This window comes from Dromiciops gliroides, chromosome 1 (genome assembly GCF_019393635.1).
Source record: "Dromiciops gliroides isolate mDroGli1 chromosome 1, mDroGli1.pri, whole genome shotgun sequence".
NCBI lineage: Eukaryota > Metazoa > Chordata > Mammalia > Microbiotheria > Microbiotheriidae > Dromiciops > Dromiciops gliroides.
Genome location: NC_057861.1, coordinates 80,877,154 through 80,949,242, shown reverse-complemented (window position 1 = coordinate 80,949,242; position 72,089 = coordinate 80,877,154). Strand labels below are relative to the sequence as shown.

At 40.9% G+C, this 72,089-nt stretch overlaps 2 protein-coding genes across 2 annotated transcripts; both read right to left on the bottom strand.

Moving 5' to 3' along the window:
- Nucleotides 1-41,512: 41,512 nt before the first annotated feature.
- On the bottom strand, nt 41,513-56,413 carry LOC122745920 (cytochrome P450 11B1, mitochondrial-like). Its single transcript, XM_043991376.1, has 10 exons — nt 56,279-56,413; nt 54,252-54,538; nt 53,095-53,250; nt 48,368-48,567; nt 46,483-46,686; nt 45,773-45,930; nt 44,538-44,704; nt 43,336-43,414; nt 42,340-42,552; nt 41,513-41,705 (listed from the first exon to the last, which is right to left on the bottom strand). Exons 1-10 carry the CDS (start codon nt 56,411-56,413, stop codon nt 41,592-41,594), a joined length of 1,713 nt encoding a protein of 570 aa, XP_043847311.1. The 3' UTR covers nt 41,513-41,591.
- A 4,351-nt stretch (nt 56,414-60,764) lies between these two features.
- On the bottom strand, nt 60,765-61,185 carry LOC122737615 (40S ribosomal protein S18-like). Its single transcript, XM_043979928.1, has one exon. The coding sequence runs from the start codon at nt 61,152-61,154 to the stop codon at nt 60,765-60,767; it is 390 nt and encodes a 129-aa protein (XP_043835863.1). The 5' UTR covers nt 61,155-61,185.
- Nucleotides 61,186-72,089: the final 10,904 nt, after the last annotated feature.

Here is a 72,089-nt window from a genome sequence, read left to right as displayed (position 1 = left end):
AAGGTGTTGCTATTTCTGGAAACATCTCCCTCCCCCACCTCCCCTGGAGGGGACAACCTTGAGCTGTGTGACCCTGGGCAAGTCCCTCTCCTTCTCTGGTCTTCTAAGTCACCAGGGATCCACATTTAAGGATCACAGAGCAAAGAGTTGGAAAGGACCCCATAGGTCATCTAGTTCACCCCCTTCTCCCTTATTTTTTTGCTTTTGTTTGGGTTTTTGTGGGGCAATAAGGGTTAGATGACTTGCCCAGGGTCACACAGCTGGTAAGTGACAAGTGTCTGAGGCCAGATTTGAACTCAGGTCCTCCTAAATCCAGGGTTGATGCTTTATCCATTGTGCCACCTAGCTGCCCCCTTTGTTTTGTTTTGTTTCGTTTCCTTGTGTGTGTGTGTTTTTGTTTTTGTTTTGCAGGGCAATGAGGGTTAAGTGACTTGCCCAGGGTCACACAGCTAGTAAAGTGTCTGAGGCTGGATTTGAACTCAGGTCCTCCTGAATCCAGGACTAGTGCTTTATTCATTTTTGTTGTTGTTATTGTTTTTGGTTTTTTGCCCTTCCTGCTTATCTGATAGAAGAGGAAACTGAGGACCAGGAAAGCTAAGTAATTGGTAAAAGGCCACAAAAAGACAGGATTTGAACCAAGTTCTCTTGTGCCACAGTCATAAAACTGAGCTGCCTGGTTCCATTAAATATTTGTGTTATCCAGCTCTGAGGTAACACCTCACACCTATAGCTAATATGACAAAAAAGGAAAATGCTGATGTTGGAGGGGATGTGGGAAAACTGGGACACTAATGAATTGTTGGTGGAATTGTGAACTAATCCAACCATTCTGGAGAGTTATTTGGAACTATGCCCAAAGGACTATAAAACTGTGCACCCCCTTTGATCCAGCAACACCAAAAAGTGAAAAGACCTATTTATACAAAAATATTTATAGCAGCTCTTTTTGTGGTGGCTAAGATTTGGAAATTGAAGGCATGCCTATCAATTGGGGAATGGCTAAACAAACTATGGTATATAGTTGTGATGGAATATTATTGTGCTATAAGAAATGACAAACAAGATAATTTCAGGAAAATCTGAAAAGAATTACATGAACTGATGCAAAGTGAAATTAACAGAATTAGGAGGATGTTGTACACAGTAACGGCAATATTGTAAGACAAGTGACTGTGAAAGACTTAGCTATTCTCAGCAATACAATGATCCAAGACAACCCTGGAGGACTCATGATGAAGTATATGATCCATCTTCAGAGAAAGAATTGATATTATCTGACTACAGACTGAATCATGCTATTTTTCACTTTTTTCTTTCTTTCCTTTTTTTAAATTTGAGTCTTTTTGTACCAAATAACTGATATGGAAATGTTTTACATGATTGCACATGTATAACCTATATCTCATCATTTATAGTCTCAGGGAGAAGGGGGAGAGGGAGGGATAGAATTTAGAACTCAAAACTTTAAAAGAAACCAAATGTTAACAATTGTTTTAACGTTTAATTGGGGGGAAATAAAATATCTATTGAAAAAAAAATATGTGTTATCTCATCCTAACCATGAGATGCAGCCAGCCAGGCAATTGTTTTATTCCAGTCCATACTCCTCTCTGATGCCCAAGTGGGTTGGATCAGGTCACTGCTCTCACTTAATAAAAACCAGTGGCCCCCTATTACCTCTAAGATCAAATATAGCATTCTCTGTTTGGCATTTGAAACTCTTCACACTCCGCCACTTTCTACCTTTCCCATCTTCTTACACATCACTACTGTCCATGGATTCTGTGATCCAGTAATCCTAGCTAGTCTACTCTTGTTCTCACATACACAACACTCCATTTTCCACCTCCACATTTTTGCATTGGCTGCCCATCTTGCCTTCATGACATTTGCTCTTCTCTTTATCTCTCTGTCCTTCCTCTTGAAATCACTGGTTTCCTTCAAGATGAAGCTAGAAGCATCCCTCCCCAAATTTCCTTGTATTCATTTTGTATTTATTACACATATATGTGCATATGTTCTCTCTCCCTTCCCCAAAGAATGGGAGCTCTTAAAGGCAGGAATAATTTCATTTTTGTATTTGACTATCGCTGAGCAAAGTGTCTGGACCATAGTAAACTACTTTTTTCCCCACAGTAAACTCTTAATAAATACTTTTAATTTTCTATCAGGGGCTGTTTGGTTTTGACTTTGCCAGCATCATGCCTCCCCCTGGATATGCACTTGAGATCTCATCATCATACTTTTCAGCACCCCCAGTGGTTTCTCCCCTCTGATTGGAGGGCTGGAGGGCCAAGCAATAAACTCCTCCCATAGCCTTCCTTTATAGAGGATTTAGAACTTTTCATGTAACTTCATTTAAGCATCTAGCCCCAACCTGGGGGCTGGGGACCCTCTGGTTTTTCCCTCCCACCTTTTCAGCTTCTTTTTACTTGTCTCCCCCTCCCCTCTGTGGAAATTTATTTTGATTTGGGGACCCTACCTTTAGGCTGAGATTAGAAAGCCTTAGGCCCTCAGGGTCTCTTCTGTGTGGGAGGTGCTAGTGACCCTCCCCCTCTTCTTCAGCTGAGCCCAAAAGCCCCGTGGGCTCTACAAGAAGCCAGGTCAGACAATTGAGAAAGAAAAAGCCCCCAGCTCCCTCCAACCTGAGCGGAGCTATCCAAAAGATCCCAGATAGCCTGTGCTGAGGCACAAGCTGCTCAAGCACAGCCCCCCCACCCCCACCAGCTGCAGCCCTGGCTGGAGGATTAGCTTGGTCTGTGGGGGCGCAGGAAGCCCCGAGATTTGAGTGGAGAGAAGAAAAGGTATATATAGACCTGGGAGTTAGACAGACAGGGGTTCGGACGGAGGAGAGAGACTGAGAAGGGGGGCAGACGAGAGAGGCTGAGAAGAGGTTCCGAGGGACAAGAAGAGGTCAAGAGGCAGCTGAGGAGACAGCAAAGATTGGAGACTAGAGACAGGTATACAAGGATGCAGGAGAAGACGAGAAGGACTAGGAGCAGAGAAAAGAGAGGCCGAAGGGCAGACTGAAGGAGCAGACAAACAGAAGGTCGGTCGGTGAGAGAGAAACACAGGGGTTCAGCGGTGGCAGTAAGGAGAGGAAAGTTAGAAGCAGGGGGATTTACAAAGTGAAAGGGGCTTGGAGTTAGAATAAAGGACCTGAATACCCTGAGGTGAGAGGTGGCTAAGGCCCTTATTGTATTCAAAAAGTTTGAAGCCCAGCAGGTGGGAAAGAGAAGCAGTGGAAAGAGACCACAGGAAAGCAGTCAGTCAGGTTGTACATTTTATTTCCCTGTATTCTTAATTTTAAAAAGTATCTCATAAATAAACTCTGCTTTGATTATTTAGTTAAGAGCCTTCTTAATCTTTAGTTTATCAATTTGGGAGCAGTGTGGTGGAACTTTATAAACAGCCCACACTGAGTTTACAAAAGTCAAATAGCCAGTTAGTCAAAAGTCCCCAGATTAGTCACCCCAGTCAGATTAGCCCCTCAAATTAGCCCTAGCCATCAAAAATATTCTTACATTTTAATGGCAACCCAGATGGAACTTACAGCCCAATTATAATTTTTCTAAACTTATAATTTTTCATATAATTATAACTTTTCACAAATCCAATTATATAATTTTTCCAGGTTAGTTCTAGTTAATAATTAATTTTTTTACACCTCAATTAATAAATGTTTATCGACTACTCAATAAATGCTTTTTGACCAGTGGCTTGCCAGATCCTGACACTGAGAATTTTTATTTTTGTTTTATCTGAGTGTGTGGGGTTTGGGGACGTCTTCAATTCACCTTTCTAATTTTTCCACCTTCTCATTTTCATTCTGTAGGCTACCTTTGGACTGAGGACCCATGCATAAATCTGTTACTTGCTGCGGGAGATATATGGTGCCTGGTCAAAAAGGCTCCTGAGTGAAACTCTAGGTATTAAAGTGTTCCGTTGAACCAGAAATTGATTTGACCTCTAGGGGTTAAGCAGAGAACCAAAGTCCCCTGAGAGGATTCCCGGGACTTGATGACTCTGTATTAGGTTTTTAGGGTGACCAATTTCTTGACTATGTGTGGCCATCTTCAATATAATTCAACACACTTATTAAGAGCATGCTCTGTGAAGGTTACTGAGTAGGGCATTAAGGGAGATATACAATTCAGCTGAGACTTACTTCCTGCCCTCACAGAACTTGCAATCTTATAGCTAATAATGGCTGATACCATTTGCAAAAGGTTCTCCTTCTAATATCTCATCTGATAACAATTTCCCAGGGACTTCAAATCCTGAAATACCACATTTTGAGAAAACTACCCCCTCCCTCCAAAAAGATAAGGGCCAAAAGGCAAGGACAATTATTCTTCTTATTTTTATTATTAAGAATAATGCCAGCAAACATTTATATCACATTTTCTATATATCTCAAAGAGACATGGAGAGCATAAACGAGGTGAGAGATCCCACACTGACTCTCAAGAGCTACCTATGACCCCAGAATCCTTCCCCATAGCTCCAGAGAGCTATGAGATAACATGAATGAGAATTTCTTACTGAGAGGGGCATGGCATGGACAGGGTCTCAGAGGTCACAATTTTATCCCATCATATCACAGTCTAATCCAAGGGGCCCAAGGAAACTTGCTAGGATTGCCATCGACACCACTAGGACACTAACACAAAGCCTGTGCCCCCTTCCCAGTTTTTTATAGTTGCATAAATCCTCAGCACAGCAGGCAAGGTACAAATCCTCAGAGGTTCTTCCATAGAACTGGTCCATAAAGGGGCACATGATTGAACAATACTTGATCACACTGGACTCGTCTTTCTCGACTTGAATGTTAAGAAGGAAAAGAAAAGAAAATTGAACATCATTTTTAGAATTCCACTCTTTTCACACAGGGCAACAAATCTGCTTTGATGTTTATAACTCCCCCCCCCTTTTTTTTGGTGGAATAATGAGGGTTAAGTGACTTGCCCAGGGTCACACAGTTAGTAAGTGTCAAGTGTCTGAAGCAGGATTGGAACTCAGTTCCTCCTGAATCCAGGGCAGGTGCTGTATCCACTTCACCACCTAGCTGCCCCTTAATCCTTTTTGAGACCACTTTCTAGTATAATGTTTCTGAAAGGAGAATCTAATAGTCTGCTGGGTCTAAAGCCTACCCCAGGCTGAGCACTGACATGTTCTATGAACACCAGAGCTGGGAAGGACTTCATTTTAGAACACAGAAAGTCAGAGCTACAAAAGACCTTAGAACACAGAATGTCAGGGCTGGGAGGGACTTTAGGATACAGAGTGCCAGAGGGGCCAGGGGTCATAGAGCACAGTCAATAGACTGTCAGACCTGAAAGCACTCTCAGACCATAGAGTACTAGAGGGAGAAGTTTTTGGTTTGAATTCCACGGATCACAGATTTATGATTTCATTGTAGTGGGAACCTCCCAAGATGGGAACTCTTTTCACTGACACAGACCAATAATCCTACTCTGGCCCGTGGCCATCCAGCTAGCCAGTGGCAGAGACAGGTTTCTACAGTCAGCTCTCTATTGTCTACAGTGGGCTGCATTTCCCAGAAAGGCCCTAGACTGCAGAAAGCCAGTGTCACAGGGGATCTCGGGGATAATCTAGTGCAGTCCCTTCACTTGACAGCAATGGATACTGAGGCATACAGAGGGAAAGAGACAAATCCAAGGTTCCCCATCAGGGCAGGGTCAGAGCTGAGCCTCCAGGTCCCTGGGTGTCCCAGATCTGTGTTTTCCCACTCTCTAGGCCTGACTGACAGTGGAGTAGCTCTAAATCCCCTTTGAACTTGGGGACTGCTCACTCTGTCCCGCCTCTGAGAGGTGGAGGGCAATGGGCCAGACCAATCAGAAATCGGTTATTGGGCCTACAGCTCCCACAGTAAGACCTCAGAGGGCTGCCCATTGCACTCTCCTCATCTATTTTAAGATTCTAAAATGTTTCCACCTTGGAATGTATGACCTCAAGGGCAATGCAAGGATGGGATTGTGGGTGCTTGAAGGACCGGAGAAGATAGAAGTAGAGAGGGAATAAGAGACAAGAATGAAAGAAAGAAAGAGAAGGAAGAATGAAGAAAAGAAGGGGGAGGAAGGAGGAAGAAAGGAGGGAAGGAGAGAGAAAGGGAGGGAAAAGGAAGAGATGGAGGAAGGAAGGAAGGAAGGGACAGAGGGAGGAAGGAAGGAAGAGAAGAAGGAAGGGATAGAGGGAAGAAAGGTAGGAGGAAGGAAGGAAGGAAGGAAGGAAGGAAGGAAGGAAGGAAGGAAGGAAGGAAGGAAGGAAAGAAGAGAGGGAGGAAGGGGGAAGGAAGAAAGGAAGGAGAGAGAAAAGGAGGGAAAAGAGAGGGAGGGAGGAAGGGAGGGAATAAGGGAGAAAAGAAGGAAGGAAAAAAGGAAGGGAAGTAGAGAGGGAAGAAACATTCATTAAGCACCTACTATGTGTAAAGAATTGTATTTAGCATTCACAAATATGATCTCATTGAATCCTCACAACAAGGATAGATAGATGTTATTATTACTCCCATTTTACAGTTGAAGAAACTGAGGCAATCAGCAGTTAAGTGACTTACCAAGGGTCACACAGCTACTAAGTGTCTGAGGTTTGATTTGAACTCATGTTTTCCTGACTCCAAACTCCACTGGGAAGGACAGAATGGACCCTATCCACTGTGCTACCTCACTGCCTAAAGTTAGACCAGTTGGGCTCTGGGGTCCTAACCTTGACATTCTCTCAGGCTCTGATTCTAAGGCTGTAGAATTCTGGAGTTGGAATTCACTTCCCTGCCCCCCTGAGCATGTTTCTTCATCTGTGCAAGGAGATCAGACTTCATGACTAATCTTTTCAGTTCAGAAACTCCATGACCTAAGGCCCACACCTTTAAAATGAAGTTGTTCTATTATGTTATCTCTGGGGACCCTCCTTTGCAGTCCCCACAGTTTTAATCCCAATGACCTAGCTCCTACATACAGGTAGACCTTCCAGATACAATTTCATTCCAATCCTCACCTGCGTGTTGTTGTTGTTGTTTTACTTTTTTTAAGCTTTGAATAGAATTTTACTTTCCAAAATATATGTAAAAACAAATTTTAACATCAATTCTTTAAAACTTTGTGTTCTAACTATGTGTTGTTTTACACACACACACACACACACACACACACACACACACATTCACCTATACATTTAACTTCTCTGGGCCTGTTTCCCTTTTTTATAAAATGAAAGTTAGACTAAATGCTTCAGACATTTACTATGAGTTGTATGAGTCTAGGCAAGTTGGCCTCAGTTTCCTCAACTTTTGTAAAATGGAGATAATAACAGCACCTATCTCAGAGTTGTTGTGAGGATCAAATGAGATAATATTTGTGAAGTGCTTAGCTTTGCATATAATAGGAGCTGTATAAATGCTTATTTCTCACCACCATTCCCACCATTCCCATGACTTCTATGATCGCATGCCCTTGTCTTGATTTGGCTGGAGTCTAGTTCCGAATCCCAGTTCTGAGCCTTCCTACCTGAATGACCTTGGGAAAGTCACTGTCCTCTCTCTAGACCTTAGTTTCTTTCTATGTCAAATGATGTTGGACTAAATAGATGATCTCCAACATCCCTCTCTACTCTGATATTCTATGTTCTGGGATTTAAGATCCCTTCCAGACAGTGGTGTGCCAGTCAGCTCCTACCAACCCATGACAGCTGATTGTTAAAATTTCAGTGTGACCATTTACTCCTCAGAAATCAATGAATACTTACAAATTTGGACTTGATTTATTGTTTCATTGATTGTCTAGACTTAAGAAAATCAGAGAAAATGTGAATAATGGAGATTAAACTTAAAAGTGTGTTGTAGATACATCCCCCACCCCAACCCCATTGAGGTAGTTGTTAAATGTTTACAGCACACCACTGCTTCTGAGTCTAAAGCTCTGTTTTAATGTGAAGGAACTTGGCATTCGAGATTTGGAGCCGGCAGGAATCTTAAAGGCTGGTGGTGTCAAACTCAAATAGAAATGGATTTTCGAGCATTTCAAAATAACTTCTTCTTGTTTGGTTGTTCAGTTATATCTGACTCTATATGATGCCATGGGCTTTTTCCATGGGGTTTTCATGACAAAGTTACTGGTGTGGTTTGCCATATCCTTCTCCAGCGTGACCCCATTTTACAGATGAGGAACTGAGGCAAAGAGGGGTTAAGTGACTTGACTGGGGTCACCGAGCTAATAAGCATTTTGGGTCAGATTTGAACTCATATCTTCCCAACTCCCAACCTCATGCTCTATCCACCGTGCCACCTTGCTGCCTCTTGTACTGACTTAGAAAACCAGAAAGTCATAGTATTCGATGTTGTATTGCATTATTTTTGCTATTGCATATATTTTTATTATAGTATTATTTTTATTTACTTTGTGAAACCATTCCCAATAATATTTTAATGGTTCTTGCCTGATTTCAGCCTACAGGCTTCAAGCTTGCCACCTCTGATCTAGTTCAACCCCTTTATTTGATAAGGGAGGAAACTGGAGCCCACAGAGATTGCATGGTTTCCACAAGGTCACCCACTTGCTAAGTAGTGGTATATGGCCTAGCTCCTGAAACTTCTAGTTTTATATCACCCCTCCCTCTTCCCAATGGCCCACTTGCTTCAGGTGGAGTAGCTGCTAGATGGTGAAACTGGGCCAGACCTTCTTGCCCCGCCCCCAACGTGCTGATCTACCACCATCACCACCACCACCACCATGATTCATCAGAGAGTTGGGGATCTCCCTGGCAGCAGAGAATGTACTTGTCTCAGCAGATGTGCACGGTGAAAGCCCTGGCCTTGGGCAGGGACAGTCAGGAGACAATCATGGAACTGTGGACAACGGGTATGGAAGAAGCGGAGAGTCGTTACCGGTTTCAGCAATCATGCAGAACTTCTCCTCTACGGCACAGTCTTGTGGTGCGAGGCACTGGAAACTGCCCAAGCACACGTGACACCTGAGCAATTCTACATCTGTGAAGCGGGGAAAGGAAGAAAGTGAATGAGGGACGTATGAAGCAGGGAGCTTGACCCTTCCGTTAGCAGCTGGAAGCAACATCCCAATTTACTCAGACCGGTGACTCGGGTGCCAGTCAATCCACCAAAAGAAGGAGGATAATGGCTCTTGGCTCTCATTTTTTTTTGTTTTGTTTTAGTGAGGCAATTGGGGTTAAGTGCCTTGCCTAGGGTCACACAGCTAGTAAGTGTTAAGTGTCTGAAGCCAGATTTGAACTCAGGGACTCCTGACTCCAGGGCCGGTGCTCTATCCACTGTGCCACCTAGCTGCCCCCTTGGCTCTCATTTTTATGGGGATTGGTAGCTTACGTTGGTTCCCTGACCTTGATCCTGGGAAGTGGGCAATGAATGCCTCATCGTACCCACTGCACAGATGAGGACAGTGAGGCTCAGATGCATGCACCCAGGGATTTTCAACTAGTGAGTGTTGGAACAGGGGACCACATGACAATATAGTGAAAAGAGCCTAGAATCTGTGGGGAGGGGGCAGAAGGGGGGCTTTATAGGACCAGGATTTGAATTCCAAATTGGCTCCTTATCACCGTATGTGACCTCAGACAAGTAAATCTCCCTTATGAGTCTCATTTCCCCCATTTATAAATCAAGGCGACCAGACGAGGTGATCTCTACTGTCCTAATCAGTCAATAAACATTGATCAAGTACTTACCATGCTGCAGACACTGTCCTAAGCACTGAGGATAAAAATGATAGTCTCTGCCCTGGAAGATCCCACAGTCTAGGTAGGATACAACATGCAAACAACCAGGTACAAATGAGCTCTAGGAAGGATAAACTGGAGAGAATAAACAGAGGGGAGGCCCGAGAACCAAGAGGGCTTGCAAAGGGCTTCCTGTAGAAGGTGAGGTGTTAGCTGGGACTTGGAGAGAGCCAGAAAGCCGAGATGAGGAGGGAGAGCATCGCACGCCTAATGCCCAGATCTGAGACAGAAAGGATCTTGACCTAAATGGAATATTCCATTATCCCAGGTCTTCTGATTCTCCCTACTGGGACTCCTTCTTCTATACCATCAGGGCATCCCAGGCGAGGGACTGAGCTGCATTTGGCCAAAATACTGCAATTTTGTTGTTGGGGAGGTGACAGAGGTCCCTGGAAAGAGGGCCAGAAGCCCAGAAATGGAATCCTAGTTCTGCCCCTGACTTGTTAAGTGATTTGATCGAGTTGGTTCTCCACCTTGAATCTCAGTTTCCCCCACTTTAAAATGAGGGGGTTGGAGCTTCTGGCAGAGGTTACTTACTTTAAAGGTTCCTACTAAGCCCAGCTCTCCCCACAACTCCCTCAAGAATGGTAAGGCAAAGAACCAAGCAAAGGATCTAGGAACCCAAAGAAATACTAGAAATGCTTCCCTCCCATCCAGGATTGTACCAGGAGATAAGGCCCAAAGTCAGTTAACTTCCCAAAGCACAAAGGAGCTTCCCTGGAAGACAGGCCAGAGATAGTGCATCTTCTTGGTGGGAGACTAAAGCAGGTGCCTGAGACCTGGTGCCAGTTCTGGATCCCAGACTAGGACTGCAGTAGGAGGCTAACACCCAGAAATGCCCAAGATCCCAACTCAGCTACCATGCCCAGATTATTTTTTCTTTCTTTCTTTCTTTCTTTCTTTCTTTCTTTCTTTCTTTCTTTCTTTCTTTCTTTCTTTCTTTCTTTCTTTCTTTCTTTCTTTCTTTCTTTCTTTCTTTCTTTCTTTCTTTCTTCCTTTCTTTCTTCCTTCCTTCCTTCCTTCCTTCCTTCCTTCCTTCCTTCCTTCCTTCCTTCCTTCCTTCCTTCCTTCCTTACTTCCTTCCTTCCTTCCTTTCTTTCTTTCTTTCTTTCTTTCTTTCTTTCTTTCTTTCTTTCTTTCTTTCTTTCTTTCTTTCTTTCTTTCTTTCTTTTGCAGGGCAGTAAGGGTTAAGTGATTTGCCCAGGGTCACACAGCTAGTAAGTGTCAAGTGTCTGAGGTAGGATTTGAACTCAGGTCCTCCTGAATCCAAGGACGGTGCTTTATCCACTGGGCTACCTAGCTGCCCCCCATGCCCAGAATATTAAAGGGGATGGAACTCAGAGATTGTTATTTAAGGGTCAAGTAAATTATCCAGAACTCTTATCTATGCCTTAGTGCTCTAGACTGAGTTCCAGAATTTTAAAAAAAATAAACAAGAATGGAAGAAGGTAGCTTTCATAATTAGGGTTAGGGGAAGAACTCTTAAGTAAACAAGAAATAGAGGTGATCATAAAAATAAAATGGGCAATTTCAATTATGCAAAATTGAGAAACTTTTTCCTAAACAAAACCAATATAACTCGAATCACAAAGAGAAGCACTGAATTCTAAGAGGGAAACTGTAACAAATATTTTTGATAAAAGTCTGCTAAAATACATGGGAATATGAATAAATACATAAGAACAAGAATCATTTTCCAATTAACAAGGAGTCCAATCAATCAAATGACAACTATGTACAATGAACAGGATTTACCTACAAAGAGCTTATAACCTATCAGGGGATAGAACGTGTGTGTATAGGGGGGGGCTAAGGCACAGAAATATGAGACAGTTTCATATGTGAGCAGAAAGATGAACAGGTTTTTTTGTGTTTTTGTGAGGGGTTTTGCAGGGCAATGAGGATTAAGTGACTTGCTCAGGGTCACACAGCTAGTAAGTGTCAAGTGTCTGAGGTCGGATTTGAACTCAAGTCCTCCTGAATCCAGGGCAGGTGCTTTATCCACTGCACCACCTAGCTGCCCCCTAAGATGAACAGTTGTACTGGAGAATAAAGTGTATGAAAGGAGAGTAATGTCTTGTTGTTTGTCCTTTGTTCCCGAAGAGGAGCACGAAATTGGGGAGGTAATGTCATGACTTGCAGTCAATTGGATTTAAGTGAGGGAGGGCTGTGCAAAGTCAGCAACCTCACTCTCTCCTCCAGAGCTATCTGTATCCAGTAGCAAGATATACATCAGGATGACTGGAGATGGCCTGGGATGTTTAAGGCAATTCGGGTTATGTGACTTGCCCAGGGTCACACAGCTAGTAAGTGTCTGAGGTGAGATTATTTGGAGCCATGTCATTAAGGGTTTTAAAAGCCAATCAGGGAAGACTGTATTGGGTGAGAAAAGTAAAGGTGAGCCACCAGAGTTCATTAAACATAGATTATTCCAATTCTCATAGAAGGGACAGAATAGTCTCATTTTTTCTTTAGCTATCATCAAAGTGAATTATTGAGTAAAAGGCAAAGAGTATACATAGAGACATCTTGCTCTATCAACAGGAGGAAAGTCATATATTTCTGGTTCTGGTGAATATTTAGTTTCCTAAGAGCTGTAGTCCACAAAGAATTAAGGCTTAGTGACACCCAAGAAAGAAATTAAACTCGTGGATTTTAGTGAATAAATGAAAACTATTAGAAATTTTACTAGATTTGTCATTTGCCATGTCATTGCATAAATAGATATGGGCAGCTAGGTGGTATAGTAGATAAAGCACCGGCCCTGGATTCAGGAGGACCTGAGTTCAAATCTGGCCTCAGACACTTGACACTTACTCACTGTATGACCCTAGGCAAGTCACTTAGCCCTCACTGCCCCACAAAAAATTAAAAAATAAAATAAAAAGACAGGCATTGGATTCACTAGAGGATTGAGACCTGAGAGGAGCCTTACAGCCCACCTAGGTCAAGTTCAACCCTTTATTTTTCAGAGAAGGTAACTGAGGTCCAAAGAAAGGGGGGTTGTTATGATGTGACAGAATTCATATGAATATAGATTTAGAACCAGAAGGGAACTTAGAGGTCATCTAGTCTAGGGCTTCTTAAACTTTTTCCACTCACAACCCCTTTTTGCCCAAGAAATTTTTATGTGACCCCAGGTGTCTATATACGTGTATATAGATAGATATATAGATAAAGATGTAGATGTTGATGTAGATATAGATGAAGGAGTATACATAACCTTTTTCTGTTGCCCAGTTTTTCATGACCTCCACCTTCTGTTATATGTCTTGACCCATATGGGCTCGTGACTCACAGTGTAAGAAACTTTGATTTAATCCAATCCCCCTCACTTTCCAAATGAGAAACCAAGGCTCAGAGAGGTTGCATGACTTACTTCAAGTCACACAGGTATTAAGTAGCAGAGCCAGGAGTCAAAATCTTATGTCTCCAAACCCAGTGGTACACTTCATCATTTCCCCATTCCTCCTCCAAATTTCCCATTTCTGCTGAGGGCACTACAACCCTTCCTGCAACCCAAGCTCAGATGCCTGAGTCTTCCTAGATAGCTCCTCTCCCTCACCCCGATCTCCCCTCCACCTTCAATCAGTTCACCAGAAGTGCTGTGAGGAAAAGGGGCTTCCAACTGTAGATTGCCCCAGAGAGCCAGGCAGCGCATGCTGTGCACCTCTCCTCCTTGCCTTCCAGGTGATTCATAGCCCAGGACTGTACTTGCCAGTTTCAAAACCCACCCCAGGTTGATCTGACCTGGAGGTTCTGTAGCATTCTTCAAAGCCTCAGGTGTCCTTGTTGTCATATGCACCACCTGAGTAATGTTGGTATTGTTCAAAGCAGAGGATACATTCCCATCAAACTGAGAGACACAGTCGGTGCATAACACAGCAAACACTGTGATGCTCAGCAGAGTCTTCATTTTCCTTGTATCTCAGCCTGTGAAGAAAGATCAGATAGGCCTGGATCAACATGTTCTCCAGCTACCTAGAACTGAAGTCACGCCCATCTGCTATTTTCTTTCTTTCTTTCTTTCTTTCTTTCTTTCTTTCTTTCTTTCTTTCTTTCTTTCTTTCTTTCTTTCTTTCTTTCTTTCTTTCTTTCTTTCTTTCTTTCTTTCTTTCTTTCTTCCTTTCTTTCTTTCTTTCTTTCTTCTTTTCTTTTTTTTTTCTGTTTGCGAGGCAATTGGGGTTAAGTGACTTGCCCAGGGTCACACAGCTAGTAAGTGTTAAGTGTCTGAGGTCGGATTTAAACTCAGGTCCCCCTGAATCCAGGGCTGGTGCTCTACCCACTGTGCCACCTAGCTGCCCCCTCTTTCTTTCTTTTTTAAAGAGGATGGCCATTGAATGGGATCATGGAATCATAGGTTGTCAGGATCAAAAGAGATGCCAGAATATAAAATACAGAAAGGAACAGTGTCATGGAAAGAAAGTTGAAGTCAGGAAAGTTCCCATCCTGCCTCAGATACTCATGGGCAAGTCATTAAGCCTTATCTGGACTTCAGTTTCCAACAACAACAACAACAAAAAATGAATAAATAATATACGTAGCATGTATATAGCATGTATTCAATGCACTATAAATATTATCTCATTTAATCTTCACAACAACTCTGGGAGGTAGGTGCCATCATGATCCCTATTTCACAGTTTGAGGAAACAGAGGCAAATAGAGGTTAAGTGACTTGCTCAAGGTCACACAACCAGAAAGGGTGAGATTGGATTTGAACTCAGGTCTTCCAGACTGCAGGCCCAATCCTTCTGTCCTTTGTTGCCCCTTGCTGCCTAATTAAATCCATCTGTAAAATGGAGATGAGCAACAGCTGTTGGTGAATAGAGAGGAGGGCTGGCTTTAGAGTATGGAAGGACTAGAAGCGTTGCCTCAGGCAGTAATAAAACTTTCCGGGCTTTGAGCAGGACTCTGAGAATCCCTAAATTGCCCAAGATCTTGCACTGGTGAAGGCAGTTACTTCCAAACTGTTTACACTGATGGAGTCACAGGTTTGAACCACACTTCCCCCATTCAATAAAAATACTAACTTCATAGGTTTGTAAGGATTCAGTTCAATGAGGTACATAAGGTACTTTGCAAAATTTAAAAGGATAAATAAATGGCTTCTTAGTGTGTAGGTAAAGGAGGTGGGATGGGGGGATGGAACAATGACTGGCACCACTGTCCCCACCCCCACCCCATTGATTGATCCACACTGTCTTTTTTTTTTTTTTTTTGCAGGGCAGTGAGGGTTAAGTGGCTTGCCCAGGGTCACACAGCTCATTAAGTGTCAAGTGTCTGAGGCTGGATTTGAACTCAGGTACTCCTGAATCCAGGTGTATGAGATGATTATGGATTTGAGTTAGATTAAACTCTGAGAATGGGGTCTGGAAGATACCCAGCCCCACCCCAGTATAGTTAGTTTAAAACTTTATTGCTTGTCAAATTCTCACTGTCTCCTTTGTTTTATTGCCAATTAACAGTATTTTTACTTCCGCTCAGTCTCCCCACTTGTCAGCTACATATTAGTTTTTTTTCTGGAATCCATCATGTGTCAGAACCCCAGTCCCTGTTGAGTGGGTCGGGGAGTTTGCCCACCAATTCAATACTCGGGACTCAAGAAGAAAGGATGGGGCTCAGCATAGGATGCAGCAATTAAGTTGAGACCAGATGTTAAGTGACATATCTCTTTTTCTCAGAGCAGAATCCCCTTGACCCTAGGGTCCCAACAATGGATTATTCTTTTATTCTTTATTCTATTTCTTTGATTTCCCAACATAGCTGAGTAGAAATTTTAACCCTGTCACCTTCTAAAATTAACACGACTACAAAACAATGCTGAAATACTTGAGTGACTCTTCCTGTTATTCAAGTTGAATATGTTTAGAGATAGGGGCCGGGAGAGGGGAGTCAGTGGGAACTGTGAGATCTGAAACATCTGACTGTCACTCCCCCGTTCCCTCTTCCTTTGATTTGACCTTATTCCCCCTCCCCTTTTCCCCCTTGTTCCTGGAACATGTATGCATGTCTCTATACATTGATCATGAGCTAAACACTCACCCTGGGTGAGACAGGATTGGATGTTAGATTGTGAACTCACCCTAGTGTGGGTGGGGACTTCCCCTTTGACCAACATTCCTATAAAAGGTCAAGGCATTTATTAGCTAACGTGGCTCAGGCATTGAGTTTGCCCATTCCTGCAGGAATGTAATAAATCTGTCTCTGCTTGACTTGGTGGTCTCCTCGAGTTATTTGGGTAAATTGAGGCAGTTTGCCCCAAACACAGGGCTGGTGCTTTATCCACTATGCCACCTAGCTGCCCCCCACACTGTCTTTTAAAGGTCACTCGGGTTTGGCCAGTTATATCTCTCATTCAGTAGCATTGCACCCATCTGACTCAGAGAGTGTCCTTTGTTTGTCTGAGGACATGCTCACATCTCATTCACCTCTTGGGTTCCTTACAAGTGGAGTGGGCAGGAAGAAAACTTTGGACATGGTATTTGGAATGTTGGAGCTGGGAGAAACCTTAGACTTGTGATGATTAAAAAGTTCTGAGAAGGGGCAGCTAAGTGCCCTGCAAAAAAAAAAAAAAAAAAAGAATTGATTTGGGCAGCTAGATAGCGCAGTGGACAGTGGATAGAGCACCGGCCCTGGAGTCAGGAGGTCCTGAGTTCAAATCTGGCCTCAGACACTTAACACTTACTAGCTGTGTGACCCTAGGCAAGTCACTTAATCCCAATTGCCTCACCAAAAAAAAAAAAAAAAGTTCTGAGAAGCCAAGTTTCTGGATAAATTAAAATTAGTTTTATTGGGGCAGCTAGATGGCGCAGTGGATAGAGAACCGGCCCTGGAGTCAAGAGTACCTGAGTTCAAATCTGACCTCAGACACTTAATACTTACTAGCTGTGTGACCCTGGGCAAGTCACTTAACCCCAATTGCCTCACTAAAAAAAAAAAAATTAGTTTTATTGACTATGTCTAGAAAGCAGTCAACAAAACAGGCTCTGGTCCCCTTGGTAGTCAAAGATACCACAAGGCCACTTCTTTAGGATTTTTAAGCCTTTGGACTAGAGATGGTGCATCAAAGAGCAATCAAATCTAATGGGTTAATAGGATGGAAGGTGGGTTATATTAAAATGAAGGTCTTGGGGTACTGATCTGTGTCACTCAAATCTCAGTCAGAGACATCAATTTCCATATCACCTGTCTTGATAATGGGGAGAATCAACACCCCCAGACTTGAGCAAAAGCACTGAGCAGGAACACACCCGTTCGCCCAAACTTGGAATTTCTTTTACTGTCTGATTAGATTTTCACCTGGATAAATCTCTAAGAGAAATTTCCTGCACTGGTTGCTTTCTGGATGAAGTACGAAAGGTGAAAATCCTTGATCCTAATACAATAATTAGTTATTAAATACAAGAGAGAAATACTCGTTTCTCACAGACAACGGAATTTGGACCCAGGTCTTTGGACTACAAAGCCAGGACATTTCCCATTGGATAGTCTTACCCTATGGGCCAGGTGACCATGACCTCTGAAGACCTGACTCAGCTGAGAAGCCCATGACCAGGTTGGTCATTTTTAATTCTTATAACTCCCTAAGACCTTATACACTAGAGGATTTGAATTCTGCATCAAGGAAAGGGGATAATTTATAGATGTTAGACCCAAATCCCAGTTTCACAGAAGGGCTCTTTCTTCTCTCTATAACAATGCTTCTCAGCATGTTTGATTCTGTATTATTCTCAGCAATGAGGAGTCTTGGGAACAGCATTTACTAAACACCTACTATGTGCCGGGTGCAGGGCCACATACACAATATTGACTGAGAACTGACTGATCTCCATCTAATTTTGTTACCAAGACAATGAATTGCGTGGGACTGGCCCATCATTCTGGCTTCTGATTATTTGGTAAAACCCCAAACTCTTTCCTCCCTGAGATTCCCAAAGTTTCTTCCAGGAATTTAGTTTATTATGCCAAAGAACCCATCTAATGAAAATGTGAGAAACTTGCCTTTCCCAAAGACAATCTCGTTGTTCTCTCAGTTTTGGTACCCCATATAAACCCTGTCCCTAGTTCTCTTTCTTGGAGACCCCAGCACCTGCTGTGTGATATCACAAGCTGCACCTCTTCCGTCCTGATTAAAGAACTTCATTTTGTGATATTAATTGTTTTCATTAATTTTCAGTTGGACATGTGCTAAGTGCTTCATAAATAGTATTTCATTTGGTCCTCACAACAACCCAGGGAGGTAGATGCTATCATCCAATTTGTACAGTTGAGGAAACTGAGACAGACAAAGGTTAAATGACTTGCCCAGGGTCATATGGCCAGAAAGGCTGTGAGATTGGTTTTGAACTCAGTTCTTCTGACTCCAGGACAAGCGCTCCTTGGCACATTGAACGTTGATGTTCACAGCAGGGCCAGCGAGGATGGAAATTTCGGTCTGTGATTGTAAATGCAAGTTTCATGTATTTCCCAGAACTTCTAGCAAGACACTCAGGGCATATACCCTTTGAGAACCACTGTACTATAGGGAAGGACAAAGAATAGGATGATGAAACTGATCCCAGAGTGGCTTCATGTATAAAATACTTTTATAATATTCAAGTTGATCCCTTATGGTCATAGCCAGAATCAAGGATCCAAACCTGAGCCTCTGTCTACCCACAACGGGGGATATTTTAACTGCAGTATATCCCTTGTCTCTTTGTAGGGGACTATGAGATGCTCTCAAAGACCCGCTGAGGAAGGAAATGTATTGTGGTGAGCGCTCAGAGGATGGAGGTCCACATCTCCTGCCTCCTACTTTAGCTGTGTGACCCTGGGCAAGTCCCTTCCCTTCTTGGGGCCTCAGTTTCCTCCTCTGTAAAATGAGACAGTTCAACTAGAGATTGTCTAACAGCACTCCCAGCTCTAAACCTCAGGAGCTGGGGAAGCTCTTGGCCATCCCCTCCAACCCCTGGAATCTGTCCCAAGGCAGCCCTTGCCCTCCCCCTCCTTAGGCCTGGCCAGAGTCCACGACAGAGTCGGTCCAGCCAAGGTCAGAAATGGCCCAACCCTACCTGAGGCCGGTGCTCTGCCTGGATGTCAATGCCCCTGCCAGGGCTCCTCCCGCACTGCACGAGTTCCTGTAGCCAGAAGAGTCAGCTTGTCCTGGGAGTGGTTATCTCCCCCCCCCCACCTCCAGTCTGAGCACATGCAGAGCTAGAGGCTCAGCTGGAGGGGCCCTGAACTAGCATAGACTGGGGGAGGGGGTGGGGCCTGAAGCCTGGGATGGGTGGGGACCTTAGAGCAGAGAGGGTCAGAGCTGGGAGGGACCTTAAAATTTAGAATATAAACTGTTAGAAGTGAAAGGCATCTCAAAGCCCACTTGGTTCAAACTACTCATTTTAAATGTGATTCCAGGCATTTCTGGCTCCTGGATCTCTAAGTTCCTTTATTTAATAAAGAAGATCCACAGGGCAAAAAAGTAGAGAAACTAGACCCATTACCCCCTCCCCAAATTTACCTTTAAAAAGCACACATTCCTTTATGGATAGTCTATTCATTATGTACTCTCTAAACTTGGGGAACTTGAGTATTATGGAATTTTTGTGGAACACATATTTTTTTCCCAACCCTTGTGGCTTTTTCCATGTGTGAATGTTTACCTCCGGTAAAGGCTTCCTCCACTGATGTCATGGTATGGAATTGACCCCGGGTACTTAATAAATGTTTATTGAATTAAACTGGGCTGAAATGTCAAGAGAATTAGAGGAAGTACACCAGCATGTTAGGCGGACTTCCCATGAAGAATTACAGGATAAAACCTGGAGCTTGAAACATTGCCGTGGAAACATGCTACCATACTTAGAGAAATCTGTGTGACCTCTTTACTGTGGGTAATATAGATAGAAACCCATCTAAGCCCTCTCATCCCATGTGTGACTGTGTTCTGTGACCTATAATTCTTCATCAGGAGTCCACCCAACATGCTAGTAGCCTGTTGACTACCTGCCTCTTAACATTTCAGTTCAATTTAATAAAACTTATTAAATGCCTACTATGTGCCAGGTACCATTCATTAATGGTGCGCATATCTGTTATTTATTGTTCTCACTACATGACTATCTTACCTTCCTTTTTTTCCAATCAAATATGTCTCTAACAACACCCTTGTGCTTTGCTCTTGTACCTTGCTTGGCTGATAACATGTTGCAGATTCATATCCATTCCCCACCCTTCTCCACTGACCTTTGGTTGACCTTCCACTCTTGAGTGATGGCTGATATTCTCTGATGAGTGACCATGTGATATCATTGGAAAGGGAGAATTGTTTATAGAGATCTTTGTTTCAGGAAGAGGCTTGAGCTCACTGAAAATGCAACTGGGGCGGGGGGGGGGGGGAAGAAAAGAAAATGCAGCTGGGGGGGGGTGGAAGAAAAGAAAATGCAGTTGGGGAAGCTAGGTGGCGCAGTGGCTAAAGTGCTGGCCTTGGATTCAGGAAGACCTGAGTTCAAATCTGGCCTCAGACACTTGACACTTACTAGCTGTGTGACCCAGGGCAAGTCACTTAACCCCCGTTGCCCAAAAAAAGAAAAGAAAAGAAAAGAAAAGAAAAGAAAAGAAAAGAAAAGAAAAGAAAAGAAAAGAAAAGAAAAGAAAAGAAAAGAAAAGAAAAGAAAAGAAAAGAAAAGAAAAGAAAATGCAGCTCAGTTTCCCAAAGGAAATCTACCTTGCTTTGTACTCCCTATTTAATGCTAGGTCCCCAGACAGTGTCTAAGATGTAGATATTGATGGACAAACAATGGATTGTCCATACAACTGCTTATCAAAGTCTGGAGAACAGGAGTTCTTCATTCATTTGTTGTTTGTTTATTTATTTTTAATTTATTTTATTTTTATTTTTTAATGTGAATAGTTATAAGTAATGCTAATTCTTGCTTAGTAAGCTTATAATTTCTTTGGGTGTGTTTTTTTGCTGTTCTTTTATTGCTGCCTCACTTTTTCTGATGTTTTCTTTTGCTGGATTTTTTGTTCATTTGTGTCTTTTTCTTTTGTTTTTTTAAAATTGGGTTACCAACCATTAATTGACACAGGAGTTTTGATTTCTAAGCTGTTGAGTGACTTGATATATTTGTGCAGGACTGTGTATTGATTTTCTACCTGATCAGCTTAAGCTAATGCAGGTCAGAATTCCTGAGGTGCAGCAATCCACCAGTCTCAGCATTTTCTGTCAAGAGAGGTCATAGGCTTTTGCCGCCAGACCTGGTTATAGCTTCATTTTGTCTTCTATCATTTCCTACCCTTTTTCTAGATTAAAGCCTCCCCCATGACAGAAACACACACACACACACACACTCTTTTTTTCTTTCTTTCTTTCTTTTTTTTTTTTTTTTTTGGTGAGGCAATTGGGGTTAAGTGACTTGCCCAGGGTCACACAGCTAGTTAAGTGTTAAGTGTCTGAGGTCGGAATTGAACTCAGGTCCTCCTGAATCCAGGGCCGGTGCTCTATCCACTGCGCCACCTAGCTGCCCCCCCCCACACACACACACACTCTTAATACTTCAGGTTTAACAGAAGAACATTGTACACAGTATCATCAACATTGAGTGTTGATCTACTGCGATGGACTATATTCTCCTCACCAATGCAATGGTACAGAAGAGCTCCAGGGAACTCATGATAGAAGAGATCTCCAAATCCAGGAAAAAAAAAAGAACTGTGGAGTATAGATGCTGAATGAACCATACTATTTCTTTTGTTTTTGGTGCTGATGTTTTTCTGTTTTGAGGTTTTTTGTCATTGCTCTGATTTTTCTCTTATAACATGACTAATGCAGAAATATGTTTAATGTTATTATGTGTGTGTATATACATACATATATATATATATATATATATATATGTATATATAACCTATATCAGATTACCTGCTGTCTAGGGGAAAGCTTGCATAAACAAAAGTTAAGAACTATCTTTACATATAATGGGAAAAAAATAAAATACTTTATTAATTAAAAAAATACTTCAGGTTTAAGTAGTGATGTAGAAGGTTGTAGACAAGCCCAGCTCTCCTACATGATGCCCAGAAAGCCTTTGAAAATTATCCCAAACAGACCAACAATTTATTGCTATGTAGTTATTTCAGTCATGTCTGACTCTGACCCCAAAGGGAGTTTTCTTGGCAAAGGTACTATAGTGTTTGCCATTTCCTTCTCCATCTTATTTTAGAGATGAGGAAACTGAGGCAAACAGGGTTAAGTGACTTGCCTAGGGTCACAAAGCTAGAAAGTGTCTGAGGCCAGATTTGAGCTCACAATGGTGAAAACCTGAAAGAAACACAAATAAGCTTCTCATTCCATTACAAAAATATATGAAAGATGACCAAGAGTCTGCAGGGATGGGGAGATAAGACATGCTGGAGAAGCCTGATTATGCTCAGGTAAATGAGGTGAAAGCTAGTGAAGACAGGGTGAAGAGATGTGTGAGTTCTGTGGTAAAAATTATTTGTGGTAAAGATTAATATCGCAAGTTTTAGCTGAATCATTTGGGAGGGACCACACCTGGACCACCCTGAGATTACGTAGGCTACTGAGGTCAGAAGGAGAACTCTCCATGAGCAGCTTTTGAAGGACCTCCCCTTTTTGGGGAGGAAAGATTGAATGGACCTGAAGGGAGTCGAGGCACTTCAGGTAGGCTAAGCTCTCGGGTACTTCCAAGATGCTGGACACTCTCTCTCTGGCAGCTGACTGAGGTCGCGGTGGGCAGTGTGCTGGTTCTCGGTCTGGCAGGTTGTTCAGGCTTGGATGAGTTACTTACAGAAAACCCTAAATTCCTTTGAACCAGCTTAGGCTAAATTTAGAGTTAGGAGCATCCACCTGTATTTCTATTTTCCCATTTCCTTATCTTTGATTTTTTATTAGTTTTACATTTTTTGTTTAATTAATTCCCATGTAATAAAATCTGATCCTTTTGTGAACTAAAGCTTAGTTCACAAATTAAAGCTCCTTTCTTATTGGCCTGGGAGAAATATCTAAAAAGAATAGCTCAGAGGGGAGATTAAACCTAAAAAGGTCCCTCATATTTCCAGGACCCCAATATTAAGGCGAGTTACCCAAATAATTCTCCATATATAAATTTTGGCCATCACAGTTCCTACAAATGAACCTAAACCGAGCCAGGATTGTAAACAGTCAATGAGAGTTCTGGTAACTGAGAATCCAAAGTTAGATTCCCGAGTCTGAACTATTAGAATAGAAATAGCTCCCAAACATCACTGCACAGGGAGAGAGGGTCTGGCTATATACTCCTCAGAGTACTGGGAGCCATTGCAGGAGTTGGGACTAGGTGAGTGCCTGGGCTTCAGTTATAGGGAGGTTGTACAGTACACTTGAGATCAGTCTAATTTCCAACATCCAACCAAGGCTCAACCTGATAATAGCAGGGGATTGAACTAACTCCTAACTGGAGATCATGCAAGGAGAAGACAGAGTCTGGCTAGTGGAATAGCAGGAGATGGAAATAGAAGGCAAAGACTGGGGCAGACAGGAAAGCCTAATACCAGGCACTCCATTTAGATTGATAATGTCAATAACATCCATACTATAGAGTAGACTGGACCAAGCAAGTCCTACTCAACCCATCCAAGAATTCCAGCGGGAATGAAAGCAACTAGCTCCAAAACAGGAACAGAGGCTGGAAATATAAGAATAAACAGAAGAAAACATTAAACACAATGAAGAAACAGTGTGGTTTAAAAGAATCCCAAGAGGTAAAAACAGTTGAATAACCACACAACAAGTACAAGAGCCTCTGAGAAGAAAAAAAAAGCATGAATGAAGGGGAGGAATAGGGACTTGTCCACAATGACTATAAGAATGACTGGAAAAAATCAAAATGCAAAAAAAATGAAATCAGAATTATAGAATAAAAAAATGGTAATAGAATAAATTGTCTAGAATGAAAGATAAAAATCCTTATCTAAGTAGTAGACTTTCTGAAAAATAAAATGAAGAAACAGAGCTTAATTATTTTGTCACAACACACACAGTACATATATAAATATGTGTATGTATTTATATATATATGCACATATACACAGAAACATAAATTATATAGGTAGGCATATAAACATATACCTATGTATATACATATAATACATAAATATATGCATGTATATGTATTTTACTTTATTGGAATATGTATACATAAATGTGTGTTTGATGACCACTCTACTAGGTCAATGTTCTTTCTAAGCTGTGGCACCCAGATCCTATAAGTGACAGAGCTGATGAACCTACTTCAGGCCAGCACCCAAACTCATAACCCTCTTCCAAGGAAGCACAGGATGAATCTCTGATCTCATGATGGAATGGCTACTTCTCAGGGACATTATAAAGGAAGCTCTTTGGATAGCTCTGAAAATATGGGGCTCTGTGAATTGAGAAGAGGCTATGGTCATGCGGGATTTGATCATCACTGAAGGCTGCATGTTGACTTAGAAAACCACAAATTGGGGCAGCTAGGTGGCACAGTGGATAGAGCACTGGCCCTGGATTCAGGAGGACCTGAGTTCAAATCTGGCCTCAGACATTTAACACTTACTAGATGTGTGACCCTGGGCAAGTCACTTAACCCTAATTGCCTCACCAAAAAAATAAAAAGAAAGAAAACCACAAATTAATGTCATCTTTTATTTTGTATTCATTTTATTAAATATATCTCAAGGGAAGATGGCAGAGAGGAATCAGCAAGCTGCCTGAGCTCTCCTTCTGTTCCCTCAAAAAGAACATTAAATCAAGCCTCTGGACAGATTCTGAAACTACAGAACCTGCAAACAGACAGAGAGACACAGTCTTCCAACCAGAGATAATTTAGAAGATTTCAGGAAAGGTCAGTCTGACTCAGACAAAAGGGAGGCGCAGCGCAGGGTGGCAGCACAATGCCGAGGGTGTCGGGGAAACTCAGCAGGAAGCCGTGGGCCACAGCTGAGCAACTGAGGCCCCTGGATCCTGGCTCAACAAGCTGGTGGCACAGCAAGACAGTGGCAAAACCCACCTGCACTAGCCAAGAGGGCAGGTTGCCAGCTGGAGGGTCACAGACAGGATAAGCAAGACTAGGCCCACTGATCCCAGCATGCTCAGACAGGAAGTCCAAGGCAGGGGAAATCCACACACCACAGAGGCCTCAGTGTAAAAAGCTAGTGACAGAGACCCTATACCCCAGCACAAGAAGCTCAAAACAGGGACCCTGGTGACCCCAGAGCAGACCTCAACTTAAAAATAAATAAATAAATACATACATACATATATACATAAATAAGCTTCAATATGAGTAAGAAGCAAAAAAGAGCCCTCACCATTGAGAGCTTCTATATCAACAAAGAAGAGACAAACACAAACTCAGATGAGGACAATACTCTCAAATGGCCTACATGTGAAGCCTCAAGAGGGAAGTTGAATTGGTCTCAAGAACAAAAAGCCTTTCTGGAAGAGCTCAAAAAAGGATTTTAATAATCAATTGAGAGAGGTAGAAGAAAAAATGGGAAAAGAGCTCAAAAAGGATTTCCAAAGTCAATTAAGAGAGATAAGAGAAAAAATGGGGAGAGAAATGAAAGCAAAACAAGAAAATTATGAAAAAAGAATCAGCAGCTTGGAAAAAGAAGCACAAAGATTGACTGAAGAATACAATTACTTAAAAAAATCATCTGGGGGCGGCTAGGTGGAGCAGTGGATAAAGCACTGGCCCTGAATTCAGGAGGACTTGAGTTCAAATTCGGCCTCAGACACTTGACACTTACCAGCTGTGACCATGGGCAAGTTACTTAACCCCCATTGCCACGCAAAAAAAAAAAAAAAATCATCTGGCCAAATGGAAAAAAAGGTGCATAATCTCATTGAGGAAAACAATTCCTTACAAATTAAAATTGGACAGTTGGAAGATAAGGAATGCATGAGACACCAGGAATCAGTCAAGCAGAATTAAAAGAATGAAAAAATAGAAGAAAATGTGAAATACCTCACTGGAAAGACAACTGACCTGGAAAACAGATTAAGAGACAATTTGAGAATCATTGGACTGCCTAAAAGCCATGATCAGAAAAAAAGTCTAGACACCATATTCCAGGAGATTATTAAGGAGAACTGCCTTGATATTATAGAATCAGAGGATAAAATTATCATTGAAAGAATCCACCAATCACCTCCTGAAAGAGACCCCAAAAGGAAAATCCCAAGGAATATTGCAGCCAATTTCCAGAATTATCAGGTGAAGGAGAAAATACTCCAAGCAGCCAGAAAGAAGCAATTTAAATATCATGGAGCCACAGTCAGGATTGCTCAGGACCTGGCAGCTTCAACATTAAAGGACCGCAAGGCTTGGAATATGATATTCCAGAAGGCAAAGGAGCTTGGATTGCAGCCAAGAATCTATCACCCTGCAAAAATGTGCATTCTCTTTCAGGGGAAAAGATGGACATTCAATGACATTGGGGAATTTCAAGGTTTCCTGAGGAAAAGACCAGAAGTGAATAGAAAATTTGATCTTAACATACAAGACTCAAGAGAAGTTTAAAAAGGTAAACAGAGGGAAAAAGTTACTCAATTAGGTTAAACTATTTACATCCCTACACAGGAAGATAATACTTAAAACTCTTGAGAACTGTAAATGTATTTGGGCAGACAGAAGGATTATACACAGAGGGTATAAATATAAAGTGTCTCTGATATGATGATACAAAGAAAATTAAGGGGTTAAAAAGAGAATCTATGGGGAGAAGAGGAAAGGGGAAGTGGAATGGGGTGAATTACATCATATGAAGAGGTGAAAAATAAACCTATTACAATAGAGGGAAAGAAGGGAGGGGTGAACATTATTTCAACCCTACTCTCACCAGATTTGATTCAAAGAGGGAATAACATATACGTTTATTTGGATAAAGAAACTTAGCTCATTCTTTAGGGAAGTAAAAGGGGAAGAGAAGGGGGAACTGATAGAAAGGAGGGCAAAAGCAAGGGAGAAAAGGGTAAAGAAAAGGGAGGGGGGTGATAAAAAGGGAGGGCAGATTGGGGGAGGCAGGGGTAAGAAGGGAAAAGGTTGGTGAGGAGAAATAGGGTGAAAGAAGGGGGAAAAGTACAAAGGGAGTAAATAGAATGGAGGGGAATAGACAGTCAGTAATAATAACTGTGAATGTGAATGTGAATGGGATGAACTGCTATAAAACAGAAGTGAATTGCAGAGTGGATTAAAAACTAGAATCCTACAATATGCTGTTTACAAGAAACACATTTGAAGCAGAGAGATACACACAGAGTAAAGGTAAAAGGCTGGAGCAGAATATATTATGCTTCAGCTAAATTTAAAAAAGCAGGGATAGCAATCCTCATCTCAGACAAAGCACAGGCAAAAATAGATCTCATTAAAAGAGATAAGGAAGGAAACAACATCTTGCTAAAAGGTACTATAGATAATGAAGTAATATAAATATTAAATATGTATGCGCCAAGTTAGTAAATGCATCCTTCTCAGATCATGATGCGATAAAAATTACATGTAAGAAAGAACCATGGAAAAGTAGACTGAAAATCAATTGGAAACTAAATAATTTCATTCTAAAGAATGAATGGGTCGGGGCAGCTAGGTGGCGCAGTGGATAGAGCACTGGCCCTGGAGTCAGGAGTACCTGAGTTCAAATCCGGCCTCAGACGCTTAACACTTACTAGCTGTGTGACCCTGGGCAAGTTACTGAATCCCAATTGCCTCACTAAAAAAACAAAAAACAAACAAACAAACAAAAAAAAGAATGAATGGGTCAAACAACAAATCATAGAAACAATCCATAACTTTATCCAAGAGAATAACAATAATGAGACAACATACCAAAATCTATGGGATGCAGCTAAAGCAGTGCTTAGGGGAAATTCATAGCTCTAACTGCTCACGTGAATTAAATAGAGAAAGAGGAGATTAATGAATTAGGCATACAACTTTAAAAGGTAGAAAAAGAACAAATTAGAAATCCCCAATTAGATACTAAACTAGAGATCCTGAAAATTAAAGGAGAAATTAATAAAATTGAATGTAAGAAAACTATAGAATTAAACAATAAAACTAATAGCTGGTTTTTTTTTTCTTTTTTTGGTGAGGGAACTGGGGTTAAGTGACTTGCCCAGGGTCACACAGCTAGGAAGAGTCAATGTTCTGAGGCCGGATTTGAACTCAGGTACTCCTGACTCCAGGGCCAGTGCTCTATCCACTGTACCAACTAGCTGCCCCTAAGAGCTGGTTTTATGAAAAATCCAATAAAATACTGGTTAATTTTCATTAAAAAAAAGAAAGAAGAAAACCAAATTACTGGTATCAAAAATGAAAGGGGTGTTGTTATCACCAATGAAGTGGAAATTAAATCAATAATTAGGAATGATTTTGCCCAACTGTATGCCAATAAATTTGACAATCTACATGAAATGGATAAATATTTACAAAAATACAAACTGCCCAGGTTAACTGAAGAGTAAATAAAATCCTTAAATAAGCCCATATTAGAAAAAGAAATTGAACAAGCCATTAATGAACTCCCTAAGAAAAAATCCCCAGGGCCAGATGGGTTTACAGGTGAATTCTACAAAACATATAAGGAACATTTAATTCCAATATTATACAAATTACTTGGAAAAATAGGTGGAGTTCTACCAAATTCATTGTATGATACAAATATGGTGGTGATACCAAAACCAGGCAGAGCAAAAACAGAGAAAGAAAATTATAGACCAATTTCCCTAATGAATATTGATGCTAAAATCTTAAATAAGATATTAGCAAGGAGATTACAGCAAGTGATCACCAGGACAATACACTATGACCAGGTGGGATTTATACCAAGAATGCAGGGCTGGTTCAACATTAGGAAAACTATTAACATAATCAACCACATCAATAAGAAAACTAACCAAAATCATTTGATTATCTCAATAGATGCAGAGAAAGCTTTTGACAAAATACAGCACCCATTCCTAATAAAAACACCAGAGAGCTTAGGAATAGGTGGAGCTTTCCTTAAAATAATAAGCAGTATCTACCTAAAACCATCAGCAAGCATTATATGTAATGGAGATAAGTTAGAGGCCTTCCCAATAAGATCAGGGGTGAAACAGGGATGTCCATTATCACCTCTATTATTTAATATTGTATTAGAAGGGTTAGCTTTAGCAATCAGAGAAGAAAAAGGAATTAAAGGAATTAGAATAGGCAAGGAGGAAACAAAGCTATCACTCTTTGCAGATGATATGATGGTATACTTAGAGAATCCTAGAGAATCAACTCAAAAATTACTTGAAACAATTAACAACTTTAGCAAAGTAGCAGGATATAAAATAAATCCACATAAATCATCAGCATTTCTATATATGGCCAACAAAGTCCAGCAGCAAGAGATAGAAAGAGAAATTCCATTTAAAGTAACAGTAGATAATATAAAATACTTGGAAGTCCACTTGCCAAGACAAACCCAGGAATGCTTTGAACACAATTACCAAACACTTTTCACACAAATCAAATCAGATCTAAATAATTGGAAAGATATCAATCGCTCATGGATAGGCAGAGCTAATATAGTAAAACTGACAATTAAACCTAAATTAATTTACTTATTCAGTGTCATACCAATCAGACTACCTAAAAATTATTTTATAGAGCTAGAAAAAATAATAGCAAAATTCATCTGGAAAAACAAAAAGTCAAGAATATCAAGGGAAATAATGAAAAAAATGGACAGGAAGGTGAGTTAGCTGGACCAAATCTGGAGCTTTACTATAAAGCGGCAGTCATCAAAACTATCTGGTACTGACTAAGAAATAGAGTGGAGGATCAATGGAATAGGCTAGGCACAGGAGACACAGTAGTAAATGACATTAGTAATGTACTGTTTGATAAACCCAAAGACTCCAGCTTCTGGGATAGCAACTCAGTATCTGACAAAAACTGCAGGGAAAACTGGAAGATAGTATGGCAGAAATTAGGCATAGACCAACATCTTACACCTTATACTAAAATAAGGTCAAAATGGATACATGATTTAGACATAAGAAGTGATACCATAGGTAAATTAGGAGAGGAAGGAATAGTCTACCTTTCAGGCCTTTGGAAAGGAGAACAGTTTATGACCAAACAAGAGATAGAGAATATTATGAAATGCAAAATGGATGATTTTGATTACATTAAATTTAAAAGGTTTTGAACAAACAGAAGCAATGCATCCAAAATTAGAAGGGATGCAGAAAGCTTGGAAACAATTTTTATGGTCAGTACTTCTGATAAAGGCCTCGTTTCTAAAATATATAGGGAACTAAATCAAATTTATAAGAATCCAAGTCATTCCCCAATTGAGAAATAGTCAAAGGATATGAACAGGCAGTTTTCTGATGAAGAAATCAAAGCTATCTATTCCCATATGAAAAAATGTTCTAAGTCTCTATTGACTAGAGAAATGCAAATTAAAACAACTCTGAGCTACCACCTGACACCTATCAGATTGGCTAAAATGACAAAAAAAGAAAATAATAAATGTTGGAGAAGCTGTGGAAAAATTGGAACACTAATGCATTGTTGGTGGAGCTGTGAACTGATCCAACCATTCTGGAGAGAAATTTGGAATTATGCCCAAAAGGCTATAAAGCTGTGCATACCCTTTGACCCAGCAATACCACTTTTGGGTCTTTTTCCCAAAGAGATCATGGAAAAATGGAAAAGAACCCACATGTACAAAAATATTTATAGCTGCTCTTTTTGTGGTGGCAAGGAATTGGAAGTTGAGGGGATGCCCATCAGCTGGGGAATGGCTGGAGAAGTTGTGGTATATGAATGTAATGGAATACTATTGTGCTGTAAGAAACGATGAGCAGAAGGAGTTCAGAGAAATCTGGAGGGTCTTGCATGGGCTGATGATGAATGAGATGAGCAGAACCAGGAGAACATTGTGCACAGTATCATCAACATTGTTTGTTGATCAACTGTGATAGACTAGATTCTTCTCACCAATCCAATGGTACAAGAAAGTTCCAAAGGACTCATGATGAAAAAGGCTCTCCAAATCCAGAAAAAAAGAAAGAAACTGTGCAATATGAACGCTGATTGGACCATACTACCTCTTTTGTTTTCGGTGCTGTTGTTTTTCTTTTTTTGAGGTTTTTCCTTCTTACTCTGATTCTTCTTGTATAACACGACTAATGCAGAAATATGTTTAATGTTATATATCAGATTACCTGCTGTGTAGGGGAGGGGGGCAGGGAGGGAGAAAAAATTTGAAATTAGAAATCTTATCTAAACAAACGTTGAAAACTTAAATAAATAAATAAATCCCAAGGGTTCCACGTACATGGGCCAAGGTTGCTTATTTGATACCTTTGCTAAAGGACACTGATGCATTTGGACTTGAAATCAGGTTGTGTCAACTTGAACTCCAGCTCTGCCAAGAACTTTCTGCAAGACCTTGGACAAGTCTTTCCGAACTTCTATTTCCTCATCTACAAAATTGGGAAAATAATGTTTGCACTGAATGCCAGTTAGTGTTGTTATGGGGAAAGAATGTTGAAACCCCTCAAAGCATTACACAAACCTTAGGACAAAGTCATGATCATTCAGACAATCAGTGAGTAGATGCCCACTGTACGGTTAGCCCTGGATTTGGTTATAATGAAAAGAACAAATAGATATGGTCTCTGCCCCCAGGAATTTCTTCATCTGGTGGATGGACCATGAAGGGGAAGGAGGGAAATGGGAGATGTATACAACAGATAGGAATGTTCCAGCTCATTTTTATCTGAGCAACTTCTAGCCGGTCCTATCTCCCAGTCTCGATTTCTTTTCATCTTTTTTTTTTCATTTTTTAGTAATAAACATTTTTATTTATAGCTTTCAGTTCCAATTTTTATCCCTCCTTCCCCTCTCCTCTCCCCAAGATCATAAGCAATCAGATATGGGCTGTACATGTATGATTATGTAAAACATTACTGTATTAGTCATTTTGTACAAGAAAACTTAGATAAAGGAAAAAATTGAAAGTGGAAAATGGCATGGAATTGTGAGAAAATAATGGGGTTTTGGGACTCCCCAGAGGCTGCTGAGAGATCTGGGCCTGACCTTTTTAAGGTCAGCCCAGAGTCAGGAGTTACCTCATTCAAAAGCACACCTACCTGAAAGCCTTATTCCCATCAGAGGATCTGTTCTCTGACCTGAACACAACTGTGCATCCAGTGAGCCAATAGATTTGAATGATGCTAGTCAATCAGCTTTGAACAATATTTTTGGGCAGGGTCAGCACCTGCCCTCAGCAAGCTTGCAGAGACACTAGCTTTCTTTGGCACGGGAGCTGGGTGAGTGCAGTTGCAGACCTCTAGGGTTCTCCATTTTCTCTCTTCTCTAGGCTTTCTTATCTTTCAGAGCTATGCACACTATCTTTACTAATATTTAATATATTTTAATAAATGCTTAGTGCCCCAAACTGGTGCAGTAACCTCTAATTTCTAAGTAACAAATATATGATAAACCCCAGCTAATTTTCCCTACACTTGGGACAGAAATAGGACGACCACATATAGTTTTATTTATCACAGACATCATTTTGTATTCCATCAATATTATTACTTTCTTTGGAGGTGGATAGTATGTTTCTTTCTCTATTTTCTCTGTTTAGAATTTGATTTTTCCAAATTACATGTAAAAACAAATTGTGACATCAATTTTTTAAAACTTTGTGTTCCAACTTCTCTTCCTCCCTCCCTTCTCATCCCCCACCACCAAGAACTAATCAATTCAATATAAGTTATACATGAGTAGTCATGGAAAACATCTCCACATTAGCTAGGTTGTGAGAGAAAAGATAAAAACAAAACTTTAAATTAAGGAAAATTATGCTTCAAAAATATGCTTCAATATGTTTTCAGATACCATCAGTTCTTTCTCTGTAGATGGACTGCAATTTTCATAAGTCCTTCAGAGTTATATTGGATCATTGCATTGCTGAAAATAACCACGTCCTCCCAACATATAATCTTACATTATTGCTGTAATTTTGTATACAATACATTTCACTCTGCTTCAGTTTATGTAGGTCTTTCCAGGTTTTTCTGATAGCATCCTGTTCATCATAACTTTTATATAGTACCTTAAACTTGACAAAGAATTTTCTTCACAATAGCTCAGCAAAGTAGGTACCATACATTCTGCCATTATAATCAATCATCATAACTAATTCCTTCCATCCTATTCCCTTCCCATAATATTAACTCTATTTTCTATCTTCTTTTACCCTGTTTCTCCTCAAAAGAGTTTTGCTTCTGATTGCCCCCTTCCCCACTCTGCCCTCCCTTCTTTCACCCTTCCCTCCTTTTCCTCTTCCCCTCCTACTTTCCTACAGGGTTAGGTAGATTCCTCCTCCCAATTGGATGGGTATGTTATTCCTTCCTTGAGCCTCCTTTGATGAGATTAAGGTCTTTGAGCTAATTCTATGTTCTAAATTTTCTTTCTCCCTCCCTCCTTAACCCTCCGTATGAAATCAAGCAATTCAATATAAGTCATACATGTGCAGTTATGCAGAACATCTTCACCTTCTTTGAAAGTGTTTTGCTTTTTATTGCTCCCTCCCCCAATATGCCCTTCCCTCCTTTCCTTCTTCTCTCCCACCTTATTTCCTTCCCCTCCTACTTTCCCTCAGGAGAAAATATATTACTATACCCACTTGAGTGTGTATGATATTCCCTCTTTGAGCCAATTCTGATGAGAGTAAGGTTCACTCACTCTCCCACTTCTTCCCCATCTTCCCCTCCACTCCACAAGCTTTTTCTTATTTCTTTTATGTAAGATTCTTTTCCCCAATCCACCTCTCCCTTTCCCTTTACTCCAGTGCATTCCTCTTATCCCTTACCTTTATTTTGAAGATATCATCATGGGTCGGCTAGGTGGCACATGTACCAGCCCTGTACCCAGGAGGCCCCAAGCCCAAATCCAGCCCCAGACATAAGCCACCTTACCCTGCCTGCCCCACAAAAAACAAGGATGAACAAAAAATAAATGCTTTACAGATATCATCCCTTCTTATTCAATTCATATCTGTGCCCTCTGTCTAAGTATATTCCTTTCAGCTACACTAATACTGAGAAAGTTCTTATGAGTTAGAAGTATTATCTTCCCATGTAGGAATGTAAACAGTTTAATCTTTTAATATCCCTCATGATTTCTTTTTCCTGTTTACCTTTTTATGCTTCTCTAGGGTCTTGTATTTGAAAGTCAAATTTTCTATTCAGTTCAGGTCTTTTCATCACAAATGCCTGAAAGTCCTCTTTTTCATTGAAGTCCCAATTTTCCCCCTGAGAGATTATACTCAGTTTTGCTGGGAACATGATTCTTGTCTGTAGTTCCAGTTCCTTTGCCCTCTGGAATATCATATTCCATGCCCTCCAGTCCTTTACTGTAGATGCTGCTAGATCTTGTGTTATCCTTACTGTAGCTCCACAGTATTTGAATTCCTTTTTTTTCTAGCTACTTGCCATATTTTCTCCTTTACCTGGGATCTCTGGAATTTGGCTATAATATTCCTGGAAAATTTCCTTTGGGGATCTCTTTCAGGATGTGATCATTGGATTCTTTCAATTTTTATTTTACCTTCTGCTTCTAGAATATCAGGACAATTTTCCCTAACAATTTCTTGGAAGATAATGTCTAAACTCTTTCCTTGATCATGGCTTTCAGGTAGTCCAATGATTTTCAAATTATCTCTCCTGGATCTATTTTCTACGTCAGCTGTTTTTACAAGGAGATATTTCATATTGCCCTCTATTTTTTTTTATACATTTGGATTTGCTTTATTTTGTCTTGGTCTCTCATAAATTCACTAGGTTCCATTTGTTCAATCCTAATTCTTAGGCAATTATTTTCTTCAGAGAACTTTTGTATCTCCTTTTCCATTTGGCTTTTGAAGCTGTTGACTTTTTTCTCATGATTCTCCTGTATCACTCTCATTTCTCTTTCCATTCTTTCCTCCATCAATAGTAGGTTTCATCAATAGTCCTTTGGGATTGTCTTGGATCATTTTATTGTTGAGAATAGTTAAGTCATTCATTAAATAATCCTCAACTTCTTTTCTTTCAAATAAGCAGCTTAGACTATATGGTCTCTCAGGTCCTTTCCAGCTCTGATATTCAGAGGTATTCCAATAGAGAGGCAAATGCCAATGCATTTGTAGGAATGGGAGGCTGATGAGGAATAATTGTAGTGTAAGTCAGATGGGAATCTGGAGAATTTGAATGAGATCCTCCTCATTGGGGTAGAGAATGCCTGCAGGAGAGACAGAGTTGGAGGAGAGAACTCCCTGTATCCTCTCTCAATAGCAGAAGGAAAAATAATTTTTTTTTCTCTCCCAGGTTGTCAGATCACAGGTGTACTGTGTAGGGGCCAAATTTAATATGTGGAGAGTTAATTGGGTGGCTCGCCATAATATTGGGGTTCAGAAAATAATGAGGGACCTCTAGGTCCAAAACTTCCTCCCCTCCAAACTGTCTTTTTAGTTAATTCTCCCAGGCCAATAAGAAAAAAACTTAACAGCATTTTTTCCACAAACTAATCATGTTTTATTAATGGGAATGAAATAGACAGCAAAGGTGAAATTAATAAAGTCAAGGACAAGGGAATAGGGAAAAAGGAAAATGGATAATCCCCCTAACTCTAAAAAAACCCTATACAATCCCCAAACTGGCTTCTGGCTCAGCTAATTCAAAGGGCTGGATTTAACTCACCCCCAGGGGTCCATAATTTCTATGGGAGTCAGCAGCCAGTCTCTAGTCTACTTCGAATGCTCCTCAAAGGCCAGAGAGAGAGAGGAAGTGTGTGTGTGTCTGCTACTTCCTTTTGGGGTCCCCTTTTCTACCTTTTTCTCCCTCCCCCAAAGGGGACTTGCTTCAAGTAGTGTGACTGAGACTGGTTCCCTGTTTATGACAAGCCCACAGCCTCTGAGGACACTCCTTCTCAGGGTTAGACTAGGTTTAACAGGGTGGGCCAGGTGTGGCTCAAGATCTAATCACCTTAAGGGGGTACTTAGTAGTTTCTCATTCACACCCAATTCAAACACTACTAAGTCAATCAAGTCGACCCCTGGGCATCTGCCAAATTCCATTATTTTACCACAATAATATCTAGGGGATCTCTCCACCAATGAGGAAACTTGATATAAATGTTCCTATCTTTCACCTGGATTACATTTGGATCATTGGACTTAAAATGGAAAGGAAGTCATGACCCGTCACCCCCACTAATAGCAGAGGAAATGCTCCAGGATCCTAACATGTAGACCTAGAAGGGAACTTAGAACACAATGTCTAGAACACGAGAATGAGAAGAGACATGAGAAATCATTTTGTCCAACTCCTTCATGGAATAAAGGTAAGAAGTGATCTCAGAGATGTCACTCAAAAAGCAATTAGCTCAGGGCCATCCTCCAAGAGATTGTGAGGGAAAATTGCCCTGATATTCTAGAAGCAGAAGCCAAAATAGAAATTGAAAGAATCTACCTATCACCTCCTGAAAGAGATCCCAAAAGGAAAACCTCTAGGAATATTATAGCCAAATTCCAGAACTCCCAGGTCAAGGAGAAAATACTGCAAGCAGCTAGAAAAAAGGAATTCAAGTACTGTGGAGCTCCAATAAGAATAAAGCAAGATCTAGCAGCTTCTACATTAAAGGACAGGAGGGCATGGAATATGATATTCCAGAGGGCAAAGGAACTGGGACTACAGCCAAAAATTACGTACCCAGCAAAACTGAGTATAATTTTTCAGAGGCAAAAATGGAATTTCAATGAGAAAGAGGTCTTTCAAACATTTGTGATGAAAAGACCTGAACTGAATAGAAAATTTTACTTTCAAATACAAGATCCTGGAGAAGCACAAAAAGGTAAACAGGAAAAAGACTTCATGAGGGATATTAAAAGATCAAACTGTTTACATTCCTACATGGGAAGATAATACTTTGAAATCATAAGAACTATCTCAGTAAGAAATTCACAGAAGACAGGGCTGAACTGAATATGAAGGGATGATATCTGTAAAGCATTTATGTTTTGTTCTTTGTAGGGCAGACAGGGTGGGGTGTCTTATGTCTGGGGCTGGATTTGGGCTTGGGGCCTCCTGGGTCCAGGGCTGGTGCTTTGTCCACTGTGCCACCTAACTAATCCAATGACATCGTTAATATAAGGTTGAGGTGTAGGAGGAATCAACTGGGGGAGGGAGAAGGGGAGAGATGGTCTGGGGAGAGGTAGTTCACATGAAAGAAACAAGAAGAAAGCTTATGGAGCAGAGTAGAAGAGGGGGAAAGAGTTGGGGAGTGAGTGAACCTTAATATAATCAGAATTGGCTCAAAGAAGGACTAACATACATACTCAAGTAGGTATAGTAATATATTTTTGCCCTGAGGCGGGGAGGGAGAAAAGGGGGGGAAAGGAGGGAGGAAAGGGCAGATTGGGGGAGAGAGCAGTAAAAAGCAAAACACTTTCAAGGAAGATGAAGATGTTCGGCATTACTGCACCAGTATGACATATTGAATTGCTTGATCTCATAGGGAGGGTTGAGGAGGGAGGGAGGAAGAAAAATTTAGAACACAAAATTAGCTCAGAGACCCTGATCTCATTGGAGTGGACTCATGGAGGGAATAGCTTTCATACCCAATTGGGAGAAGCAATCTATTTAACCCTGAAGGAAAATAGGAGGGGAAGAGGATAAGGAAGGAAGGATGGAAAAAGGGAGTGCAGAGCGAGGGAGAGGATAGTCAGAAGTAAAACACCTCTGAGGAGGAATAGGTAAAAAGAAGATAGAGTAAATGTCATGGGAAGGGAGTGGGACAGAGGGAAATAGTTATGATGATTGATTATAATGGCAAAAAGTATGGTACCTACTTTGCTGGGCTTTTATGAAGAAAATTATCTGTCAAGCTTAAGGTACTATATAAAGGTTATGATGAACAGGATACTATCAGAAAAACCTGGAAAGACCTACATGAACTGAAGCAGAGTGAAATGTACTATATACAAAATAACAGAAATAGTGGGGGATGATCTGCTGGGAAGCATGTGGTTATTTTCAGCATGGCAATGATCCAGTATAACCCTGAAAGACTTATGAAGATTGCAGCTCATCTGCAGAGAAAGAACTGATAGTATCTGAAAACAGATGTAAACACGTTTAAAATTTTTTTTTTCATTTCCTCTTTGACAATTCCTTAGTCTGAAGTTTTGGGTTTTTTTGACTGTTTTCTCTCACAACTAGCTACTATGGGAATTTTTCCATGACTACTCACGTATAACTTATTTTGAATTGCTTGAGTTCTTGTAGGTAGGGGGTGGGAATGGAGGGGGGAAGAGAAGTTGGAACACAAAGTTTTTTAAAAATTGATGTTAAAATTTTGTTTTTACATATATTTTGGAAAATAAAATTCTATTAAAAATTTTTAAAAAATAAAAAAAAGAATTAATTGATATTTGAGCAAAACTGTGGGGACCAATTTTTAATTGGGGAGTGTTGGCTAAGCAGCTCGCCGCAATATTGGGGCAGGGAAGGAGACCAGCAGCCTCCTTCAAAACAGAACAGGATTTATTTTAACAAGAAAGAACTTAAAAAAAATACAAACAGGATCAGTAGGATCAGGGGAAAGGAAATAAAATGGGGAAAGGGAAATTATAAAACATGTAAAGATACCACTGCCCAGAAATCAGCTGAGAATACGCAGCAGAACTCCTGTCATTCCAGCGTCCAGCTAGAATGCCCAATTCTCCTCCCCCAATCCCAGAAACACCCCCCCCCACAGCCCCAGCCAATGAGATGGCCGCTCTGACAGTCACATGACTGCCCTCACTTCCACTCATAATTTTGCCAGGCCCATGTGGGCGTCGGCAAGTGGTGATGACTTGAGGTGCCAGCACCATGGCAATGGCTACAACCAGTGGGTGGAGCACCATGCGGTTTGCGGAACCCCAGGCCAGTGTGCGCCAAGGCATAAAAACCTCAAATAACAATTAATTCTTTACACTCCAAAGACATCCAATTCCACTTTGGAATACCTACAATTATTAGGAATTTTTTTTTCATTCCTAATAACCCAGATGTGTATCTGTAACTTCAACTCAAGTAGTAAATAAAGCTTGCCCTGAATGCCAGTAGATGTTCCTATGGTGAAAGGATGTTGAAAACCTAAAAGCATTACTCAGACATTAGGACAAAGTCATGATCATTCAGATAGTCAACAAGCAAATGCCCACTGTGCTGCTAGCCCAGATTTGGTTACAGAAAATCTACAAATAGAATTGAAACATGGTCCCTGCCCTCAGGAATTTCTTCATCCAGTGGATGGGCTATGTAGTTGAAGGAAGGAAACAGGAGATATGGACAATAGACAGCAATGTTCCAGAAATATTCAATAAAATGTGAGGACTCAACCTGGGAGTTCTGGCTTGGAATTCTGGGTTTGTTACTTGTGTGACCTAGGACAAGTCATTAACCTTTTGTGGCCCCAGTTTTCTCCCTCATAATTCTGCAGGGTTGGACTAGACAATCTGGAAGGTCCCTTTCAACTCTAATAGTCGTGGGGGTTTTTTGTTTCCTTTTTCAGGGCAATGAGGGTTAAGGGACTTGCCCAGAGTCACACAGCTAGTAAGTGTCAAATGTCTGAGGCCAGATTTGAACTCAGGTCCTCCTGAATCCAGGGCCGGTGCTCTATCCACTGTGCCACCTAACTGCCCCCTATGGTTTTTGAATGTAATGGGATCCAGTGATATAAATCTTTAAAATACTTGGCACAGTGCCTGGCACATAGAAGAGGTTTACTAAATGCTTCTGACCTTCACTTGCCCCCACCACATTTCCTGATTCCTCTCTCAAAAATGGCCTGTGGGGGCAGTTAGGTGGTGCAATGGATAAAGCACTGGCCCCAGATTCAGGAAGACCTGAGTTCAAATCCAACCTCAGACACTTGACACTTACAAGCTGTGTGACCCTGGGCAAGTCACTTAACCCTCATTGCCCTGAAAAAAAAATGGCTTGTATCTGGATAGCTTTTTGCATTAGGAATATTTGGGCTCTTCTGCTGAGGCAAGGAAATATTCCTTGGTTTGGGGCTGGGCAGGACTCAGAGGAAAGCCTGCCAGAAAAGGAAGGGGCAGAAGACAGAGTGAGAAAGGAGGTGATGAATCCATTGGCTCAGGCATATGGAGTGACAGCATGGTGGCTCTGGCCGGGACAAGCAGTCCCACTCTTCCAAGCCACATCTCCCACATCCCAGGGACATGGGAGAGGTGCAAGCTTGAGGGGAATTGGAAAAGGCTACTTTGGGGAGGTTGGAGGTGTCTCCTCTCTCACTGGAAGTCTCCTAACCAAGGCTGAATTGCTGCTTATCAAGTACATTGCTGTAGGGGTAATGATCCTATCATGGATTGGTCTGGATGGCATCTGAGGTCCCTTCCAATTTGGAGATTCTAGGTTTGGTGTCAATCTAATGATTTCTGACATGATGAAAGAAGTTTGAGCTACCTCCCTCGTCATCATCAGAACACCACCACCTCTCCCCCTCATTGATGGGGACTTTCACTAATCAGTATGAAATACATTTATTTAGTACCTAATGTGTACAAGACCCCATTCTTCTTGCTACTTACCAAGTAGAGTTAATTAAGACATTGGCCCCTGCCTTTACAGAGCTCATAGTCTACCAGAAGATAGCTACTTTAAGTGGCAGAGGGTACCAAGGGTGGCATGAGTGGTACAGAGAACATGTGTGCATGAGAAGTGCGAAGGAAGACTTGGGGAATGAGTCCTCCATGAGAAGTTAGCAGATATTGTTGCCATTCAATTTTGGAGCAACTTTTAGTAGGTCTTCCCTCCCAGATTCAATGTTTTTGTTCAAATAAACATCTTGGTGGGGCAGCTTGGTGGCACAGTGGATAGAGCACCAGCTCTGGGGTCAAGAGGACCTGAGTTCAAATCTGACCTCAGACACTTGACATCCCAGGCAAGTCATTTAACCCCAATTGCCTTGCGAACAAACAAACAAAAAACAAAAAGCAAATAAGCAGCTTGGACTATATGGTTTCTTAGGTACCTTCCAACTCTGATCCCCAAAAGTATTCCAATAGAGAGGAATTGGCATTGGTAGGAATGGGAGAATGGTGAGGGCTTTTTGTAATGCAAGCCAGGTGGAAGTCTGAGGCTTTTGCATGAGAATCTGCTCATTGGGGTAGAGAATGATGACGATACCTACATGAGACACAGAGTTGGGAGAAAGAACACCGTGTATCCACTCTCAATATAAGAGGGAAAAAGAAAGTGTCTCCTCTCCCAAGCCATCCTAACAGCTCCACCCCCTCACAAATGTACAGGATCCAGTGGTCATTCTGTCTACTAATAAGGAAGTTTGATGCAAATGTTCCTGGCTTTCAAATGGATTATATTTGGAACATAGGAGTTAAAATGGAAAGGAAGCCATGACCTGTAACTCCCTAAACGTTAGACTACTAGCAAAGGAAATGTTCCAGGATCCCAACATGAAAGGCACTGTCGAACATAAGAATGGGAAGAGACCCCAGAAATCATTTTGTCCAACTCTCTCATGGAATAGAGATAAGAAGTGATCTCAGAGATGTCACTCAACAAGCAAATACCCCAGAGACACACAGCTAGGAAAGAGCAAAACCATCTTTGGAAACCAGTTCTTTTAATGTCAGGTTGCACGCTGTCAAATGCCAAGGGGTTGGGAGACTCAGTTCAGGTTAGGTAACAAGGGGTGGGACTAGGCAAGACTTCTGCTTATTAAGGCAAAGCTGCAAGTCTATGTGAGGATACGGAAGGTGAAAAGTGGGAAGGACTTTGGGTGAAGGACAAAGCGGAAGACCTGGTTCAGGTTGTCCTTACATAAGGTCTCTATCTGGAAATTTTTCAGGACCTGAAAGAGATATAGGAATTTCAAATATGTTGTCCCCATTAGCCCCAGATTGCTGTTCCCAGAATCCTGGGGGTCTTCCCCTAGCCTCTTGAGGAGTCTGCTCCTTTCCTTTGGCTCCTGTTCTCTCCCAGTTTTCCCCTTAATGGGGTCACAGTCCTCTCTTCTCCTGCACCATCCCTCCACAGGGCTTCCCGAGAGCTTCCTAAAGACACCCTGTGACCCTACTCCCAAACTTCTAGTAATGTTTGTCTTGGAGTAAAGACAAAAATGGGGTGAGAGCATTGCCTTTTCACTTCTTAATGGGTAGCAGGCACAAAAGAGGGCTTAGACCTCTTCTGCTTAGCCCTAAATAGCAGGATTTTGACTAGTGAGTAGAAGTCATAGGGAAGAACGTTTCAGCTGGATAGGAAGACTTTTGTAAAAAAGAGATATCCTACACCGAAATGGGGTGCCTCAGGCAGGGTGATGAGCTCCCTGTTTCTTCAGATATCCAATCAAAAGCTGATTCAGATTGTGGCTGAACTAAGGTAAATTTGGAAAATCCCTTCCAGCTCTAAAATTTTCTGATTCTCTCTTAAACCCACTCCAAACCCTTCCCCAATTTGGCGGAGTGACCTCCACTCAGTCTACTCACGTGGTGCAAGAAGAGGAGCATTTCAGTCTCAGCTATCCTGCGGCCAATGCACTGGCGAATCCCAAAGCCAAAGGACAAGTAACGGAAGTTGGGGATCTGATTACCAGCTTGGTCAGAGGTGGAGGTCAGCCAGCGAGACGGGTCATAGCGTTCAGGCCTAACAAACACCTCTGGGCTGCGGCCCATGGTATAAAGGGAGACCTGGACCAGGGTCTGTAAGGAGGACAGGATGTTCAGGGCCTGGAATGGGGTGTGGTGAGATAGGCTGGGAGTGGGGGGAGATGGCTGATAAGATGATAGAATGGGATGGGGTAGGATACGGTGGATTTATGTCCCTTTTGGTCCTTGGGCTCTTCGTGGAGTCTTTAAGTGTAGGGCAGTGTGTAAGCAGCAAAGACAAATAATGATGAATGAATCCTATGGGCAAGTAGGGGAAGTGGCATGTAAAGAATCATGTGCTAGTCAGGAAACCCTCAGGAAGTCAAGAGTTCTATGTTCTAGCCATGTTTCTGCTTTCTGGGAGACTGAGGTCAAATCATTTCTTTCTGGCCTCAGCTTTCCCTTCAGTAAAATGAGGACGTGGCACTCGACATAGTCTGGGGTCCCTCTCAGCTCTGATAGTCTATGTTTTCAGGCTCTTTCCAATTCTGTGTTCTATGGATAAAAGTTCTTTCTCCCAATAGAATGTAACCTCCTTGAGGGTAGGGACTTTTTCTTCTTTACAATCCAAATTTTCATCTTTAAGGTGTGCTTGTATGCCTAGTATTTGTCACTGTGCTATGCTTGAAGTAGGTGCCAAATGTTTGTTGATTGAATTTCCATTCTGATCTATGTTCTCTGTTGAGTTCTTTCTGGCTCTATTACTCTGTGTTCTGAGTTCTAAGGTTCATTCTAGCTGTGATGCTCAGTAACGATTCTGACAGGAAACTGAAGGCTGTAGATTGGAAGATATTCCAGAAGGGTAAGGAGGATGGGGCCTGAGAGGAGTTGACTCACCCCAGCAGGGACGTTGTAATTCTGCAGGACAGTGTCCTTAGCCAGGTAGCGATATAAAACCGAAGCAACTGGATAAAGCCTGGAGACAGGAGCAAGGAAGGGGGATCACTCAACCCCACACCCAGACAGGGCTTAACTCTGGACCACCATATGCTTTCCCAATCATTCTCCTTTCCCAAAGTCCTATCTCCCCTTTCCTCTCCCATCTCCTATCCAATTGTTTCCCTAAAACCTACACTGTACACCTTTCTAAGGTATCTCTTCTACCCCATTAACCACACACACCCTCTCAATGAACAAAAAGACCCCACAAATATTAAACAAGGTTATCCAGAGTCTAAAGGTATTTCACACAGATGATAGTGACTGAGGGCAACTGAGCCATTCACCCATATGTGAAGGACTGTTGTTGGGATGAGAGAACAGATTTCTTCCACTTAGCCTCAGAAAAAAAAAGAGCTAGGACCAACAGGAGAAGTTACAAGGATTTCAGGCTAACATAAAATCATTTAAAGTGACAGGGACTCTACAACGGTATATAGGGACCCATAATGAAATATGGACTACAAAGAAAGGAAGCTCCCCCTCACTGGAGGTATCAAAGAGGCTGAATGAGCAGCCTTCAGGGCAGATTTAGGGGGAATTTCCTCACTGGGTAAGGGTCTAACAAGATGGACTTTAGAGTCTTCTCCAGCTCTGGTATTCTACACCTGTACTAAGGAGTCTGAGACCATAGGATCATTGATTTAGAATCTTTAAAAGCCATCTAGGGGGCAGCTAGGTGGCACAGTGGATAAAGCACCAGCTCTGGATTCAGGAGGACCTGAGTTCAAATCCAGCCTCAGACACTTGGCACTTACTAGCTTGTGTGACCATGGGCAAGTCACTTAACCCCCATTCCCCCGCCAAAAAAAAAAAAAAGCCATCTAGACTAACTCCTGCGTTTTATAGAGGAGAAATGAAGTGAATTACCCAGGAGTACCTTACACCTTTTCCTGAAATCATCCCCAATGGGAGATAACTTCATAGGCACTAGTCTCTGTAAGTCCCAGGCCAGGTAAAGGTGGGAGGTGGGAGGTGGACACTAGAGGAAAAGTATCCTCCTCCTTCCTAGTTTGGCCATGGAGGCCACTAGCTCTGGGATTTCCAGCCAAGTCACCTCACTTCCCAACCACACCACCCTCCAACCCTACCCTACAAACCTCAGAGTCTCTTTGATGGTGGCACGAAGCAGGGGCAGTTCCTTCACCAATAGCTGTGTGTTCTCCTTGAGCCGTGCCTCTGCCTCCTTACTTTCTGCCCTCAAAGCACTCTGGAGATCTTGGTTCCGAGACAGCTCAAAAAGGGTTGACACTATAGGGAACGTGGTCTGTGAAAGGAGTAGGGCTCAGGTCAAGAGAAGGAGACCCATGGAGCCAAGAGTTGGCATCTCCCTCTCAGATCACACTGCTCTCTGACATGAGAAGCCATGTCTTCCCCATAGGACAGGGGTTCTACAGGGACACCAGGGGTCCCTATTTATGCCACAGTGGCCAGTCCAGGGTCCTAAATAGAAACACTTAGGAAATGGTATTTCTTGTCCTGTGGTTGAGCTGAATCCTCCCTCACCCAAGAGCTGAGGGACTTCCTTGAGCTCATCACAGTCTTTAGTTCTCTTGAAGCCATTGGAGCAAGACTAAAGACTGTGAGAAGGATGGAGGGGGAGAAACAATGACTCAGGAGACAGACAGACTGGCAGATAGACAGACAGAAAGAAAGACAGGAAGGAAGGAAGGAAGGAAGGAAGGAAGGAAGGAAGGAAGGAAGGAAGGAAGGAAGGAAGGAAGGAAGGAAGGAAGGAAGGAAGGAAGGAAGGGAGGGAGGGAGGGAGGGAGGGAGGGAGGGAGGGAGGGAGGGAGGGTGGAAAGAAGGCCAGCAGGTAGACAAGACAGACAGACAGGACAGATGGCACAAATGGGACAGACAAGGTTGGAGAGATGGATGGATGGATGGATGGATGGATGGATGGATGGATGGATGGATGGATGGATGGATGGGTGGATGGATGGATGGATAGATGGATGGATAGAAATATGTAAATGGGTAAAGAGACAGAAAAATATATATAAATAGGTAAGACACTTATTAAGTACTTACTATGTTTCAAATATTGCTAATGCTGGAGATATAAATACAAACAAACAAGACAGTCCCTTCCCTCAAGGAACTTACATTCTAACGGAGAAGACATTTCATAAAGGGGGACTAGAAATGGCAGGTGGAGGGAGCAAGGTATGTAAGCAGGGGCAATGCGAGAGGTCAGAGTGGACATGAGAGAAGGTGCTGAGCATCCAATGGTCATTTGAGGGGGTATTCAGCATCTGAGTGGGCACTGGGTGTCTAAGTAGGTAGGAGGAGTGGGTAGTTCTATGCTATTAATGCCCAGTTGAGCCCTCACCGTTTCCACACTTCCAGCAGTGAGTTCCATTATGTTGGCTTTGATGGAATCTAGTGATAGGTCAGCCTTTTCCAGCAGTTCAGCCATGATACCTGAATATTGGCTTGAGCTATTATTCAAACTCATCTCCTGGTAGATTCTCTGAATACACTTGTCAGCTAGAAAGAATGGAGGGAGATTGCAAAAAAGAGACTTGAGACACCAGAACTGAACACTTTTTTCACGACCCTGGGCATCCCACACACTCAAGCTGGATGCTTTTCCTTCTCCTCACTAATGTAGGACTCTAGTCCCCTACCACTCCCCTTTCCCCATCACCTCTCCTTCTTCCTCTCTTCATTCTTCTATTTCTCTAATTTAAATACCCTTGGAGGTAGCTAATGCAAGTATTATGCCCATCATTTTATGAATGGGAAAACAGATTCTAAGAGATTAAATTTACTCAGAGTTACATAAAAGAAAGAAGTACCAGGATTGGTACCCAAGATTTGAACCTCTGTCCTCTATAGTGAGCCTCCTCCCAGCTCTAATATTCAATGCCACAACCAGCTTTAAAATTCTGTTCTCATAGTCTCATTTTCCTCTTATTTGGAAAAATATAAGTCCTATGTTCTAAAACACAGCAGCTCTAGTTCTCCCTTCCCTCATCTCCCCATATTCCCATTTCTCTCCTCAGGCCCAGGGTGGAAACCAAGAGAAGCCCTCCTTACCATACTGGAAAATATCATCCCAAGCTTCCAAATGTTGTTTCCATGTATTAGAGTTGGTGAGTCGGCTCAGGGTCACGGGTGTGTACAGGAGCAGAGATGTGGAAGATATGACTTTGTTCATGGCCTGGATGAACCTCATACCATCAGGGTTTGGGTTGTTGCTTAGCAATCCCAGTCGTTCTCCATACAAGACATAGGTACTAGCTGTAGGATGGGGGTGGGGAAAGAGAGAAGGCTGAGTGGTGCCCCTTGCCTGACTACTCAGGTGCCCAACTGCCTCTCTTCCCTTCCTACCCATGACAATTCTGGTAGATGCTCTTTTTTTCTTGAGCAGAACACCAATTTCTTCTTGACTTTGGCAGCTTCTGATGTTATTGCCTTTGCAGTCTCTGAATACTCTCTCCTCCTTTGGTTTAGAGATTGCTACTCTCTCTAGCTACTCTTTCTCAATCTCTTCTGTTGGCTCATCTATGTCCTGCCCTCTCACTATATTGTCCCCACAAGCTTCTGTCCTCTGCCTTCTTCTCTTCTCTCTCTCTTCAACTTCTCTTCACTCACTTGATTTAAATATAATACCTATACACATCATTCCCAAGTTGATATTTCTATCCTAATCTCTCCCCTGGGCTTTAGTGCCACAGAACCAACTTGTAGCTGGCTATCTCCACCTAGTTATTCCATTTGCATCTCAAACTCAGCATGTCCTAAATAGATCTTATTCCCTCCTATGCTAAACCTGTTCCACCTCCAAACTTCCTGATATCTGTTGAGGGCCCCATCTTCCTCCAAGACACCAAGGCTTGTTACCTTAGAGATATCCTCAAATATACATTTCCCTCATCCCTAATTTACAGACAGTTGCTAAGTCTTGTCATTTCTATCTCCCAACATGATCATTCACATCAATAGGACGAGATGGACATCACCATTGCCATTCTTTCAGGCCTTACCACCTGCCCTACAACTGCCTATTCATGTTTTCTGGGCCCCACCATCTACCTTACTTCTTGGCTCCCCAGAGCCTTAGCATCGTTATCTAACCTATCTAGCCACTCTAAGGACCCTCGAATCTTGCATTCTGCCCCCTTCAGACTGCAGCCCTTATAAGACTACTGTACTTTCCTTTCTCCATGAAACCAAAATTTCTTTCCTTTAGTAACTTTCCCAGTTAGAGCATGAACTCCCTGAAAGCAGGGACTGTTTCCATTTTTTCCATAATTTCCATAGCATCTCCAGCACTTATCACAATATTTGGTATATAATAAACTCTCTTTTGGAGACATTTGGAGTTAACTGACTTGCCCAGGGTCAAACACCCAATAAGGCTGCATTTGAACTCAGGTCTTCCTGACTCCAAGGGCTGGTGCTCTATCCACTGCCCCACCTAGCTGTCCATAAGGTTGTAACTAATGCATTTTTTAATTTTTTATTCATTCATTTTCCTGTGACAATGCACTCATCTAGAACTTCTACCTGTAAGACCAATTCTTCTCTGTCTTCTTTACTGGCTCCTTTTACTCTCCAGATCTGATGTCGACTCAGACACCTCTCTTAACTTCACACGCTTTACCTCCTTATTCACCAGATGCTAATGTCTCTCCTGTCAAATAACCTCATTTCTCCACCCTCACATCCCTCTTTTTCCTTTCCTTTCCCCCACCCAAACACCCACCAGTCATGTGGGCAACCTCATTTCTCAGAATGACAAACCAGCAGGCTTCTTCCAAACTCAAATGTCTTCCAGTTCATGTCTTTTTTTATTCAGCTAGAATGACATTAGGTGTTCTTGGAGTCACTTTGTACCCTTCTCTGAGTTCACATTCTCCAGGAAGTCTTCTAAGTTTAAGTCTCCTTACCCCACCCCACCCTTTACCCCACCTCATACCTTCTGTAGAGAATCTGAAAACATAAGGGCTGATGTTCAAGGTGAGAGACTTTCGAACATTCTTCCTGATTTTGTTGTTCAAGTATTGGACAAAATCTTGGCAGACAGAATTCAACAAGGGGATGAACTGACCAGTGCTCTTTAGGGAGAGCACATCCTGATTCAACTTCATGCGGTTATTGAGCCACTCTTTCCCATTCCTGGAATTAAGGGTTAGAGGTTATAGGATGTTATCCCTTCTCCTCACTTGTCCATGCTTGCCTCAGCTTCCATATGTATTTTTAGTACTCCTCCTTACCTCCCCTCTGTCTCCCTTTTGTCTCAGTCCACATCTCTTCACAAAGCTGGAGAATTTCCAAGCTTTAAAAGAACCTTGAGGGCTAGTAGTCCAAACCAAGCCATACCTAAGTGGGAACACTCACTATAACACCTCCCGAGACATCCAATCTCTTCTTCTTTTTTTTAAAGTGAGGCAATTGGGGTTAAGTGATTTGCCCAGGGTCACACAGCTAGTAAGTGTTAAGTGTCTGAGGCTGGATTTGAACTCAGGTACTCCTGACTCCAGGGCCAGTGCTCTATCCACTGCACCACCTAGCTGCACCCAATCTCTTCTTGAAGACATACAGTATAAGTCTTTAAGACCTGCAAGGAAACCTGTTTCCTTCAGAGGCAGCCCATTCCCCACTGACATAACTCTCATTGTTGAGACTCCTTTCCTCACGCTGAGTCTCAACCTGGCTTTCTATTCTATGTCCCTCTCATTGTGGGTCCAACCCACATCTTCATTTGTATCTCTCTCTTTTTTCATGTCTCAACCTTTCTTTTGTCATCATTTGTCTTGTCTCTCCTTCTAATGGCATTTCTCTCTTACTCTATCTACAAGTTCCATAGTCTGTCTTGCTGTATATGACCACCTTCCTACCACAGTTCATCCATTTCCTCTGCTTCAGCATTGGCTCTTTGGAAGTAACTGGTATCATAGAAAGAGTTCTGCATTTGGAGTCCAGATGCTCAATAGGAAGGTGGTAATGTGAAATGGTAGAGAAGTTTGGGAGGAATAAAGAGATCTGAGTATCATCTAGCTGTTGTTGTTGTTTTTCTTTTGTTCTCAAAGAGGACCGTGACACTGGGGTGATGTCATGACTTGCACTAAATTGGATTTAAGTGAGGGAGGGCTGTGCAGGGTCACCAATCTCACTCTTTCCTCCAGAGCCATGTGGGTCCAGTGGCAAGATATACATCAGGATGACTGGAGATGGCCCCAGATGTTTAAGACAATTAGGGTTAAGTGACTTGCCCAAAGTCACACAGCTAATAAGTGTCTGAGGTGAGATTTGAGCTCGAGTCCTCCCAACTTCATGGCCAGTGCTCTATCCAGTGGGCTGCCCACCTAGCTGCCCATCTAGCTAGAAATGCTAAGAGAACTCTGCATGTCAATGAGATCACCAACCAAGACAATAGAGAAGAGAAAAGGGGCAGCTAAGTGGTGCAGTGGATAGAGCACGGGCCCTGGAGTCAGGAGGACCTGAGTTCAAATCCAGCCTCAGAAACTTAACACTTACTAGCTGTTTGACCCTGGGAAAGTCACTTAATCCCAATTGCCTCACCAAAAAAAAAAGAGAGAGAGAAAAGAAGAGGGTCCCAGACAGATCTTTGAGGGTCACTCAGGACCTCACATGTAGTCAAGTGTTTAGTAAATGCTTGTTGCTAAACCAACTGACTGACTGACCTGGGTTAAGCCTAATCTGTGATTCTGTGATCCAATGGGAGCTTGATTCCTGGATGATAGTTTAAAATATGGAAACTCATGACTCTTGGTCAGAAATTGAGTGCACCTGATTGACTTTTGACATCTTGATAGAAATGTAACCAGTGTGGATAATAGACGAAATGAATTTAGCTGTCCTGTAAGGAAGAAAATTGCTCTGACAGGTTTACCTGTCAGATTTCATTGCATGGGACTTTTTGGCTGAAATGTGACTCTGGAAGGGTTCATTGTTGTTCAGTCATTTCAGTCAAGCCCAAAGCTTTGTGACCCCATTTGGATTTCCTAGCAAAGCTGTAGAGCAGTTTGCCATTTCCTTCTCCAGCTAATTTTCCATGTGAGGAAACTGAGGCAAACAGGGCTAAGTGACTTGCCCAAGTTCAGAGTTAGTAAGTGTCTAAGGCCAGATTTGAATTCAGAAAGTTGAGTCTTCCTGACTCCAGGACTGGCATTCTATCCTCTGTGCTACCTGCTTCCCTAGAGAAGTCCATCTTAGTTCGAAAATAAATTAAATGCAGAACACATAAAAGATGGAAAGGGAGTAGCATGTGCACTAAGCATATTTACCCTTGTGAGAAAAGACTGGACTTGAGAGATCAATTGGGAAAATGTAACAGTGAAGTGGTTGTGGAATCAGGAACATGAAGGAGAGAGACAAGGAGGCAGAAAGACAGCTTCTCATAGTAAGACTTAACACTAGAGTAACTGGAGACTTTGGCTCTTTTTTTTTTATTTTTTTTTTTGGTGAGGCAGTTGGGGTTAAGTGACTTGCCTAGGGTCACACAGCTAGTAATTGTTAAGTGTCTGAGGCCAGATTTGAACTTAGGTCCTCCTGACTCCAGAGCCAGTGCTCTATCCACTGAGCCACCTAGCTGCCCCAGACTTTGTCTCTTCAAACTTCAGTTTCCATATCACTTTATGCTTTATCTCTTTCTTGCTGCCAAAAGCAAAGGAGCAGAAAAATCCATAATTTCCCTTCATGATGAAACCTACCCTTCCAAAGGTGGAGGCAATGACAAGAGGTATTTCAATTGGATGTTTGGATCTGACCAACAAGGAAAAAGAGTGGCTGGCCTCTGACTTGGTCCAACAGTATCTGGAGTGTTGGGTTGACTTGCACTTATAACATTTTTGAAAGTAAAAAACAAAAAACAAAAGTGGGTTTGTAAGTGTGGGTAGGAGGGGATGGGGAGGGGTTAAATCACATGAGACTCGCTTGGGGGACCTGGGAATTCTTAGCCTGGATAAGGGAATTCTTTAGGAGGGGGCAGTGGGACAAGATAACAACAATGATAATAATGGTAATCATTATTGCTGTTGTTATTGTTATGATTGATAAAGCACTTATGTGTCAGGAACACTGCTAAGCACTTTATAAATATTTTCTCATTTGGTCCTTACAACAACCCTGGGAGGTAGGTGCTATTATTGACCCCATTTAACAGTTGAGGAAACTGAGGCAGGCAGAAGGAAAGTATATTGCCCAGGATCACACAGCTTAAGGAAATGTCAAAGGCTGGATTTGAACTCCAATCTTCCTAACTCCAGGTGCAGTGCTCTAACTACAATGCCACATAGCTTCCAAAAGGTTACACTTCATTAGAAGTTTTCAAGGGCATCTAGGTGGCACAGTGGATAAAGCGCTGGCCCTGGATTCAGGAGGACTGGAGTTCAAATCCAGACTCAGACACTTGACATTTACTAGCTGTGTGACCCTGGGCAAGTCACTTAACCCTCATTGCCCTGCCCCCCCCCAAAAAAAGTTTTCAAGTGGAGTTGAATGTCTGCTTTGTTTTGCTAATGCAGAGATATTCTTGTTCAATATAGATAAGGGTTGTACTAGATGGTTTCTCTTGTTTCTTCCTATCAATCAACCAACAAGTTGAAGAACCTACTATGTGTAAGACACTGGGGATCTAAGGACAACGCAAAAGGGAAACAATCAATGAGAGATAAGTGAGTAGATCTCCTCTGAGACTTAACAAAAGTTGGTTATCTTTCAAGATCAACTTATTAGTTACCAACTTTCCCTGCTCCCTGGGTGTACCCCCTTTGAGACATCAACTTCTCTGATGGGTTCACAGAATATCAGAGTTGTTTCATTCTTTGCACTTAATAAGAGCTGGCATTCCCATAGCCCTTTATCAATATTATCTCATTTGATTCTTATACAACCCTGCGAGGTGGCAGCTATCAATATTCCCATTTTTCAGAGTGGGAAACTGAGTTTCCAAGTTCCATATAATTAAAAACCTCACAGGGTTGTATAAAAATCAAATGAGATAATATTGGTAAAGGACTATGGGAATGCAGTTTGTATTAAGTGCAAAGAATGAAACAACTCTGATATTCTGTGAACCCATCAGAGAAGTTGATGTCTCAGGGGTATACCCAGGGAGCAGGGAAAGTTGGTAACTCCAGTCTAAATAATAAGTTGAACTTGAGAAATAACCAACTTTTGTTAAGTCTCAGGTGAGGTCTATTAACTTATCTCTCATTGATTGTTTCCTTTTCTTCTTCCAACCTCCATGGATCTCTCTCAGGGGTTCTGCCTTTGGCTCTCTACCTGAATCTTTCTGTAGGTCTCATCCCCTACTCCCATTTGGTTCCATTGGGAACAATACTACCCTCTGTGGGGTTGATTCCCACACCAGACAAAAGCTGCACATCTATTTCTGGAAGAAGTATATTGGGAAACTTGCTCAAATATCCAAAAATGAGCTCACCATGTCCTTCCTCCATCCTCCTCCCTCCTAGATGGGGACTCTTTGAGGGCAGGTGGTAGATGTCTCACATCTCCCCACTTAGACCAGGGATTCGGTAGGATAGGACACTTTTCCCCTTCCATCCCTCTCTGCCCCATTCCAGCTGAGAAGTGGGGTAGCCCCTGGCAATCTCTGCTCTGGCTTCCCTCCTTCCCTGGGGCCTCCATGCTGCTCCCCAGCCCTACACAGGTACTCACAGGAGGAAGACACCACACTTCAGTTTTCGGCTCTGTCTGTGCATCAACCAGGGCACCACCAGATTCCTCTGGGGAAATTCTCCTTCAGCCTTCAATATCTTCTCCACATCCTGGGGCATCATCACGTTCACAGTGCTTATAGTGCCCACCTCGTCCCTGCAGTTTAGGCAAAAGGACCAGGTAGGATTGGGGTTCAGCATTCATTTACCCTGGCTCCACTTTGGAGATATCCACAGTGGAGGATGCTCCACTTTCCAGATAACAGGTCCTGGGGGCTCACTTTAGCCTTGGGGTTTTGGGAGAGTGGGGACTAGCTTCTCAATGAAAGAATCCCTTGAGATTAGAGACCATGAAGGGAACTCTGATATGGAGCCCCAATTGAACTAACTCTTCTCCATCCTTCAATGTCTACCTCAAATGCTACCCCCTCAAGGAAGCCTTCCCTGATCCAGCCCAGTTAGTTACACACCCCTTCATCATTTGACACGTCCTTTTGTTTGCACCTCTCTAAGGCAGGCTTAGTGTCATGCTGTGTAATACATTTCCCTGTGTTTCTTTCCTAGGCATTCCTTCTGCATTCCAAGTTTCATCAGAGCAAAGACCACCATGGGCATAACCTTTGTACCATCCCAAAACATTGCAGACATTCGAGAAATGTTTAGTGATCCCACAAGCATTAAGTGCTTACTCTGCACTGGGCAATGAAGGAATGCTGTGAAACCAAGCAATTCTGTTGGCCAGCAAGGTCCTCCTCTTGTCTAACTTAAAGCCTTCTCTAGAGAGTTTGAGTCTTCTGATGAGGGAAAGAAGCCCAGTACACTGCCTGTGATGAAGAGCTCTCAAGCTTCCTCTCCAAAGGTCTTATTTCAGTGTTGTTACCTCCAGCCTTGGTGTCTGAACAGCCCTCTCATGGGGGAATGGGAGACACTGAGCAACCCAGCCTCCCAGCCTGCTTTCCTGTCAACTACAGTTTATGTTCATGAGAACCTAGTTGGGCAAGGGCTCATTCTGGGACCAGTGTTAAGACTCAGTCTATAATCTGGCTTAGAGAGCAATCTTTAACTAGGACTGGGACTTACTCTATGACCAGGGATGGAGTGCATTCACTCTAGGACCTATAGAAAGAAAAATGGCCAGTAATTTTAATTGAGTATTACCTGTAGATGGGTCCCAGCTTCTGAAAGTTGTCCTGGAACTCTAAATGTAAGTTATCATAGCCACTGTCCTTCCATATTCGCAGCATCTTGGTCCAGCGGTTGCCTTGGCTCAGGGGAATGTCCTGGAAGGGTCTCACAGAACCAGATGGGGACTCAGACCCCCTGAAGGGCTCCTGGAGAGTCCCTGTCATAAGTTTCCGGCATCCTCCCAGCCTCCACAACAGGGTCTGTAGCAGCTGTGATCCTAACTTCATCTCCCACTGTCTGAGTCTTGTCTGTGCCTGATTCTAAGCCCATGTCATAGGCTATTTAAAAAGAAGGAAACTCAAATTCAAGGTCAAGGCCAGCCCTAGATCATGTGGACAGGGCCCAGGGCCATTAACAAATGTGGGAGAAGGGGGAGAACTTTTAGGGATTAGAAGGAAGGACATCCTATGACATAACTCAGAAGGGACCTTAATCAAATCAGCTCTACTCATTTTTGACAAGTCCCATTTTTCACAGATCACAAAGGAAGTGATTTGTCCATCTAGTAAATACTTGACCTGGGATTCCTATTCATGTCTCCTAACTCCTAATTCGTGGATCTTTCCATTGCATTACTCACTGACTTTGGAAGGACTGGACTAGAGATAAGAAAAAGTCCTAGTGGTTTCCTGTTCCTGTGGGTGCACCTGTGTATATTAATGATCACATGCATCTGTTCACACATCATACATGAGTACACATGTGTATGCGTGTGCTGCCCATTGGCCATCATTTGTGGCTGTAGACACATGGGTATCTTTGATAAAGTCACAAAATCTGACTTTAAAAAAAGTTATAACTCTGGGATTCTGACGCTTGCTCATCTAGAATATTTAGGAGATATTGGGCAGGGTGGAAATGAGGAGAATCTGGGAGAATGCTCTATCTCTGGAGGAGCTTTGGGGGGGGGGGTTGAACCACTGTGGGCCTGAAAGAAACAAAGGCAGAAACATGTGTGACCTGGAGGCATCAGGGAGAAGCAGGTGCCTGCAATTCCACAGGTGTTTTAGAGAGTACCATCCTGTCTTAGGGCTGGTATTGGCTGTTTGGTGTCTGGGAAACTGGCCTTGGAGTAGGAGCCAAATAGCTAAGGGGAGTATAAGATGGGGAAGACGAGATGATGAAGAAAGAGAGGAGAGGAGGAAGATGATAAGAATGGAAGAAAGAAGAGGAAAGGGAAAAAAGAAGGAAGGAGAAAAGTGCTGAAGGAATAAGGGAGAGGAGAGAAGATAGGAAAAGAGAGAAAAGAGGGAAAAAAGGAAGAAAAGTTGGTGACTTTATTTTGGCAAGATTGTCAAATGAGGGGGCAGCTAGGTGGCACAGTGGATAAAGTACTGGCCCTGGATTCAGGAGGGCCTGAGTTCAAATCCAGCCTCAGACACTTGACACTTACTAGCTGTGTGACCCTGGGAAAGTCACTTAACCCTCATTGCCAAAAAAAAAAAAAAAAAGATTGTCAAATGAGAAAGGAGTGTATTTGAGAGCAAAGTGGCCCAGTGGATAGAGCACTGAATCTGGAGTTAGGAAGACCTGGGTTCAAATCCAACCTCAGGTATTTGCTAGCTGTGTGACCCTGAGGAAGTCATATAACCCTGTTTACCTGGCTTCCTCATTTGTAAATGTGCTAGAGAAGGAAAGGAGAAGCCATTCCAGTATTCTTGCCAAGAAAACCACAAATGGGGTCACAAAGAATGAGACATGAACACCTGAACGATGACATATTTGAGGAAATAACATATCTTGAGAGTGAGTTGACAGTGAAGGTGGTTTCAGAGGCTGTGTTTAAACTGTTGCTAGGGTAAATGAGTTAATACCTTTCAGGACAAGCCTGAAGGTTGGGAAGCCCAGCTTCCCAGTGGCACAGATGTGAGAAAGACCAAGTGTCCTGTGGTAAGACTGTAACCTGGCCATAGATCTCAGCAGCCCTTCCCCTCTCCATGTAGTGGGTCCCATCAGGTCAAGGCAGCAGAGACGAAAACAGTTTAAGATCTAATTCACACCAATTCCATGTTGCCAGATTCTGAGCTCCCCCTAGCGCAGGGCATTTGCAACAGGTTTGGTTTCCTGGACCTCTCGGATGGTCTGACAAAGCCTCTGGACCCTTCTTCAGAATCACGTTTGCTGCTGACATTCATAATTGTAGGGCTGGCTGAGGGAGTAGAGACTAAGCATAACTGATCAATACACTGAAAAATTCCTTAAATATGTATAATATGTCACCCCTGTGGACCTCCTCCCTTTGCAGAGAAAGGAGTTGGGAATGTCTTCTCCATATCTCTTCTTATTGTTGTTGGAGTTTTTGTTTGTTTGTTTGTTTGGTTGGTTTTTTGGAGGCAATGAGTGTTAAGTGACTTGCGCAGGGTCACACAGCTAGTAAGTGTCAAGTGTGTGAGGTCGGATTTGAACTCAGGTCCTCCTGAATCTAGGGCCGGTGCTTTATCCACTGCGCCACCTAGCTGCCCCTACTTTAACTTTTAATTAATGAGTATATGTTGTTCTTTTTATTTACCTCGTCATATTTATTGCATATATTATTTTCTTGGCTTTACTAACTTCACTCAGCATCAGTTCGTGTAGATCTTTCCTTGCTTCTCTGTATTCATTGTATTCATCATTTCTTACATCACAGTACTATTCGATTACATTCATGTGCCTAATTTGTTTAGCCATTCTTCTGTTGATGAGCATCTACTTTGTTTCCAATTCATTGCTATCACACATTGCTAATAAACATTTGGAGAGGGGACTTTCTCCAGCAATGGGATCTCTGGGTTAAAGGGTATGAACATTTTAGTCACTTTATTTGCATAATTTCACATTGCTTTCCAAAAGGGTTGCACTGAATTACAACTCCACCAACAATTCACTAATGTGTCTATCCTCCCACAACTCATCCAACATTGATTATTGCAACCTTTTGTCTTCTTTGCCAGTTGGCAAGGTATGAGGTGAAATCTTGGGCTTGTTTTGATTTGCATTTTTCTTATCAGTGACTTGAAGCATTCTTTAATATGGCATTTAATACCTTGCTATTCTTCTTTTGAGAATTGTTCATTCATAATATTAACCATTTGACCATTGACCATCATTTTGACCATTTATCCATGGGGCCTTGACAGATATTGTCATGAAAAATTTTAAGTCCAACAAAGAAAAAGAAACAGTGAAGTCTCCAAGCTGTAGAAAGATAGGTTTACTGAAAGAGGGTACCTGTCTCACAATAAAGCCGGTCTCAGGTATAGGACCCAAAGACCCCAAGCAGTGCCAGTCTTAGACTTTTATACCCCTATGAAGCTTAAATGCTTATATACCCTACTAATTTTAGACAAACTTCTCCCATTTTACAGTCCACAAAGACACATAAAGACAATCAAAATGCTATGTGTCTGGACATACAGTCAACAAATAAACAGTCAATTTTCTTGACATGTTGTGAAAATGGGACAGTCTAACTTTTTAATATGTCTAAAAACACATTCACAGAATCAAACAAGTGTGAAATTGTCTACAATAAGTAATTCATATCTATATTGTCAAGACTAAAGTTAATCTTATATTCACCTAACAGCATTTTATAAGCATTACTCCCCTATTTGCTTAAATCACAATTTATTCACTATATACTGATTATCAAATTACAACTTGTAGTATATGATACTGATTAAATCACTTATATCTAAAGAGACAAATCATATATCTAAGGGTTGGGGAAAATCTCACTCACATTATATATATATATATATATATATATATATATATATATATATATACACTTCTTTATTTAGCTTGGATAACAAATTCTTATCAGAGAAACGTGATACAAATATTTTTTCAGTCACCTCCATTTCCCTGCTTGTTCGAAACACATTAATATTGTTTGTGCAGAAGCTTTTCAGTTCCATGTCATCAAAGTTATCAATTTGATCTTTTGCAATTGCCTCTATCCTTTATTTTCTTAAGAATACATTCCCTACCCATATATATATATATATATATATATATATATATATATATATATATATATATATGAAAGGTATATGATCTGCTGTTCTTGTAACTTTTTCATAGACTGATCTTTAATATTAAGGATGTGAATCCACTGGATAGTTGATTCAATATTGTAAAAAAAAAGTATTGGACTAAGATTAATTTCTGCTAGACTGCTTTGCATTTTTCCCAACAGTTTTCATCAAATAAAGAGTTTTCCAATCTTGAACCATCTTTGTATCCCCTATATAAATCCAATTTGGTCATGATTAATGATTTCTTTGATGAATTGATGTAATCTATTTGACAGGATTTTATAATTTTTGAATCAGTATTCACTTATGCTATTGGTCCATAGTTCTCCTGTATTTTTCCCTTAACTGGACTAGGTGTTAGAGTTATATTTGTTTGATAAAAGGATTCTGGTAGAGTACTTTCTTTCTCAGTTATTGAGAATAAGTTGTGTACTAATTTCTTATTAATTTGTTTACTAAATGGGTACTAATTGTTCTTTAAAAGTCTGATAAAATTCTCCTGAAACCATCAAGGTCAGGTGTTGTTTTTTTCCCCATCTTTGGTAATTTCTTCCATATTGTTCTACTTCCTTTTCTGAGATTCCGTTATTTAAGGTCTCTAGTTGGTCTTCTGTCAGTTTGGGTATTTTAAGTGTTTGAAGGTATTCCTCTATTTCTTTTGTGTTCTCAGTTTTGTTAGCATATAACTGGGCACAATGGGGCAGCTAGGTGGTACAGGATTTAGAACACCAGCCTGATGTATATCTTTCCACTAGACCCAGATGGCTCTGGAAGAGAGAGTGAGGTTGGTGACTTTGCATGGCCCTCTTTCACTTAAATCCAATTCACTGCAAATCATGACATCACCTGATGTCATAATCCTCTTCCAGAATGAAGGACAACCAACCAACCAAACAACTGGGCACAATATGTTCTGATTTTTCTCTGTCTTCTGGTTTTGTTTTGATTTCGCTTCTTTGCTGTTTTGTGGTTTATTTAAACATTCTTCTCTCTTCTTTTCCTCATATTAGGTAAAGGTTTATCAATTTTTATGAGCTATTTTTAAAGAACCACTTTATAGTTTTCTTTATGATTTCTTTAGGAATTTTTTGGTTTCCAGTGTAGTTCTCCTCCAATTGTTAATATCTTTTCTTTTGTGCTTATTATAGGTTTGTTTCTTTGTTGGGTTGGGCAGTTAGGTGGTACAGCAGATAGAGTACCAGGCCTGGAGTCAGGAAGACTTATCTTTCTGAGTTCAAACCTGGTCTCAGACATTAATAAGCTGTGTGATCCTCGGCAAGTCACTAAAACCTGTTTGCCTCAGTTTCTTCATCTATAAAATGAGCTGGAGAAGGAAATTGCAAACCATGGCAGTTTCTTTTCCAAGAAAACCCTAAATGGGGTCATGAAGAGTCAAAGACAACTGAAACAACTTAATAATTTTGTTGGCTTTCTCATTTTTACATCAATCTCCTTTTTTTCAAAAGTATGTTTACAGGGATATGATGTTCTACACCCCACCCCACCCTCAGGACTATTTTAGCTGCATCTCCAAAATCTTGGTATATTGTTTCATCATTATTATTTTCTTTCACATAATTATTCACTTACTGATTTATTCCTTGACTTGCTCATTATTTAGAATTTCATTGTTAAGTCTCCATTTGGTCTTTTGTTTGTGCTTCCTGAACTTATTCTTTTATTTACTGCATAATGGGCTTACTATTTCTTCCTTTTTGCATTTGTTTACAATATCTCTGTCCCCTAGTATGTAGTCATTTGTAAAAGTTTCATGTGGTGCAAAGCAATTTGTAGGCAGATTGCAGAAGAAAGGCATTCTTTTTTTTAATAAAATTTTTATTTAAAGTGTTGAGTTCCAAATTCTCTCTCTCTTTCCCTCCCTCCTCTCCCCCCTCCTTGAGGCAGTAAGCAATTAGATATAGGTTATACATGTGCAATTATGTAAAACATTACCATATTTCTATTAGAAGACTCAAATAAAAGAGGTAAAGGAAAGTGAAAAATAGCATTTTTCAGTCTGTGTCCAGTCAATATCAGTTCTTTCTTTGGAGATGGATAGTATGCTTCATCATTAGTCCTTTGGGATTATCTTGGATCACTGTATTGTTGATAATAGTTAAGTCATTCACAATTCTCCATCAAACAATGTTTCTGTCACTGTGCACAACATTCTCCTGGTTCTGCTCACTTTACTATACATCAGTTCATATAAGATTTTCCAAGCCTTTCTGAAATCATCTTGCTTGTCATTTCTTATAGTGCAATAATATTCCATTACAATCATATACCACCGCTTGTTCGGCTATTCCCCAATTGAAGGACATTCCTTTGATTTCCAATTTTTTTTCAATTTTGATAGAAACTATTTATTAATAAACAAGGGGGCCAGTGAAGATGTTTACTTCTTGGACACACCCACAGTGCAACCCCTGCAGCCAGTAGTCTTGGTGTGCTGGCCCCCGACTCAGAGACCCCAGAAGTGCCGAAGCCCACGATGTGCCCAAATCTTTTTCAGTCGCTCCAGATCCTCACAAAGCTTATTGTCCAGACCATTGGTCAGAACCTGTCTATATTTTCCATCCTTTACATCCTTCTGCCCGTTAAGGAACCAGTCTGGAATCTTGTATTGTCGAGGATTCTGCATGATGGTGATCACACACTCCACCTCATCTTCAGTGAGCTCACCAGCCCTCTTGGTGAGTTCAATGTCTACATTTCTCAGTACTACATAGGCATATCTTCGACCCAAACCCTTGATGGCTGTGATGGCAAAAGCTATTTTCCTCCATCCATCAATGTTGGTGTTGAGCACTCTCAAAATGTGCTGGAACTTCTTGGGGATTACAAGAGACATGGCTGCAACGGCGGTGTGAAAGCCTTCTCTGGAAGAGCTGATTTCCAGTTCTTAACTACCACAAAATACCTGCTAAATTATTTTTTTATAAATGTCTTTTCTCTTTTTTTGGTATGTCTTTGGGATATAAACCTAGCAGTGTTATTGCTGGACCACAGGGTATGCACAGTTCGATAGCCCTTTGGGCATAGTTAGAAGGAAGATATTCTGACCCATACCTGTGAGTCCCTCCAACAATCATGTCAAACTTATGGATAGCAAATTTAGTTGATCCCCAATCTTCTCCCAGCAGACCTCTGTAGCTGTGAATCATAGAACACCATATTCCCTGAAGACTCTAGATTACAAACCACAAGGACAATGAAAAATGTCTAAGTAAGCTATAGTTTATTCCCAAAGATGGGTTACATATGAGAAGGGGCATAGGAACCCTCCCCGCATGACCAGAAGAGGTAGGATAGTCCTGTAAGAAAATCAGATGGGTAGTCTGGGTTGCTGCTACTCTGGCATCCAGAAAACATTAAAATAATCAGATAAAGCCCCCCAGGACATGGGGAATATGCTTAGTGGGGCACAAGCAGAATGAGAAGAGATGGTAAAAAGTAACTACAGGCAGTGAAGGATATCCATATCCAGATGATGAGGGATATCTGCACCCCTATTGATGTGATCCCAGATCTGTTGAAGCATTCTTATAATTTGATTATTTCTTTTGCTTAATTTAGAATTTTTCCCAAATTATATGTAAAAACATTTTTGATGATTTTTAAAACTTTGTGTTTCAAATTCTCTTCCTCCTTATCTCCCCATTCCCCCTTAAGAATGCAAGCAATTCAATATAAGTTATACGTGTGCAGTTATGCAAAACATTTCCACATTACCTAAGTTGTGAAAGAAAAAAGACCAAAAAAACTTAAGGAAAAGAAACTAAAAAAAATTATACTTCAATTTGTATTCAGACACCATCAGTTCTTTCTCTGGACATGGACTGCATTTTTCATAAGTCCTTCAGAGTTGTCCCGGATCATTGTATTGCTGAGAATAGCTAAGTCATTCATAGTTGATCATCTTATAATATTGATACAGCTGATCATCTTAAAATATTGCTCATTATGATTATTTCTTGAGAAAAATGGACACTAAGTTTGTGAGAAGGGAAGTGACTAGTCCACAGCCTTGCTGACAGACTCAGCCCATAGATTTAAGAATCTGTTCAGGTTGTTGTTTTTATTTTTTGAGGTTTTTCCTTTTTGCTCTGATTCTTCTTTCACAGCAAGACTAATGCAGAAACATGTTTAATGTGATTGTACATATATAACCTATATCAGATTACTTACTGTTTTGGGGAGGGGGGAAGGAGGGGAGGGAGGGAGAAAAATGAGAAACTAGAAATCTTATAAAACAAATGTTGAAAACTATCTCTACATGTAACTGGAAAATAATAAAATACTTTTATAAGTAAAAAAAGAATCTGTTCAGGTCTATTTCTCCTCTGCCCCATAGCCACCCTCTCTTCCTGCCCTTTGGTCTGGTAGATTAGGTTGCTGAAGTTCTGAAGCACCCACTCTGTACCTGTTTGACTTTACAGTAGTAAGAGATAAGTGGGACCTAACATCCTTCCTTCTTTATCCCTTTCCTTTCCTCATCTGACCTCCCTCCTGCTGTTCACATCGATCTCGTCCTTGGCAATTTAAATCAAATTTAGAATGTGTGACCTTGGAAGATTGAGTTAAAGCCTTACGCAAGGTCCCCAGTGTTAAACTGGAGATGAGGACAGGGGCAGGGGAAGGCAGAATGCAGCTTCATGCCTTGATTCTCCCATGAGTCCCTGTCATGGTCTGTGCCCAAGGCTCAGGAGGACATAGAAGACCCATCTCCCAGGGTCTTCTGGGAAATATGGGAGCAGGGGATCCAAGACAAATGATTAGTCTGGCTCTATGGCCAGGCAACAAGTACAGAGTCTAGGCTGAGACTTGGGTCTCACTGACTTCTGCTCAGCTCCCCAGGACACCAGCTCCTTTGTCCAGAGCCTGTCCAGGACCTTTAGGCCAAGGATTCTCTAACCTCCTTCTATTTACTAAGGCTTTCAGGACCACTAAACCCAGCCAGAACAAGGGAGGTAGTGGGATGTGATCAGGCCATGTTCAATTCTAGATGCCACATTTTAGAAAGGACAAGAAGAAGGGGAGAGGGAGGAGGTCATTCAATTCAACAAACATGTATCAGGCAACAAATATTTGCAAAGTACTCTACTAGAGGGGAAATAGATATATTTTGACCTCAAAGATTTTACTTTAACTTGGGTGATAAAACCATGTCCAAAAATAAATTCAAAGTAATTTCTTTTCCTTTTTTGTTTTTTTAAATTTTTAAATTTTCATTTTGTTTAGAATTTTCCCCAAGTTACATGTAAAAAATAAAAACCTTTTTTTTTCACATTGATTTTTTAAAACTTTGGGTTCTAAATTTTCTACCTCCCTCCCAACTCAATCCTCCCTATGAAATCAAGCAATTCCATGTAAACTATACATGTACAGTTATGCAAAACATCTTCACATTAGTCAGGTTGTAAAAGAAAATAGACAAAATAACTTTAGAAAGAGAAGCTAACAAAACTATACTTCAATCTGTATTCAGATACTATCAGTTTTCCTGTTGATGGTTTGCATTTTTCATACATCCTTCTGATAGCATCCAGCTCATTTCACAGTTACTATTGCTCACCATATTACCTTCCATCTTATTCCCTCCCCTTGATATTTACTCTATTTTCTATCTTCCTACACTGTATCCCTCCTTGAAAGTGTTTTGCTCTTTACTGACCCTTCCCCCAATCTGCCCTTCCTTCCTTTGTTTCTTCCCCCCCTTATATCCTCCCCCACCCACTTTCCCTCAGGGCAAAACATGTTACTAAACCCATCTGAGTATGTATATTATTCCCTCTTTGAGCCAATTCTGATGAGAGTAAGGTTCACTCACTCTCCCATTCCTTCCCCATCTTCCCCTCCACTCCATAAGCTTTTTCTTGTTTCTTTTATGTGAGCTTCTTTTCCCCAGTCCACCTCTCCATTTCCCTTTCTTCCAGTGCATTTCTCTTACCCCTTAACTTTATTTTGAAGATGTCATCATGAGTCAGCTAGGTAACACAGTGGACAAAGCACCAGCCCTGGACCCAGGAGGCACCAAGCCCAAATCCAGCCCCAGACATAAGCCACCCCACCCTGCCTGCCCCACAAAAAACAAGGATAAACAAAAAATTAATGCTTTACAGATGTCATCCCTTCTTATTCAATTCACACCTGTGCCCTCTAAGTATATTCCTTTCAGCTGCCCTAATACTGAAAAAGTTCTTATGAGTTAGAAGTATTATCTTCCCATGTAGGAATGTAGACAGTTTAATATTTTAATATCCCTCATGATTTCTTTTTCCTGTTTACCTTTTTATGCTTCTCTAGGGTCTTGTATTTGAAAGTCAAATTTTCTATTTAGTTCAGGTCTTTTCATCACAAATGCCTGAAAGTCCTCTTTTTTATTGAAGTCCCATTTTTCCCCTGAAAGATTATACTCGGTTTTGCTGGGAACATGATTCTTTGCTGTAGTCCCAGTTCCTTTGCCCTCTGGAATATCATATTCCATGCCCTCTGTTCCTTTAATGTAGATGCTGATAGATCTTGTTTTATCCTTACTGTAGCTCCATAGTATTTGAATTCATTTTTTTCTAGCTGCTTGCAATATTTTCTCCTTGGCTTGGGATCTCTGGAATTTGGCTATAATATTCCTGGAAGTTTTCCTTTGGGGATCTCTTTCAGGAGGTGATCATTGGATTCTTTCAATTTCTATTTTATGTTCTGCTTCTAGAATATCAGGGCGATTTTCCCTGACAATTTCTTGGAAGATGATGTCTAAATTCTTATTTTGATCATGATTTTCAGGTAGTCCAATGATTTTCAAATGATCTCTCCTGGATCTATTTTCCAGGTCAGCTTTTTTTCCAATTAGATATTTCATATTGCCCTCTATTTTTTTATTCATATGGGCTGCTAGGAAAGGAAATTTCTTTCTTTCTCTCTGGCTATACCGAATTAGGTCTGAGCTAGGATGTCCATGCTATAATGAATCTGTTCTCAATCTCTCTCTCTTCACTAACTTATAATATCTATTTTAATAAATCTTTAAAAGCCTAAACTCTTGTTGAATTTATCAGTGATTTTAGGCAGCTTCCCCCTAAGACTGTGGGGGGGGGCATATTAGAACCCACAATTTAGATTTAAACAACATGCAAGTATGCCAATTATCACCACTACTATTCAATATTGTTTTACAAATTCTAGCTACAACAATAAGAGAAGAAGAAGAAATTGAAGGAATTAGAATAAGCAATGAGGAAACAAAACTATCACTCTGCAGATGATATGACAGTATACTTCAAGAATCCTAGAGAATCAAGTAAAAAACTAGATAAACTAATTTAAAATTTCAGCCAAGTTTAAGGATATAAAATAATCCTACAGAAATTCTACATATTACCAACAAATTGCCACAGGAAGGGATAGAAAGGGAAATTCCATTTAAAATAACTTTAGACAATATCAAATACATGGAAGTCTACCTGCCAAGACAAACCCAGGAACTATATGAACACAATTACAAAATACTTTTCACACAAATAAAGTCAGATGTAAATGATTGGAGAAATATTAATTACTCATGAGTACACTGAGCCAATATAATAAAAATGACAATTCTACCTAAAATAATTTAAATATTCAGTGTCACAACATTCACATTACAAAAAAAAGTTATAATTAGGTAAAATAATAACAAAATTCATCTGGAAGAACAAAAGGTCAAGAATATAAAGGGAATCAATGAAAAAAATGTGGCTTAGCAGTACCAGATCTCAAATTGTTATTACAAAGTGATTATCATCAAAACAATCTGGTACTGGCTAAGAAATAGTGTAGTTGTGGCGCAGAGCCAAGATGGCAAGGAGGAGTCAGCAAGCTGCCTGAGCTCTCCTTCTGTTCCCTCAAAAAGAACATTAACTCAAGCCTCTGGAAGGATTCTGAAACTACAGAACCTGCAGAGACAGAGAGACACAGTCTTCCAACCAGAGATAATTTAGAAGACTTCAGGAAAGGTCAGTCTGACTCAAACAAAAGGGAGGTGCAGTGCAGGGCATCAGCGCAGTGCTGAGAGAGTCGGGCAAGTCAGCAGGAAGCTGTGGGCCACAGCCGAGCAACTGAGGCCCCTGGATCCTGGTTCAAAAATCTGGTAGTACAGGACAGTGGCAAAACCCACCTGCACCAGCTGAGAGGACAGGTTGCCAGCTGGAGGGCCACACACAGGACAGATGCAACCAGGCCTGATCCTAGCATGCTCAGACAGGAAGTCCAGGGCAGAGGAAATCCACAAGGCATAGAGGCCTCGGTGTAAAAAGCCGGTGACACTGCCCCAATATCCCAGCACAAGAAGCTCGAAACAGGGACTCTGGTGCTCCCAGAGAAGACCTCAACTTAAATAAATAAATAAACAAATAAGTAAATAAATGAGTGAATGAATGAATAAATGAATGAATAAATAAATAAATTAGCTGTGGTATGAGTAAGAAACAAAAAAGAGTGCTCACCATTGAGAGCTTCTGTATCAACAGGGAAGAGGCAAACACAAACTCAGATGAAGACAATACTCTCAAATTGCCTACATGTGAAGCCCCAAGAGGGGAGATCAATTGGTCTCAAGAACAAAAAGCCTTCCTGGAAGAGCTCAAAAAATGATTTTAAAAATCAATTGAGAGAGGCAGAAGAAAAAATAGGAAGAGAGCTCAAAAAGGATTTCCAAAGTCAATTGAGAGATGTAGGAGAAAAAAATGGGGAGAGAAATGAAAGATAGACAAGAAAATTATGAAAAAAGAATAAGCAGATTGGAAAAGGAAGCACAAAGATTGACTGAAGAAAACAATTCCTAAAAAAATTCATCTAGCCAAATGGAAAAAAAGGTGCATAATCTCACTGAAGAAAACAATGCCTTAAAAAATTCATTTGGCCAAATGGAAAAAAGGTGCATAATCTCACTGAAGAAAGCAATGCCTTAAAAATTAAAATTGGACAGTTGGAAGATAAGGAATCCATGAGACACCAGGAATCAGTCAAGCAGAATCAAAAGAATGAAAAAAATAGAAGAAAATGTGAAATACCTCACTGGAAAGACAACTGACCTGGAAAACAGATCCAGGAGAGACAATTTGAGAATCATTGGACTGCATGAAAGCCATGAATAGAAAAACAGTCTAAACATCATATTCCAGGAAATTATTAAGGAGAACTGCCCTGATATTATAGAATCAGAGGATAAAATTATCATTGAAAGAATCCACCAATCACCTCCTGAAAGAGACCCCAAAAGGAAAACTCTAAGGAATATTGAAGCCAAATTCCAGAATTATCAGGTGAAGGAGAAAATACTCCAAGCAGCCAGAAAGAAGCAATTTAAATATCATGGAGCCACAGTCAGGATTGCTCAGGACCTGGCAGCTTCAACATTAAAGTATCACAAAGCTTTGGAATATGATATTCCAGAAGGCAAAGGAGCTTGGATTGCAGCCAAGAATCAATTACCAAGCAAAAATGTGCATTCTCTTTCAGGGGAAAAGATGGGCATTCAATGACATTGGGGACCTTGAAGGTTTCCTGAGGAAAAGACCAGAAGTGAATAGAAAATTTGATCTTAACATACAAGACTCAAGAGAAGTTTAAAAGGTAAATGGGGGGAAAAAAGTTACTCAATTAAGTTAAACAGTTTACACCCCTACACAGGAAGATAATACTTATAACTCTTGAGAACTATAAATGTATTTGGGCAGACAGAAGGATTATACACAGAGGGTATAAATATAAATTGTCTTTGATGTGATGATATAAAGAAAATTAAGGGGTTAAAAGGGATTTTATGGGGAGAAGAAGAAAGGGGAGGTGGAATGGGGTGAATTACATCATATGAAGAGGTGAAAAAACCCTATTACAATAGAGGGAAAGAAGGGAGGGGTGAACATTGATTCAACCCTATTCTCATTAGATTTAATTCAAAGAGGGAATAACATACGTTTATTTGGATAAAGAAACTTAGTTTATCCTTTAGGGAAGTAAAAGGGGAAGGGAAAGGGGGGACTGATAGAAAGGAGGGCAAAAGCAAGGGAGAAAAGGGTAAAGAAAAGGGAGGGGTGATAAAAAAAGGGAGGACAGATTGGGGGAGGCAGGGGTAAGAAGCAAAACATTGGTGAGGAGGAATAGGGTGAAAGAAGGGGTGAAAAGTACAAAGGGGGTAAATAGAATGGAAGGGAATAGACAGTAATAATAACTGTGAATGTGAATGGGATGAACTCTGCTATAAAACAGAAGCAAATTGCAGAGTGGATTAAAAACCAGAATCCTACAATATGCTGTTTACAAGAAACACATTTGAAGCAGATAGATACACACAGAGTAAAGGTAAAAGGCTGGAGCAGAATATATTGTGCTTTGGCTGAAGTAAAAAAGCAGGAGTAGCAATCCTTATCTCAGACAAAGCACAGGCAAAAATAGATCTCATTAAAAGAGATAAGGAAGGAAACTACATCTTGCTAAAAGGTACTATAGATAATGAAGTAATATCAATATTAAATATGTGCCAAGTGGTATAGCATCCAAATTCTTAGAGGAGAAGTTAAATGAGTTACAAGAGGAATTAGACAGTAATACTATACTAGTGGGGGAATCTGAATCTTCCCCTCTCAGAATTAGATAAATCTAGTCAAAAAATAAATAAGAAAGAAGTGAAATAGGTGAATAGAATACTAGAAATGTTATACATGATAGATATCTGGAGAAAATTGAATGGGGATAGAAATGAATATACCTTTTTCTCAGCAGTACATGCCACATTTTCAAAAATTGACCATGTATTAGGGCACAAAAACATCATAGTCAAATGTAGAAAGGCAGAAATAGTAAATGCGTCCTTCTCAGATCATGATGCAATAAAAATTACATGTAATAAAGAGCCATGGAAAGGTAGACTGAAAATCAATTGGAAACTAAATAATTTCATTCTAAAGAATGAGTGGGTCAAACAAGGAATCATAGAAACAATCAATAACTTGATCCAAGAGAATGACAATAATGAGACAACATACCAAAATCTGTGGGATGCAGCCAAAGCAGTGCTTAGGGGGAAATTTATAGCTCTAACTGCTTACAGAAATAAAAAAGAGAAAGATGAGATCAATGAATTGGGCATGCAACTTAAAAAGCTAGAAAAAGAACAAATTAGAAATCCCCAATTAGATACTAAACTAGAGATCCTGAAAATTAAAGGAGAAATTGATAAAATTGAAAGCAAGAAAACTATAGAATTAATCAATAAAACTAAGAGCTGATTTTATGAAAAAACCAATAAAATAGATAAACCACTGATTAATTTTATTTAAAAAAGAAAGAAGAAAACCAAATTACCAGTATCAAAAATGAAAGGAGTGATGTTACCACCAATGAAGTGGAAATTAAATCAATAATTAGGAATTATTTCGCCCAACTGTATGCCAATAAATTTGACAATCTACATGAAATGGATAAATATTTACAAAAATACAAACTGCCCAGGTTAACTGAAGAGTAAATAAAATCCTTAAATAAGCCCATATTAGAAAAAGAAATTGAACAAGCCATTAATGAACTCCCTAAGAAAAAATCCCCAGGGCCAGATGGGTTTATAGGTGAATTCTACAAAACATATAAGGAACATTTAATTCCAATATTATACAAATTACTTGGAAAAATAGGTGGAGTTCTACCAAATTCATTGTATGATACAAATATGGTGGTGATACCAAAACCAGGCAGAGCAAAAACAGAGAAAGAAAATTATAGACCAATTTCCCTAATGAATATTGATGCTAAAATCTTAAATAAGATATTAGCAAGGAGATTACAGCAAGTGATCGCCAGGACAATACACTATGACCAGGTGGGATTTATACCAGGAATGCAGGGCTGGATCAACATTAGGAAAACTATTAACATAATCAACCACGTCAATAAGAAAACTAACCAAAATCATAAGATTATCTCAAGAGATGCAGAGAAAGCTTTTGACAAAATACAGCACCCATTCCTAATAAAAAATACTAGAGAGCTTAGGAATAGGTAGAGCTTTCCTTAAAATAATAAGCAGTATCTAGCTAAAACCATCAGCAAGCATTATATGTAATGGAGACAAGTTAGAGGCCTTCCCAATAAGATCAGGGGTGAAACAGGGATGTCCATTATCACCTCTATTATTTAATATTGTACTAGAAATGTTAGCATTAGCAATAAGAGAAGAAAAAGGAATTAAAGGAATTAGAATAGACAAGGACGAAACAAAACCATCACTCTTTGCAGATGATATGATGGTATACTTAGAGAATCCTAGAGAATCAACTCAAAAATTACTTGAAACAATTAACAACTTTAGCAAAGTAGCAGGATATAAAATAAATCCACATAAATCATCAGCATATATATATACATGACCAACAAAGTCTAGCAGTAAGAGATAGAAAGAGAATTTCCATTTAAAGTAATGGTAGATAATATAAAATACTTGGGAGCCTACTTGCCAAGACAAACCCAGGAACTCTATGAACACAATTACCAAACACTTTTCACACAAATCAAATCAGATCTAAATAATTGGAAATATATCAATTACTCATGGATAGGCAGAGCTAATATAGTAAAACTGACAATTCTACCTAAATGAATTTACTTATTCAGTGCCATACCAATCAGACTAACTAAAAATTATTTTATAAAGCTAGAAAAAATAATAACAAAATTCATCTGGAAAATCAAAAGTCAAGAATATCAAGGGAAATAATGGGAAAAAAGCACAGGAAGGTGAGTTAGCTGGACCAAATCTGGAGCTTTACTATAAAGCGGCAGTCATCAAAATTATCTGGTACTGACTAAGAAATAGTGGAGGATCAATGGAATAGGCTAGGCACAGGAGACACAGTAGTAAATGGCATTAGTAATATAGTGCTTGATAAACCCAAAGACTCCAGCTTCTGGGATAGCAACTCAGTATCTGACCAAAACTGCTGGGAAAACTGGAAGATAGTATGGTAGAAATTAGGCATAGACCAACATCTTATACCTTATACTAAAATAAGGTCAAAATAGATACATGATTTAGACATAAGAAGTGATACCATAGGTAAATTAGGAGAGGAAGGAATAGTCTACCTTTCAGATCTTTGGAAAGGAGAACAGTTTATGACCAAACAAGAGATAGAGAATATTATGGAATGCAAAATGGATGATTTTGATTACATTAAATTAAAACGGTTTTGTATGTACAAACAGAAGCAACTCATCCAAAATTAGAAGGGATGAAGAAAGCTGGGAAACAATTTTTATGGCCAGTACTTCTGATAAAGGCCTCGTTTCTAAAATATATAGGGAACTAAATCAAATTTATAAGAATCCAAGTCATTCCCCAATTGAGAAATGGTCAAAGGATATGAACAGGCAGTTTTCTGATGAAGAAATCAAAGCTATCTATTCCCATATGAAAAAATGCTCTAAATCACTATTGATTAGAGAGATGCAAATTAAAAAAACTCTGAGGTACCACCTGACACCTATCAGATTGGCTAATATAACAAAAAGGGAAAATAACAAATGTTGTAAAAGCTGTGGAAAAATTGGAACACTAATGCTTTGTTGGTGGAGCTGTGAACTTATCCAACCATTCTGGAGAGCAATTTGGAATTATGTCCAAAGGGCTATAAAGATGTGCATACCCTTTGACCCAGCAATACCACTGTTGGGTCTTTTTCCCAAGGAGATCATAGAAAAGGGAAAAGGACCCACATGTTCACAATTATTTATAGCTGCTCTTTTTGTGGTGGCAAGG

Bases quoted from the DNA above. Each gene is read 5' to 3' on its own strand.
- LOC122745920 (XM_043991376.1), bottom strand. From the start codon at position 56,413: ATGAATGTCAGCAGCAAACGTGATTCTGAAGAAGGGTCCAGAGGCTTT. The intron at 46,687-48,367 runs GTATGAGGTGGG...CCCATCCTACAG, and splicing joins TTTCAGATTCTCTACAGAAG to CTAGTACCTATGTCTTGTAT. The intron at 44,705-45,772 runs GTGAGGGCTCAA...CTCCTTTCACAG, and splicing joins CTGCTGGAAGTGTGGAAACG to ACCACGTTCCCTATAGTGTC.
- LOC122737615 (XM_043979928.1), bottom strand. From the start codon at position 61,154: ATGTCTCTTGTAATCCCCAAGAAGTTCCAGCACATTTTGAGAGTGCTC.